Below are 72089 nucleotides of genomic sequence, written 5' to 3'. Positions count from 1 at the left end.
GGTACTGATTTGTATGAGCTGCATGTCTAATTAGGAATTTAATTCTTTGCTAGTTGTTTTGCTATTATTTTCTCCCTTTCTGGGGATTGTATTTTCACCTTGCTTATAGATTCCATCACTGTACAAAGACTGTTAAGTTTAATTAGGTTCCACTTGTTTATTTTTGTTTTTATTTCCATTACTCTAGAAGGTAGGTCATAGAGGGTTTATCTGATTTTTTTTTTCCTTGTTTCTTCAAGTAGGATTGTATTGCTATAAACTTCCCTGTTAGAGCTACTAGTGTAATATCCCACAGGATTTGAGCCATCATGTTTTCATTGTCATTTGTTTCTAGGATTTTTGTTTATTTCTCTTTTGATTTCTTCAGTAATCTGTTTACTCTTTAGAAATATATTGGCTAATCTCCATGTATTTGTGTTTTTTACATATTTTTTAATGTAACTGATATCTAGTCCTATAGCATTGTGATCAGAAGACAAGTTTGATATGATTTCAATTTTCTTAAATTTACTGAGGCTCAATTTATGGCCCAAGATGTGGTCTATCTTGAAGAATGTTTCATGTGCACTTGACCAGGAAGTGTATTCACCCACGATTGAATGGAATATCCTGAAGATATCAATTAGGTCCATTTTGTCTAAAGTATCATTTAAGGTTTGTGCTTCTTTATTGATTTTCTGGCTTGATGAGCTGTGCACTGGATAAGTGGTGTGGTGAGGTCCCCTAATATTATTGTGTTACTGTCAGTTTCTCCTTTTGCTCTCTTAGTATTTGCATTGAGTACTGAGGTGACCCTATGTTAGGTGTATAAAAATTTAAGAGTATTTCATCTTCCTCTTGGATTCATCCCTGATATTTATGTAGTGCTCTTCTTTTTCTCTTTTAATATTCTTTATTTTAAGGTTCATTTTGTCTGATATGAGGATGGCTACTTCAACTTTCTTTTGGTTTTCATTTACATGGAATATAGGCTTCCCTGGTGGCTCAAAAATTTACAATTGTTACATCTTCCTCTTGGATTCATCCCTGATATTTATGTAGTGTTCTTCTTTATCTCTTGTTATATTCTTTAAGGTTCATTTTGTCTTTGTGATATTCTTTTAGGTCATTTTAGCCATGAGGATGGCTACTTCAACTTTCTTTTGATTTTCATTTGCATGGAATATATTTTTCCATCCTTTCACTTTCAGTCAGTATGTGTCTTTAGGTCTGAAGTGAGTTTCTTTTGGACAGCTTATATATGGGTTCTGTTTTTGTATCTGTTCAGTCAGGCTGTGTCTTTTGGTTGGAGCATTTAATCTACTTATATTTAAAGTAATTATTGATATATATGTTCCTACTGTCATTTTCTTGATTGGGATTTGGTTTTGTATCCCCCCCACCACCACCACTTCTCTGTGTTTCCTGTCATATAAGTCCTTATAATATTTGTTGTAAAACTGGTTTAGTGGTACTAAATTCTCTTCACTTTTACTTGTCTGCAAATCTTTTGATTTCTCCACCAATTTTGAATGAGAACCTTGCTGGGTAGAGTAATCTTGATTGTAGATTTTCCCTTACATTAATTTAACTTTTGGCCACCTGATGCGAAGAGCTGACTCATTTGGAAAGACCTGATGTTGAGAAAGATTGAAGGCAGGAGGAGAAGGGAATGACAGAGGAATATATGGTTAGATGGTCTCACTGACTCAATGAACATGAGTTTGGGTAAACTCCAGGAGTTAGTAATAGACAGGGAGGCCTGGCATGCTGTGGTTCATGGGGTCACAAAAAGTTGGACATGATTGAGCGACTAAGCTGAACTGAATTTAAATATAGTTTGCCTTTAACTTCTGACCAGGAGAGTTTCTGCTGAAAGGTTAGCTGTTAAACCTGTGGGTTTTACATTGTATACTGTTTTCCCTTGCTGCTTTTGATGTTCTTTGTGTTTAATATTTGTTACTTTGATTAGCATGTATCTTGGCATGTTTCTCCTTGGGCTTATACTGTATGGGATTCTCTGTGCTTCTTGAATTTGCTTGAATTTATTTGACCGTAATGGGGAAATTTTTGACTATAGTATCTTCAAAAAATTTCTCAGAACGTTTCACTTCCTCTTCTTCTGGGACCTTTATAATTAAAATATTGCTGTATTTAACATTGTCCTAGTTGTTTCTGAGACTACCCTCAGTTGTTTTCATTCTTTTCCCTTTATTCTGCTTTTCAGCAGTTATTGCCACCATTTTATCTTCCAGTTCACTTATGCATTCTTCTGCTGCAGATATCCTGCTACTGATTCCTTTTAGATATTTTTAATTTCAGCATTTGTGTTGTTTGTCTCATCTTGTTAATTGTTTATTTTAGGTATTCATTAAATGTGTCAATTGATTCTGGTAGTTTCTCCATTTTATTTTCAAGGTTTTGAATCATCTTTATTACATCAAAGTACTATCATCAGGTACTTTGCCTATTTACTCTTCATTTATTCGGTCTTGTGTTTCGAGCTTGTTCTGTCATTTCTTCAATATTTATTTGCCTTTTCTTTTATTTTTACCATATTGTGTTGTAGGTCCTCCTTTCCTAGTCTTCAAGGTCAAAGTCCTTCCTTTTGGTTTCTGCCGTAAGAAGGAATGTTTGATCGTTAGTATAAGTTTCATATAGGGTGCGACTTGTGCTTGTGTTCTGGTGAGAAAAGGTGAGTTTCCCAACAACTCTGACGAGCAGGGCTATGTAAGGTTGTGATCCCGTCTGCTGATGATTGGATTTGTATTTTTGTCTTGTTTGTTGTTGGATGAGGTGCCCTGCTTTGGGTACTGTTAACACTTGGGTGATGTCCTGTCTTGAGTACAGGTCAGAGGCCTTTGTTGGAGTCTCACTAATTAATACTCCTAGGATTTAGGAGCTATCTAGGAGAATAGAGTTCTGTACTCAGTGCTCCAACTCCATAGTCTCAGGGCCCAATCTCTTGTAGCAGCACTCAGATTCCACAGATCATTTGTTATGCTATTAAAGTGGACTAAAAACAAAACAAAACAGCAAGAAATAAAAGATGAACTGCAGATTTTGTAAACACAAAATCAGGCAAATAAAAACAAACAAAAAAAAATTGGAACATATACATGTACACATATAAACAAATCCAAGACTCCAAAGAAAAAGAAAGAGAAGAAAAGAAAGAAAGAAAAAAGGAGAGAGAGAGAGAAAGAGAGAATACAAGACAGTGACCCAGTGAGTAAAGGAAACCAAAACTGACACCAATAAATTAGGGAAAAAAAACTAAAGCACAAATTGAAAACAACAAAACCAGCGTGCTAAATGGGGGGAAAATCAAAGTAAGCAAGACAAACAAACAATCTTTGGGTGAAAAAGAAGGAAAAAGAAGAAAATAAATAATAGAAAGGCAAAGTTAAATACGGGTAGATAGAAAAGGTCAGTTTTCATTCCAATCCCAAAGAAAGGCAATGCCAAAGTACGTTCTATGTACCACACAATTTCACTCATCTCATACACTAGCAAAATAATGCTCAAATTCTCCAAATGATGGTTCAATAGTACGTGAACCAAGAACCTTCAGATGTTCAAACTGGATTTAGAAAGGCAGAGGGAAAAAAATCAAATTACCAACATTCACTGGATCATAGGAAAAGCAAGAGAATTCCAGAAAAACATATATTTCTGCTTTATTGACTATATCAAAGCCTTTGACTCTATGGATAAAAACAAACTATGGAAACATTTAAGAGACAGCAATACCAGACCACATTATCTTCCTCCTGAGAAGCCTGTATGAAAGTTAAGAAGCAACAGTAAGAACTGGACATGGAACAATGGACTGTCTCCAAATTGTGAATGGAGTATGTCAAGGCTGTATATTGTCACACTGCTTATTTAAATTATATGCAGAGTACATCATGTGAAATCCTGGGCATGATGAAGTACAGTCTAGAACAAAGATTGTCAGGAGAAACATCTATAACTTCACATATGCAGATGAAACTACTCTTATGGCAGAAAGCGAAGAGGAACTGAGGAGTCTCTTGATGAAAGTGAAAGAAGAGAGTGAAAGCACTGGCTTAAAATTCAACATTCAGAAAACTTAAGAACATGGCATCTGGTCTCATCACTTCATTTCAAATAAATGGGGAGACAATCGAAACAGTGATAGACTTTATTTTTGGGACTTCAAAATAATTGCAGATGGTGACTGTGACCATGAAATTAAAGACACTTGCTCCTTGGAAGAAAACCTATGAAAAACCTAGACAGCATATTAAAAATCAGAGACATTACTTTGACAACAAAATTCCAACTAGTCATAGTTATGGTTTTCCCAGTAGTCATGTGTGGATGTGAGAGGTGGCCTCCAAGGAAATCTAAGCACCAAAGAATTGATTCTTTTGAACTGTGGTGTTGGAGAAGACTCTCGAGAGTTTCTTGGACTGCAAGGAGATCCAATCAGTCAATCCTAAATGAAATAAGTCCTGAATATTCATTGGAAGAACTGATGCTGACTCTGAAGCTCCAATACTTTGGCCACCTGATACAAAGAACTGACTCATTGGAAAAGACCCTAATGCTGAGAAAAGTTGAAGGCAGGAGATGGGGATGACAGAGGATGAGACGGAGGGATGACACCACAGACTTGATGGAAATGACTTTAAGCAAACTCTAGGAGTTTGTGATGGACAGAGACCCTAATGTGCTGTAGTCCATGAAGTTGCAAAGAATCAGACAGGACTTAGCAACTAAACTGAACTGGAAAAGATTTATATATACTAAACAATAACTATAGTAATAAAAGAATAATTAGAAAAGCAAACAAAATAATAAATAAATAATTAATAATAAAATTAACACAAAAAACACCCCCACTGAATCACAAAAATCCAAGGTAAAGGCAGAAATGTACAAAGGAAATGAAATGTGTCCTTAAAAAAAAAAAAAAAAAACTTACCAAACCCAGGAAAATATGCCACAGAAAAGAAAATTACAGGCCAATATTACTGATAAACATAGATGCAGAAAATCCTTAACAAATTTGTAGCAAACAGAACCCAACAACATATTAAAAAGACTGTACATCATGACCAAGTGGTCTTTATCCCAGGGATGCAAGGATTCTTCAATATCCACAAATAAATCAAAGTAATACATCACATTAATAAATTATAACATAAAAACCATATGATTATCTCTGTAAATGTGGAGAAAGCCTTAGACAAAATTCAACATTCATTTATGATAAAAACCCTCCAGAAAGCAGGAATAGAAGAAACATACTTCAACATAATAAAAAATATATATAAAATAAAATTTATATATATATATATATATATATATATGACAAACCCACAGCAAACATCCTCAATAGTGAAAAATTGAGAGTATTTCCCCTAAAGTTAGGAAAAAAACAAGGGTGCCCACTCTCACCATTACTATTCAACATAGTTTTGGAACTTTTGTCCACAAAAATCACAGCAGAAAAAGAAATAAAAAGAATCCAAAATGGAAAAGAAGAAGTAAAACTCTCACTGTTTGCAGATGACATGATCCTTTACATAGAAAACTTGAAAGACTCCACCAGAAAATTACTAGAGCTAATCAATGAATATAGTAAAGTTGCAGGATATGAAATTAACACACAGAAATCCCTTGCATTCCTATACACTAGCCATGAGAAAACAGAAAGAGAAATTAAGGAAACAATCATACTCACAATTGCAATAAAAACAATAAAATACTTAGGAATACATCTACCTAAAGGGAAAAAAAAAAGCCCTATATATAGAAAACTATAAAACACTGATTAAAGAAATCAAAGAGGACACAAACAGATGGAGAAATATACCATGTTCATGGATTAGAAGAAACGATATAGTGAAAATGAGTATGCTACCTAAAGCAATTTATAGATTCAATGCAGTCACTATCAAGCTACCAATGGTATTTTTCATAGAACTAGAATGAATAATTCCACAATTTGTATGGAAACAAGGAAAGCCTCAAATAGACAAAGCAATCTTGAGAAAGAATGGAACTGGAGAAATCAATCTGCCTGACTTCAGGCTCTACTACAAAGACACAGTCATCAAGACAGTATGGTACTGGCACAAAAACAGAAATATAGATCAATGGAACAAAATAGAAAGCCGAGAGATAAATCCACGTGCCTATGGACACCTTATCTTTGACAAAGGTGGCAAGAATATACAATGCAGAAAAGACAATCCTTTAACAAGTGGTGCTAGGAAAGCTGGTCAACCACTTGTAAAAGAATGAAACTATAACACTTTCTACCACCATACACAAAAATAAACTCAAAATGGATGAAAGGTCTAAAGGTAAGACCAGAACCTATAAAACTTCCAGAGGAAAACATAGGAAAAACACTCTCCGACATAAATTACACAGGATCCTCTCTGACCCACCTCCAAGAAGAGTGGAAATAAAAGCAAAAAGAAACAAATGGGACCTAATTAAATTTAAAAGCTTTTGCACAACGAAGGAAACTATAATCAAGGTGAAATGACAGCCTTCAGAATGGGAGAAAATAATAGCAAATGAAACAACTGACAACGAATTAATCTTAAAAATAGACAAGCAACACCTGAAGCTCAATTCCAGAAAAATAAATGACCCAATCAAAAAACGGTCCAAAGAACTAAACAGACATTTCTCCAAAGAAGACATACAGATGACTAACAAACACATGAAAAGATGCTCAACATCACTCATTATTAGAGAAATACAAATCAAAACCACAATGATGTACCACTTCACGCCAGTCAGAATGGCTACTATCCAAAAGTCTACAAACAATAAATGCTGGAGAGGGTGTGGTGATAAGGGGGCCCTTTTACATTCTAGGTTGGAATGGAAACTAGTACAGCCACTGTGGAGAACAGTGGGGAGATTCCTTTAAAAACTGGAAATAGAACTGCTATATGACACAGTAATCCCACCACTGGGTATACACACCAAGGAAATCAGAATTCAAAGAGACACGTGTACCCCAGAGTTCATCTCAGCACTGTTTATAGTAGCCAGGACATAGAAGCAGCCTAGATGTCCATCAGCAGATGAATGGATAAGAAAGCTGTGGTATATATACACAATGGAATATTACTCGACCATTAAAAAGAATACATTTGAATCAGTTATAATGAGGTGGATGAAACTGGAGCCTATTATACAAAGTGAGGTAAACCAGAAAGAAAAACACCAATACAGTATACTAACTCATACATACGGAATTTAGAAAGATGGTAACAATAACCCTGTACGCAAGACAGCAAAAGAGACATAGATGTGTACAACAGTCTTTTGGACTCTGTGCAAGAGGGCGAGGGTGGGATGATATGGGAGAATGGTATTTAAACATTTATATTATCATATTTGAAATGGATCACTAGTACAGATTCAATGCATGAGGTAGGGTGCTCAGAGCTGGTACACTGGATGACCCAGAGGGATGGGATGTGGAGGGAGGTGGCATGCGGGTTCAGGATGTGGAACAGATATACTCCTGTGGTGGATTCATGTCAATGTATGGCAAATCCACTACAATATTGTAAACTAATCAGCCTCCAATTAAAATAAGTAAATTTATAGTATAAAATTAAGATAAAATAAAAAGTTTAAAACTTTAAGATTATTTAATAGTACTAATAAAATTACAGTTCATGAAACTCTCAAGGCAAAAATATTGAAATGACTTGCCATTCCTTTCTCCAGTTTGCATTGGTCATAGCAAACCGCCTTTTCCAACAACATAAGAGGAGATGCTACACATGGATTCACCAGATGGTCAATCTTGAAACCAGACTGATTATATTGTTTGCAGGCAAGGATGGATAAACTTTATGCAGTCAGCAAAAACAAGACAGGGAGCTTACCATGCCTCATATCATGAACCCCTTATTGCCAAATTCAGACTTAAATAAAGTATGGAAACCACTAGACCATACAGGTATGACCTAAATCAAATCCCTTATGACTATACAGTCCACTATATAGAGACAAATAAATTCAAGGGGTAATATCTGATAAAGTGCCTAAAGAACTATGGACAGAGGTTTGTGACATTGTACAGGAGGCAGATATCAAAACAATCACCAAGAAAAATAAGTGCAAAAAGCCCAAATGACTGAGGAAGCCTTACAAATACCTTTAGAGAGAAGAGAGGTGAAAGGCAAAAGAGAGAAGGAAAAATATTCCCATTTGAATGCAGAGTTCCAAAGAGTATCAGGGAGGGATAAGAAAGCCTTTGTCAGTCATCACTGCAAAGAAATAGAGGAAAATATTAGAATGTGAAAAGCTGAAGATCTCTTCAAGAAAATTAGAGATACCAAGGGATTTTTTCATGAAAAAATAGGCACAATAAAGGACAGAAATGGTATGAACCTAATAAAGACAGAAGATATTAAGATATTAGGTATCAAGAATACACAGAAGAACTGTACAAAAATTGTCTTCAGGACACAGATAATCACCATGGAGCCAGACATCCTAGAACGTGAAGACAACTGTACCTTAGGAAGCATCACTATGAGAAAAGCTAATGAAAGTGATGGAATTCCAGTTGAGCTATTTCAAATCCTAAAAGATGATGCTGTGAAAGTGCTGCCTTTAAGATGCTAGCAAATTTGAAAAACTCAGCAGTGGCCCCAGGACTGGAAAAGGTCAACTTTCATTCCAATCCCAAAGAAAGGCAATACCAAAGAATGCATTAGCTCCTGAACAATTGCAGTTATTGCACATGCTAGCAAAGTAATTCTCAACCTTCTCCAAGCCAGGCTTCCACAGTATGTGAACCATGAACTTCCAGATGTTCAAGCTGTATTTAGAAAAGGTAGACGAACCAAAGATCAAAATGCCAACATTCATTGGATCATTTAAAAAGCAAGAGAGTTCCAGGGGGGAAAAAACCTATTTCTGCTTTATTGACTACGCTAAATCCTTTGACTGTGTGGATGATCACCACAAACTGTGGAAAAAATTTTTAGGTAGGAATACCAGACCACCTACCTGACCTACATCCTGAGAAATCTATATGTAGGTCAAGAAGAAATAGTTAGAACTGCACATAGAACAACAGACTGGTTTCAGGTTGAGACAGGATTACATCAAGGCTGTATATTGCTACCCTGCTTATTTAGCTTATGTGCATAGTACATCATGAGAAATGTTGGACAGGATGAAGCACAAGCTGGAATCAAGATCGCTGGGAGAAATATCAATAACCTCAGATATGCAGAAGACACCACCCTTAAGGAAGAAAACTAAAAAGAACTAAAGAGCTTCTTGATGAAAGTGAAAGAGGAGAGTGAAAAAGTTGGCTTAAAACTCAACATTCAGAAAACTAAGATCATGGCATCTGATCCCATCACTTCATGGCAAATTGATGGGGAAACAGTGGAAATAGTGACAGGCTTTCTTTCTGGGGGCTCCAAAATCACTGCAGATGGTGACTGCAGAAATGAAATTAAAAGGCTCTTACTTCATGGAAGAAAATTATGACCAACTTAGACAGCATATTAAAAAGCAGAGACATTACTCTGCCAGCAAATGTCCATCTACTAAAAAAAAGAAAAAACAAACAAACAAAAAAAAAACTATGGTTATTCCAGTACTCATGTATGAATGTGAGTGTTGTAATATAAAGAAAGCTGAGCACTGAAAAACTGATGCTCTTGAATGTGGTTTTGGCGAAGACTCTTGAGAGTCCCTTGGACAGCAACGAATTCCAGACAGTCCATCCTAAAGAAAATCAGTCCTGAATATGAATTGGAAGGACTAATCCTGAAGCTGAAACTCCAACACTTTGGCCACCTGAACCAAATAACTTGATTCACTGGAAAAGACCATGATGCTAGAAAGATGGAAGGCAGGAGGAGAAGGGGATGACAGAGGTTTGGTGTCATCACCAACTCAATGGACATGAGTTTGAGTAGACTCCGGGAGTTAGTGATGAAAAGCAAGGCCTGGTATGCTGCAGTGCATGGGGTCACAAAGAGTTGGACACAATTAAGTGACTGAGCTGAACTGAACTGAATAAAACTGCAGCAATGGGGGGAAGTGGGGAGAAAAAAGAAAGAAATCCTGAAGCAACTACGGAACAAGTCTAAATAAAATAATATTTATAAATTATTATTATATTATATATATATTATAAAAATATATTAAAATAAAATAAAAATATTATATATTATAAAAAATTATAAAATAACAGTATCTGCTGTCTGTGTCCTTTTCCTTACTGGGAGTCATACTCCACCTCACCTCCCTATTATGCCCTACAACACTGGGCTGGTATCTAGACCTGCTGCGGAGGCAGATCAGACTCTAGTCTACTCCTATTCTTGTGCATTCTTTTCTATGATATCCACAGCTTTCAGCACTAATGCCTTTTCTTTTTTTGGAAATTCTCATTGTACATTTCTATATTCTGTAGGCAGAGTCTGTTTAATTGGTTGTGTAGATTTAATATGCATCTTGTACAGGTGGTGGGAAAGTTTTGTGTCCTATTCCTTAGTCACACTGACCCTGGGTTTCAATTGCGATTTTATCTACATCTCTGTATGTCAGTCATCCACAGGGTTTTGCCCCTGAGGTTGCCCTGGAGGACCATGTCTGCCTCCAGTAAAGGCTAGATGTTGGGGTGACGTTGGGTCACAGGGGCCCTGGCAGCACTAGGTACCTAGGGGATCTGGCAGCAAGGACAACAGGAAATATGGTTCTCCAAAAGAGTATGGCACCCATTCCAGCATTCTTTCCTGGAGGATGCCCTCACAGAGAAACCTGGCAGGCCACAGTGTGCTGTATTACAGAGTTGATCACAACCAAAGTGACCCCGCGTGCACAGATGAAGGACTTTTTCTAGATTCTGACAGCTCTGGACTAGTGGGGATTGGCTCTATTTGGGCTTTTTCTAATCTAAGGCAACACTTCCCCAGTGAGAACTGAGCATGAAGATGGCACAGGTCCTTGGTCACAGGGACCCTGGTAGTGCTGATAGGTAGTTAGAATAGGAAACAGGAGCCCAGAATGGTGGTGGCTAAAAGATAAGAAAGGGAAAAGCCTGCAAAAATATAACAAAGAAAAGTCAAAGAAAGGTCTGAGGACAAGAGTGAAGAACTTAGGTAGAACAAACAGCACTCCTGGTTAGCCCAATTTACATAGGGCAGGCCCAGGGGAGGAAAAAGCATATAAAAAGAGGAGCCAAAGGGTTCTCTCTCTTTCCTGCAAGCTGGCATGCTCCCCCACTCTCTTCTCTTTGCGTCTTTGGGTCTTCACACCCTCTTGCCTATAAGATGGATTTTCCTGCTATTTTTTTTTAAATAAAATAGAGCTGCAACTGATTTATCTAAGAGCTATAACACAGTCTGTCCAAGACCAGACACACCAAGGGCTTTAATGTCTGTCACTCCAAATAGTTGTGACAAGACAGAACTGAGGAGACCACATTCTCCTGATGTCAATGGTGCCATAACTCAGATTTAATCTGGCTGAAACAAGCTTGGCACGGCCCCTACAAGGAGGAGACAAAACACAGCAGGAACCCAACTCAGCAAAAGCTCAGTAGAAGCAGATAGCAAAGAAAACTCAGCACAAGGGAAGTGACAGGAGGCCCATCATCCTGGGAACCAGGACAACAAAAACGAACTCAGGAGAAAGCTCACGTGGCTCAGTCTCAGATTCCAGCAGACCTCCGGTTAAGGCAGGAGATCCTCCCCCCTATGGCTGGAGGGACATATGCCTAAAGAAATCTTCATTCCTTTACAGTCTCTTGTTTCTTGTTTCCTCAAACCCCCTTGAAAAGATGAGTGGCAGTGGCGCAATTGAGGGGCGCTGGCGAGGCTACTCTTTGGTATGTCCCAGAGGCATTAACTGCTGAGCCCCAGTAGCTATTACCCAAGCCAGTGGGGGTTCCTTTGTCCTTAATCTTCTCTGTGCCAAGGACCAAGCCAATGAGAATTGTGAGCACAGGTCAAGTATTTAGCAGATTTTCCAGCAGGCTATGAAGGGGATCCCTTGGTACGTTTTTCCCACTGCTTTTTCCTCCTGTCCTTCAGCTTTTTCCTGGGACTAAACCAAAACCCAGGATGCCTGGCTTCAGGACCTAATGAATCTCAGGCTCTGATGTCTCATTGCAAAATTTCAGTGATGACAAAGGGATAAGTAAGAGCTGGATTTGTTAGGACTCAGAAGAACACTCTGCAGGGTGTGGGCCATTGTTAAGGGCAAGGACTGGGGCCATAGAATTTGGCTTGGCTAGGTTTTGCTAGGGGGTGAACTCATATCGTAATGTGTGGGAGGATCATCCCAGCCATTGGGGAACCGCCCACTCCTCCAACTTTTGACAGTGCCTTGAAGCTGTCCTGCCACCTCTGGGTATGTCTTTTGGCTTATAGACTGGGGATTAAGATTTACTTGAATTTGACTTGTCATCTTGGAACCAGTTGATTTTAATAAGTTTACATTATGCCCTTGTGCTATGACATTATTTCAAAGTTTGTGCCCTGTTCCCTTCCCTCCTGTTTCATGCTATTTTTTCATCTGGACCCACAATGTCACCTCTACAATCTTATGGAGGGATGACAAGAAAATAGCTGGCCCTTGGGAGGGAAATAATGTATAATATCCAACCCCTGTAAATATTCAGCCCTCATACTCCATGTTTCCTACAACAAATGCAACACCAACATCTCCCATTGAAGATGGGAGTCCCGCTAAGGTGGGAGACAGGCACACAATGCCTGCTAGAAGACCATCAGTTGGCATCCTTTCAAATGCAATTGGAATTTCAGGGATAATGTTTGCCATTTTGGGAGTTAGCCCTGCAGGCCTTTTGGGCCCAAACCCTTACTACCTTTCTCCTAAAGTTACAAACATAACCTTGGATCAAATCTCCACTCCACTTTTATGGACCATCTAGTCTGTTGCCTCTTACCAATTTGTTCTTGAGCCAGTTACTAACTCCTACAACCAGGACCCTGTCCCCTTGTGAGCAACACTGCTTCACCCACCCTATCATTAAAATACCTTAATGTCCCTAATAGGGACAGATAACCCACTCCTTTGTCTCTACTTCTGTTATTACCTAAAGTGGGTCTATGACAATGAAATGTTTACCATTGGAAATACCTTAATGTGCTCTTATGGAGAACTAGGGAAAGAAATCATTGACTTACAATCCCTTAGAACAGTAAGAGGATAAGCTTATGACTGTTACACTGTCTCCTAGTCTCAGGGCACAGGCTTGGGTTGCTTTACATCATGTCTACTTCCATCCACAGTGGACAAACCAGCAATGAGTTAAGATTACAACCCTGTTTTTTGTTTTTCTTTTTCCATTTATTTTTATTAGTTGGAGGCTAATTACTTTACAATATTGTAGTGGGTTTTGTCATACATTGACATGAATCAGCCATGGATTTACATGTATTCCCCATCCTGATCCCCCCCTCCCCACTTCCGTTTCCACCCGATTCCTCTGGGTCTTCTCAATGCACCAAACCCAAGTGCTTGTCTCATGCATCCAGCCTGGGCTGGTGATCTGTTTCACCATAGATAATATACATGTTTCCATGTTGTTCTCTCGAAACATCCCATCCTCGCCTTCTCCCACAGAGTCCAAAATTCTCTTCTGTACATCTGTGTCTCTTTTTCTGTTTTGCGTATAGGGTTATCGTTACCATCTTTCTAAATTCCATATATATGCGTTAGTATACTCTATTGGTCTTTATCTTTCTGGCTTACTTCACTCTGTATAATGGGCTCCAGTTTCATCCATCTCATTAGAACCGAGTCAAATAAATTCTTTTTAATGGCTGAGTGATATTCCATGATGTATATATACCACCGCTTCCTTACCCATTCGTCTGCTGATGGGCATCTAGGTTGCTTCCATGTACTGGTTATTATAAGCAGTGCTGTGATGAACACTGAGGTGCACGTGTCTCTTTCAGATCTGGTTTCCTCAGTGTGTATGCCCCGAAGTGGGATTGCTGGGTCATATGGCAGTTCTGATTCCAGTTTTTAAAGAAACCTCCACACTGTTCTCCACAGCTGCTGTACTAGTTTGCATTCCCACCAACAGTGTAAGAGGGTTCCCTTTTCTCCTCACCCTCTTCAGCATTTATTGCTTGTAGACTTTTGGATAGCAGCCATCCTGACTGGCGTGTAATGGTACCTCATTGTGGTTTTGATTTGCATTTCTCTGATAATGAGTGATGTTGAGTATCTTTTCATGTGTTTGTTAGCCATCTGTATGTCTTCTTTGGAGAAATGTCTGTTTAGTTCTTTGGCCCATTTTTTGATTGGGTCATTTATTTTCTGGAATTGAGCTGCAGGAGTTGCTTGTATATTTTTGAGATTAACCCTTTGTCTGTTGCTTCGTTTGCTACTGTTTTCTCCCTAGATTACAACCTCTTAATCCTACCCTGCACTAGTCATGCTGGAGGCCTTGGGGACAACCAACTACAGTCCAGGGGTCCCATGAGGTCAACCTGCATTGACCTGCCTAGGGAACTGGTCCTCAAAAGGTTGTCACTCCTCAATCTGCTTGGGGATCTTCCAGTCCTGGGGTCCCAGAAGGTCATCAGGCCTCAACCTGCCCAGGGACCCAATTCTCAGGAGGCCATCACGCCTTGACCTGCCTGGAGATTTGATCTCCAGGAGGCTGTTACACCTCAGGCTGCCTGGGGATCTGCACCCTGACTCGGGGATGCCTGGAGCAAAAACTCAGGAGCCCAATGAAAACCCTGTTTCCTTTCTGGAAAGGCTAAAAGTGGCCCTCCAAAAGTTTACCAATCTGGACTTAAACTCTTACGAGGGACAGGTGATTTTAAAGTACAAATGCTTGTCCCAGTATGCATCAGATATCAGAATTATGTTACAACAGCTACAGCAGCAGGATCCTGTTTCCGTTTTAGATGAAATGGTCCGGATTGCCACCAATACCTTTTATAACAGCGAACAGGAGAAGGAGGCCAAGGCCCAGGAAGGGGAGAGAAGAAAAGAGACAAGCCATGTCCAGATGTTGGCTGCCCTCCAAGGAAGCCCTAGGGCAAACCCCGACTCCTTGAAGGACAAGGCACAAGGCAAATGCCTAATCTGTAAACAGGAGGGGCACTGGGCCAAAGAGTGTCCAAAAGTCTCCGAAAATGGCTTGCTACAAATGCCATCAACTGGGACACTGAGCAGCCCTCTGCCCTGGGGACCCAAGAGCCTCAAGATCAAGTGTCAAGCCTTCCCTCATTATGGTTCAACAGGACTGAAGTGACCCACTCAAGCCAGCCTGCCTGTCACAGATAACCATCACGGGGCTGGAGTCAGGGGTACACCTGGATTTAGCAGGCAGGTCTGAGAATTTCTTGGTTTACACAGGGGCTACCTACTCTGTCTTGATTTCATACTCCAGAGCCTTCTCCTCCCTAAACTGTATCATTTTGTGTGTCACAGGAAAAACAACTACTAAATAATTCACCCAAGCACTTCTTTGTTGCTGGGACAAATATTTTCCTACCAGTTTCAGTGAACCCTGAATGACCTACTCCTTTAATGGGAAGAGACATACTTACTAAACTGGGGACAACCCTTGTGATGGGAAGCTTTTCAGCCCCTAGAGTCCTACAGCTCTTGATTACTACTGAAGAACTCATTATATCTTCCCCAGTAGGGAGGGAACAAAAACTATGGGCAGATAAAATTAACCCCCAGATGTGGGACCAGGGGATTCCTGGACGAGCCCACCAAGCTGAACCAGTCATCATTGTCCTCCAAGATCCCATTTGGTTTCCTAACTGGAAACAATATCCCCTAAAAGGAGAGGCTCAGGAGGGACTACAGCCTTTAATAAATACATTACTTGCTTGTGGGGGCTATTGGCCCCCACCAAGTCACCATGTAACATCCCAATCCCCTCTGTAAAGAAAAAGGAGGAAACCTGGTGAATGGTTCAAGATCTCCAGATCATAAATGAAAGTGTAGTCCCCCTCCATCCCACAGTACCCAATCCCTATATAATCTTGGGAGAAATCCCACCCAGTGCCAAGTGGTTTATAGTCTTGGATCTCAAAAATGCATTTTTTTTTTTTTTTTGCATACCACAGGCTAAAGAATCCCAATATCATTTTTTTTGCCTTTGAGTGGGAGGCCCCAGGAGAAAAGCGCCAACAGATGACTTGGACAGTATTACCTCAGGGGTTAAGAGATAGACCCTACCTGTTTGAACAGGCCCTAAGCCGGGATCTCCTAGATCTGGACCTGGGAACTAATGGGAAAATGTTACAATATGTAGATGACCTACTAATCTGCTCTCCAGATGAGAAAAGTGCCCAACAACATCCAATTCAGGTTCTAAACTTTTTGTCAGAAAAGGGATATAAAGTCTCCCGTGCTAAGACACAGATTGCTGAGACAAAGGTCACTTACCTGGGAGTTCAGGCTATGCACAGGTCCAGAAAGCTCTCCTCTGATAGGGTACAAGGAATCCTCCAGTTACCTTCCCCCATGACTCAAAAGCAATTGCAAACTTTCCTGGGGCTAACTCAATATTGTAGTCTCTGGATAATCAACTATGGTCTAATTGCCCACCCCTTATATGAAAGCTTAAAGGGACAGGATGATTCAATCCCATTGATGTGGGGAACTCCTCAAAAGAAGGCAGAGGCTACACTAAAACAGGCCTTAATTCAGGCACCTGCCTTGAGGTTGCCAGACCCAGAAAAAGTATTCCAATTTTATGTCCATGAAAGAGAGGAAATAGCCATGGGAGTGTTGATTCAAAGGCTGGGATCTGAGTCCCAGCCTGTAGCTTACTTATCCAAGAGGCTCTATCCAACATCCTGAGGCTGCCCACCCTCCCCCACCCCGCCTTTGAAATCTTGCAGCTATTGCAATCATGATAGAAGATGCTTTAAAACTCTCCTTTAGTGGCAAACTATTTTTACCAGCCACCAAGTAAAACAACTCCTAAATGAAAAAGGCCATTTATGGATGTCTGATCAAAGAATCCTCAGATATCAAGTAATGCTGATGGAAATTCCAGGCTGCACTATATCCCCTTATGAGGTTCTTAACACAGCCACCCTCCTGCTTACTGCCAGGGCTCTCTCCCCTTTCACTCTTGTCTAGAAATCTTGGACCTCTGGGCAAAACCCTGAGAGGGATTGTCAGAAAATCCTCTGACCAATCCTGAGGAAATCTGGGACACTAATAGAAGCAGTTTTGTCTCAGATGGAAAAGAAAGAGCCGGATATGCAGTAGTCTCAAATTTTGAGATCATATAGGCTAAGCCCCTTCCACCAGGTACTTCAACCCAATTAGCTGAGCTCTTAACCCCAACTCGAGCTTTAGAGCTGAGAAAAAGAAAAAGAATAGTAATTTACACTGACTCCAATTATGTCTTTCTGGTGCTACATGCACATGCTGCTATTTGGAAAGAAAGGGGCCACTTGACCACCCAAGGGTCCCCAGTCAAATATGGCAATCAAATTCTTAGACTCTTCGAGGCAGTCCATCTGCCCACTGAAGTGTCAATCTCCCACTGTAAAGGACACCGAAAAGGGAGCACAGAAGTGGAACAAGGGATCAGGCAGCTAAGAGAGCACCATTACAGAACTACGACATAATAGGGGTTGCCACCCTAGCCCCACAGGGTTATTTGCCAAAAACTCCTTCATATACTGAAGGTGAGACTCTTAAAGCTAAGAGTGAGGGCTTTCAAGACGATCATATGGGTTTTGCAAAAGGAGAGACTCCTTTTTCTTCCTGGAAACCTCCAATGGAAGTTGGTTAACTCCTTACATGCTACCACTCATTTAGGGGGAAAGGCCCTCCAAAGATTACTAGAAAGGTCCATCAGAGGAACAGGCCTCCATACAACTATAAGGCAAGTGTTCTCCTCTTGTTCCACTCACCAATTAAACAACCCCCAAGGAGCTTGAAGACCCCAGCTGGCCCAGCCTGTCCAACGATGTGGGGCCTACCCAGGAAAGGACTGGCAGATGGACTTCAAATGCCAGTTTATCAAGGGTCTAAATACATATTAGTCATGATAGATACATTCACAGGATGGATTGACGTCTTTCCCACCCAGACTGAGAAGGTTGTTAAAAAAAAAAAAAAAAAAAACTGCTCCATGAAATCATTTCAAGATTTGATCTGTCCAGGTCATTACAAAGTGACAATAGGACATCATTTACTTCTAAGGTCACCTAAGGGGTCTCTAAAACATTGGGTATTACTTATTATCTCCATTGTGCCTGGAGGCCTTGGTCTTTAGGAAAAGTAGAAGGAGTCAACCAATTCTTAACATCAGTGATAAAAAAGATAACCCAGGATACCTCCCTGGGATGGAAGGAGGCTTTACCAAAGGCTCTCCTCCACACCCATATTGCCCCTAAGGAACAGGTTGGTCTTAGTACTTATGAGATGCTGTATGGAAGACCTTTTGTTTACGTCAATGACCTCTGCCTAGATCCAGAGATTCAGACCCTCCAGTCTTACACCATGACCATTGGGCAATTCCAACAAGATATACACTTCTGAGGTATGAGCCAGGACCCAAAAGATTCTAAAGGGTCACCACTATATGCCTCATGGACTCAAGTCCTAATTAAAGTCTGGAAAGATGGGTCCTCAAAGACTTAACTCCAGCCCACATGGAAGGGCCCCTATCCTGTAATACTTTCTACCCCCACAGCAGTCAAGGTACCAGGACACGACTCCTGGATTCACTATCCAGAAGTCAAGCCATGGAAGAAAACAGAAGAGGACACTCAATACAACTGTAAGCCCCTGGGAGATCTCAAATACCTATTTAGAACTACAAATGAGTGACATTCTAATAAATCTGGTTTCTGGGTATAAGATTTCTTAGGATAGCACTAAAGATCCAACACAACTTGGCAGAGATTGCACTCCAAAACAGACAAGATATAGGTACTTTGATCCCTGAACAAGGAGGGACTTGAGCCATCCTGGTGATGTGAATTTGAAATTGGCTAATGCCCCTGTGGGCTTCCCTGGTGGCTCAGAGGTTAAAGTTTCTGCCTGCAATGTGGGAGACTGGGGTTCAATCCCTGGGTTGGGAAGATCCCCTGGAGAAGGAAATGGCAACCGCCTCCAGTATTCTTGCCTGGATAATCCCATGGATGGAGGTGCATGGTAGGCTACAGTCCCTGGGGTAGCAAAGAGTTGGACATGACTTAGTGACTTTGTTTGCTTTCTTTTTAACGCCCCATAGTCCTTATTATGCCATATTGATGCTGCTTATGATTGCTCCATGTGTTATCAACTATCTCTGCCCAGGTCAACAAGCTACAACATGCAGTGCCAGTTCAACAAAGATATAAAACTACAACCGACCACAGAAAATGTCACTCACCCTTAGATGGGCCATGCTATAGGGACTCAGGTCTGAGACTAGCAAGAGGGGGAGGCCCAATACCCATCATCATCCCAGTTCAGCAGGAAGTAGCCAGAAAGACCTCGACGCCCCTATTCCCAAAGAATTGGGCCTCCCGTCTCTGGGGGGCTGGGGTGGGGAATGTTAGGTAGTTAGAATAGGAAACAGAAGTCCAGAATGATGGTGGCTAAAAGACAAGGAAGGGAAAAGCCCACAAAAGTAGAACAAAGGAAGGTCAAAGGAAGGTCCAAAGATTGGACTGAGGACCCCAAGTAGAACAAACAGCACTCATGGCTAGCCCAATTTACATATGGCAGGCCCAGGTGGAGGGAAAAATATATATGAAAAGAGGAGCCAAAGGGCTCTCTCTCTCTCCCGCCCACTGGTGCATTCCCCCACTGTCTTCTCTTCAAGTCTTTGTGTCAGCATGCCCTCACACCTCAAGGATGGATTTTCCTGCTATTTTCTAAATAAAATAGAGCTGTAATACTGGTTTGTCTAAGAGCTATAACACAGTCTGTCCAAGACCCGACAGCTGTGACACACTGAGGGCTTTAATGTCTGTCACTCCAAATCTTTGTTGTGACGAGACAGAACCGAGGAGAATACACTCTCCTAGCAGTGCCAAGTATGTACGCAGATGTGAACACTGCCTACACAGATTCTCTCAGCCACGGGAGTCATGGTCCTATCAGTATCTTTCTAGCTCTGGCAGCTGCTGATCAGAAAGCTTGTTTTCTGGTCCTTCTCCATTGGTCCTCTCTTTGAGGCAATAAGAGGGCTCCTCTGTCTGGGTTCCTTCTCTGTTGCTCAGCCCATTTGGGCACTTAAAGGGCTTCCCTCACTGGGGTTCTTTATTGTTCAGCTGCCAGTGTTGGCATATGCAGAGAGAGAGACTATGGTGATGGCTCACCAACTAAGCATGACTCATCAGCATTGCCATGTCTCCATGGCTGTCTGGTTTACCTCCACATCATTTCCCACCACAGTCTTCTCCCTCACATTCCCTCAGGCTGTTACCCTACAGTCAACAGCAGACCTTACTCTGGGATTACTCTTCAGTTTCCAGCCACTGTTCTTCCTAGGGAATTTGAGTCCCTATCCGGGGTATGTATGGCTGTGGCAAGGAATGTCTTTGTGGTTCTCACTCCATTCAGACTGTCACTGATCAGCTGCTTCACTGTCCCACATTGTGAAAATATTCCCCTCTGTCCCAAACATTGGCCCTGATGTGGGGTATAAGCCCTAATTCAGTTCCCCCCACTCTCTGGGTCCAGTCCTGTTCGCTTTCCTCTTCCCCCCAACACCTTATTTCATCCTATTGAGTTTTGTGTGGGTTTATATACTCTTTCCCAGTGGTCAAGGACTTCTGCGCTCTCTCAACTGGTGTTCTGTGAGCTCTAATGTGTTTCAGGTTGCATTCCTGATATATCTGTGGAGAAAGATATATTCCATGTTCTTCTTCTTCCCTCTGATCTTTTTTTAATAAATTAGTGATTTTTTAAATGCTTTCAGTCTTGTAAACTTGAATTAATAAAAGTAGTGATTTTCATGTAGTAGAGAAAGAAATACAATGGGGAATCTTGAAAGTATTAGAAAAGTCTACTTATTGAGATTCTTACATAGCTAACTCAGCTGAAAGGTATAAGGTTTTTTCCTTTCTTTAGAATAGAGATGGCATATTTCCATCATCTTAAAGATGTAAACAAGGGCTTAAATTGTAGTTGATAGAATGAACTCAGATTTCCAATAAAATCATGAAACTGAATTAGCTGCTTTCTACACAAAATATAAATGTAACTTTTATAATTGATTTTATATTTTCTATTCTGTCCAGCAGAATCTAACCATAACTAATAATAATCCTCCAGTAAACTGAAAATTCAATTAGGATAAAAATGCCTTTCTTGCATTTACATGTTTAGTATATAATGCTATATTTTGTATATTGACATGCAAATTATTTTAAACTATAATAAATCACTATTTCTTTAACTTCTTTCTATCTAAAGTCATATAGGTTGATCTAATTATCTTAATTAGTAAGCAGTATATAGTAGGTTAATAAAACTATGTGGTAATTTCAAATGGGCTTCCCTGGTGACTCAGACAGTAAAAAATCTTCCAGCATTGCAGGAGACCCAGGTTAAATCCATGAGCTGAAAAACATCGCCTGGAGAAATGAATAGTCAGCTACTCCTGTATTCTTGCTTGGAAAGTCCTTATGAACAGAGGAGCTTGGTGGGCTATAGTCCATGGGGTTGCAAAGTGTCAGACATGACTGAGTGACTAACACTAATTTAACTACTAATGCCAAATAGATTATGTTTTACATAATCATAATGTTTTACAAGGTGTGGAACTGGGATATTGACTGTAACAGTCCAAAAATGAAAGTTAATATTGAAGTAGATAAAACTTGTAATTTTTAGATATGTAACTTGGTTAGGTCATTTTATATATAACATTTCTAGTTGGTTAGTCATGATAGAATGGAGGTATCTATGTAACAAGTGTTTATTATGATGTCAGACATTCTATACTATATAATCTTAGTCTCAACCTTGAGAGCTACTCTACTAGAATCCTATTCTTGTGTTCACATCTATGTGAACAAATATGAAAGGTCCACTTTGCCTCTTTCAGTTTTGGGGGTTGGTTTTTCACTGCTATGGTGGTAAGTTATAGATACAGAGAATATCTCACCTCATTTGTCTTCGTACTGTCTAAGATACTTTTGTTTTTCCTTAAATTCCCTTGAAATATCATTTGTTTTCTCCTTGTTACTTTTATCTCATTTCCTGTTTCTTACTCAAGCTTGTCTTTAGCTTCATGGTACATTTTCCCCACTTTTATCCCTTCTCATTGTTTTCTGTATTCTCTCCTTTTCCATCTTCATCAAACAAAATTATAGGATGAGAAGTCTCATTAATCATTTAACAAGATATTGGTTTTCATATTATGTTTACCTCTTCCCTTCCCTATCTGACCCTTTTAGTACCCAATTCTCAAAAGCAGTGGTTAACCTCATTGACCCCAACGATTGCCCCATTGTCAGCATCCAACAACATCCCATTGCTAGTGTCCATGGCTGAGACCTGCCAGGGCATTATTCTGAGTCGGTGGTGGATCCTCTCCACAGCCAGCTGTCTGAATAAACTGTAAGTATATTTAAATGCATGAGAAAATGATCATAGTTATGTTTAGTTTGCATATTGGCTTTATTTATAGTTAGCTGTACTTGCTTTGGATCTTGTGCATTAAAAGAACTTTCATGCTCTTTGAAAAAATATATTAAAAATGAAACCTGAAGCTCTAAAACTCAAATACTATTCAGTGTGTAAGGCAGAAATTCAGTTTACAGTGATATAAAGTAGAAATTTATTGAATTGTAAGTAAAAGATCTTGTACTGTCAGACATCTTGCCTTAAACGGAAGTTTAATAAAATATTTTTCCTTACTCTGATTTTATTATGTTGTTTATTTTCCTCTTCCCTTAGGAAACAGTTAACCTCTGACATTTCAGGAGTCTTTGACCAAGAAGATGTCTTACAAGGCCACAAAATATGCCTACTCCCTAGTTTTGATCCAGAAACTGGAAAAGATCCAGTCAAAGCAGATGTAGGGGTAGTACTCCTTCAATATCCTATCAGGAAAAAAGAAATACCACTTTCTCACACTTATAACATCTTCTGGAAGACCTGTTATAACTGCCAATACAGACACTGCAGGGTGTACCAATATCAGAGTAAGCCATAAATGTTATGTTGTGCTGTACCATAAATGTAGTTCAAAAATTGATATTTAAAAAAAGGAAATAAATGGAATTGTGTGTAATTAAAAATTGAAATATGTATCTAAAAATATTAGGAAGCTATTCTATAAAGTGTTTAAGAGACATAATAGCCTCTACTCACAATCCTCCCCACATCTGTTCCTTCAGATCATGGTAACTTTGAAAGCAATATCAAGAAATTGTCAGTTAAGCTGCTGGACCTCTCATTTTGCCACCATCAACATATTCACCTGACTAAAAGTAACAATTTATGCATCTGGAGTCAGCCAGAAGAAGACTGCTGGGTACTTTCTGTATAAAGGCAGTTACTTTGGGGGTGATATATAATGTATTAAAATTCTATAAAATAGATATAAAATTTCTTTTATGCAAGATAAGTAAATTCTGCAGATCTGCTGTATAATATACTATATATGGATAAACAAATACACAGTATAAATTTTAATGTGGTAGATATAATGTTAAGTAATAAAAAAGAAAAGAGTAAAAGGTTTCTTATTTCCACTGCAATCAGTTAAGTTCAGCCGCTCAGCCGTGTCCAACTCTTTGCAACCCCACCCACTGCAGCACACCAGGCCTCCCTGCCCATCTCCAACTCCCAAAGCTTAAGCAAACTCATAGCTATAGACTTGGTGACACCTTCAAACCATCTCATCCTCTGTTGTCCCCTTCTCCTCCTGCCTTCAATCTTTGCCAGCATTAGGGTCTTTCCCAATGAGTCAATTCTCTGCATCTGGTAGCCAAAGTATGGGAGTTTCAGCTTCAGCATGTGTCCTTCCGATGCACTTTTGGGGATAATTTCCTTTAGGATTGACTGCTGGAATCTCCTTGCAGTCCAAGGGACTCTCAAGAGTCTTCTCCAACACCACAGCTTAAAAGAATCAATTCTTCAGCACTTATCTTTCTTTGTGGTCCAACTCTCACATCCATACATGACTATGGGAATAACCATAGTTTTGACTGGACTACTTTGCCAGCAAAGTAATGTCTCTGCCTTTAATACAGTGTCTAGGTTGGTCCTAGCTTTCCTTCCAAGGAGCAAATGTCTTTTAATCTCATGGATTCAGTCACCATCTGCAGGAATTTGGAGCACCCCCAAATAAAGTCTTCACTGTTTACATGGGGCTTCCCTAACAGCTCACTTGGAAAACATTATGCCTGCAATGCAGGGGACACTGGTTCAGTTCCTGTGTTGGGAAGATCCACTGGAGAAGGGTTAAGCTACTCACTCCAGTATTCTTGAGCTTCACTTGAGGCTCAGCTGGTAAAGAATCCACCTGCAATGTGGGAGACCTGGGTTTGGTCCCTGGGTTGGGAAAATCCCCTGGAGAAGTAAATGGCCACCCAGTAATGTCTAAAGTAATGTCTCTGCTTTTAAATATGCTGTCTAGGTGGTCATAGCTTGTTTTCCAAGAAGCAAGCATCTTTTAATTTCATGGCTGCAGTCACCACATGCAGTGATTTTGGACTCCCCCCGCCCCCCAAATAAAGCCTATCCGTTTTTTCCATTGTTTCCCCATCTATTTGCAAAGAAGTGATGGGACTGGATGTCATGATCTTAGCTTTCTGAATGTTGAGTTTTGTTTTTATTATTGTTATTTTTTTTGTCATACATTGATATGAATCAGCCATAGATTTACACACATTCCCCATCCCGATCCCCCCTCCCACTTCCCCCTCCACCCGATTCCTCTGGGTCTTTCCAGTGCACCAGGTCCGAGCACTTGTCTCATGCATCCCACCTGGGCTGGTGATCTGTTTCACCATAGATAGTATACATGCTATTCTTGTGAAATATCCCACCCTCACCTTCCCGCACAGAGTTCAAAAGTCTGTTCTGTATTTCTGTGCCCCTTTTTCTGTTTTGCATATAGGGTTATCATTACCATCTTTCTAAATTCCATATATATGTGTTAGTATGCTGTAATGTTCTTTATCTTTCTGGCTTACTTCACTCTGTATAAGGGGCTCCAGTTTCATCCATCTCATTAGGACTGGTTCAAATGAGTTCTTTTTAACGGCTGAGTAATATTCCATGGTGTATATGTACCACAGCTTCCTTATCCATTCATCTGCTGATGGGCATCTAGGTTGCTTCCATGTCCTGGCTATTATAAACAGTGCTGCGATGAACATTGGGGGTGCACGTGTCTCTTTCAGATCTGGTTTCCTCAGTGTGTATGCCGAGAAGTGGGATTGCTGGGTCATATGGCAGTTCTATTTCCAGTTTTTTAAGGAATATCCACACTGTTTTCCATAGCGGCTGTACTAGTTTGCATTCCCACCAACAGTGTAAGAGGGTTCCCTTTTCTCCACACCCTCTCCAGCATTTATTGCTTGTAGACTTTTGGATAGCAGCCATCCCGACTGGCGTGTAATGGTACCTCATGGTGGTTTTGATTTGCATTTCTCTAATAATGAGTGATGTTGAGCATCTTTTCATGTGTTTGTTAGCCATCTGTATGTCTTCTTTGGAGAAATGTCTGTTTAGTTCTTTGGCCCATTTTTTGATTGGGTCATTTATTTTTCTGGAATTGAGCTGCAGGAGTTGCTTGTATATTTTTGAGATTAATCCTTTGTCTGTTGCTTCATTTGCTATTATTTTCTCCCAATCTGAGGGCTGTCTTTTCACCTTACTTATAGTTTCCTTTGTAGTGCAAAAGCTTTTAAGTTTCATTAGGTCCCATTTGTTTCATTTTGCTTTTATTTCCAATATTCTGGGAGGTGGGTCATAGAGGATCTTGCTGTGATTTATGTCGGAGAGTGTTTTGCCTATGTTCTCCTCTAGGAGTTTTATAGTTTCTGGTCTTACATTTAGACCTTTAATCCATTTTGAGTTTATTTTTGTGTATGGTGTTAGAAAGTGTTCTAGTTTCATTCTTTTACAAGTGGTTGACCAGTTATCCCAGCACCACTTGTTAAAGAGGTTGTCTTTTTTCCATTGTATATCCTTGCCTCCTTTGTAAAAGATAAGGTGTCCATAGGTCCGTGGATTTATCTCTGGGCTTTCTATTCTGTTCCATTGATCTATATTTCTGTCTTTGTGCCAGTACCATACTGTCTTGATGACTGTGGCTTTGTAGTAGAGTCTGAAGTCAGGCAGGTTGATTCCTCCAGTTCCATTCTTCTTTCTCAAGATTACTTTGGCTATTCGAGGTTTTTTGTATTTCCATACAAAGTGTGAAACTATTTGGTCTAGTTCTGTGAAAAATACCGTTGGTAACTTGATAGGGATTGCATTGAATCTATAGATTGCTTTGGGTAGAATAGCCATTTTGACAATATTGATTCTTCCAATCCATGAACACGGTATGTTTCTCCATCTGTTTGTGTCCTCTTTGATTTCTTTCATCAGTGTTTTATAGTTTTCTATGTATAGGTCTTTTGTTTCTTTAGGTAGATATACTCCTAAGTATGTTATTCTTTTTGTTGCAATGGTGAATGGTATTGTTTCTTTAATTTCTCTTTCTGTTTTTTCATTGTTAGTATATAGGAATGCAAGGGATTTCTGTGTGTTAATTTTATATCCTGCAACTTTACTATATTCATTGATTAGCTCTAGTAATTTTCTGGAAGAGTCTTCAGGGTTTTCTATGTAGAGGATCATGTCATCTGCAAACAGCGAGAGTTTCATTTCTTCATTTCCTATCTGGATTCCTTTTACTTCTTTTTCTGCTCTGATTGCTGTGGCCAGAACTTCCAACACTATGTTGAATACTAGTGGTGAGAGTGGGCACCCTTGTCTTGTTCCTGATTTCAGGGGAAATGCTTTCAATTTTTCACCATTGAGGGTGATGCTTCCTGTGGGTTTGTCATATATAGCTTTTATTATGTTGAGGTATGTTCCTTCTATTCCTGCTTTCTGGAGAGTTTTAATCATAAATGAGTGTTGATTTTTGTCAAAGGCTTTCTCTGCATCTATTGAGAGAATCATATGGTTTTTATCTTTCAATTTGTTAATGTGGTGTATTACATTGATTGATTTGTGGATATTAAAGAATCCTTGCATTCCTGGGATAAAGCCCACTTGGTCATGGTGTATGATTTTTTTAATATGTTGTTGGATTCTGTGTGCTAGAATTTTGTTAAGGATTTTTGCATCTATGTTCATCAGTGATATTGGCCTGTAGTTTTCTTTTTTTGTGACATCTTTGTCTGGTTTTGGAATTAGGGTGATGGTGGCCTCATAGAATGAGTTTGGAAGTTTACCTTCCTCTGCAATTTTCTGGAAGAGTTTGAGTAAGGTAGGTGTTAGCTCTTCTCTAAATTTTTGGTAGAATTCAGCTGTGAAGCCATCTGGTCCTGGGCTTTTGTTTGCTGGAAGATTTTTGATTACAGTTTCGATTTCCTTGCCTGTGATGGGTCTGTTAAGATCTTCTATTTCTTCCTGGTTCAGTTTTGGAAAGTTATACTTTTCTAAGAATTTGTCCATTTCATCCAAATTGTCCATTTTATTGGCATAGAGCTGCTGGTAGTAGTCTCTTATGATCCTTTCTATTTCAGTGTTGTCGGTTGTGATCTCTCCATTTTCATTTCTAATTTTGTTAATTTGGTTCTCCTCTCTTTGTTTCTTAATGAGTCTTGCTAATGGCTTGTCAATTTTGTTTATTTTTTCAAAAAACCAGCTTTTAGCTTTGTTGATTTTTGCTATGGTCTCTTTAGTTTCTTTTGCATTTATTTCTGCCCTGATTTTTAAGATTTCTTTCCTTCTGCCAACCCTGGGGTTCTTCATTTCTTCCTTCTCTAGTTGCTTTAGGTGTAGAGTTAGGTTATTTATTTGTTTTTTTTCTTGTTTCTTGATGTAAGCCTGTAATGCTATGAACCTTCCCCTTAGTACTGCTTTTACAGTGTCCCATAGGTTTTGGGTTGTTGTGTTTTCATTTTCATTCATTTCTATACATATTTTGATTTCTTTTTTGATTTCTTCTATGATTGTTGGTTATTCAGAAGCGTGTTATTTAGCCTCCATTTGTTTGAATTTTTAACATTTTTTTTTCCTGTAATTGAGATCTAATCTTACTGCACTGTGGTCAGAAAAGATGACTGGAATGATTTCAATTTTTTTGAATTTTCCAAGACCAGATTTATGGCCCAGGATGTGATCTATTCTGGAGAATGTTCCGTGTGCACTTGAGAAAAAGGTGAAATTGATTGTTTTGGGGTGAAATGTCCTATAGCTATCAATTAGGTCTAGCTGGTCCATTGTGTCATTTAAAGTTTGTGTTTCCTTGTTAATTTTCTGTTCAGTTGATCTATCCATAGTTGTGAGTGGGGTATTAAAGTCTCCCACTATTATTGCGTTACTATTAGTTTCCTCTTTCAGACTCACTAGTGTATGCCGCACATATTGCGGTGCTCCTATGTTGGGTGCATATATATTTATAATTGTTATATCTTCTTCTTGGATTGATCCTTTGATCATTATGTAGTGTCCTTCTTTGTCTCTTTTCACATCCTTTATTTGAAAGTCTATTTTATCTGATATGAGTATTGCGACTCCTGTTTTCTTTTGGTCTCCGTTTGCATGAAATATTTTTTTCCAGCCCTTCACTTTTAGTCTGTATGTGTCTCTTGCTTTGAGGTGGGTCTCTTGTAGACAGCATATATAGTGGTCTTGTTTTTGTATCCATTCAGCCAATCTTTGTCTTTTGGTTGGGGCATTCAACCCATTTACATTTAAGGTAATTATTGATAGGTGTGGTCCCATTGCCATTTACTTTGTTGTTTTGGGTTCAGGTTTATACAACCTTTCTGCATTTCCTATCTAGAGAAGATCCTTTAGCATTTGTTGAAGAGCTGGTTTGGTGGTGCTGAATTCTCTCAGCTTTTGCTTATCTGTAAAGCTTTTGAATTCTCCTTCATATCTGAATGAGATCCTTGCTGGATACAGTAATCTAGGTTATAGGTTATTCTCTTTCATTACTTTCAGTACGTCCTGCCATTCCCTTCTGGCCTGGAGGGTTTCTATTGATAGATCAGCTGTTATCCTTATGGGGATCCTTTTGTGTGTTATTTGTTGTTTCTCCCTTGCTGCTTTTAATATTTGTTCTTTGTGTTTGATCTTTGTTAATTTGATTAATATGTGTCTTGGGGTGTTTCGCCTTGGGTTTATCCTGTTTGGGACTCTCTGGGCTTCTTGGACTTGGGTGGCTACTTCCTTCCCCATTTTAGGGAAGTTTTCAGCTATAATCTCCTCGAGTATTTTCTCATGGCCTTTCTTTTTGTCTTCTTCTTCTGGAATTCCTATGATTCGAATGTTGGGGCGTTTCACATTGTCCCAGAGGTCCCTGAGGTTGTCCTCATTTCTTTTGACCCTTTTTTCTTTTTTCCTCTCTGCTTCATTTATTTCCACCATTTTATCTTCTATCTCACTTATCCTATCTTCTGCTTCCGTTAGTCTACTCTTGGTTCCCTCCAAAGTGTTTTTGATCTCATTCATTGCATTATTCATTTTTAATTGACTCTTTTTTATTTCTTCTAGGTCTTTATTAAACATTTCTTGTATCTTTTCAATCTTTGTCTCTAGGCTATTTATCTGTAACTCCATTTTGTTTTCAAGATTTTGGATCATTTTTATTATCATTATTCTAAATTCTTTTTCAGGTAGATTCCCTATCTCCTCCTCTTTTGTTTGACTTGATGGGCATTTTTCATGTTCCTTTACCTGTTGGGTATTTCTTTGCCTTTTCATCTTGTTTAGGTTGCTGTGTCTGGAGTGGGCTTTCTGTATTCTGGAGGTCTGTGGTTCCTTTTTATTGTGGAGGATTTACCCCGTGGGTGGGGTTAGACGATTGGCTTGTCAAGGTTTCCTGGTTAGGGAAGCTTGCGTCAGTGTTCTGGTGCGTGGAATTTTATTTCTTCTCTTTGGAGAGCAATGGAGTGCCCAGTAATGAGTTTTGAGATGGGTCTATGTGTTAGGTGTGTCCTTGGGCAGCCTGTATGCTGATGTTCATGGCTATGTTCCTGCATTGCTGGAGAATTTGCGTGGTATGTCTTGCTCTAAAACTTATTGGCTCTTGGGTGGTGGTTGGTTTCAGTGTAGTTATGGAGGCTTTTGGACAGTCACTTATTACTTAAAGTTTCATGTAGCCAGGAGTTTTCTGGTGTTCTCAGGTTTTGGGCTTAAGTCTCCTGCCTCTGGATTTCAGTGTTATTCTTCCTGTAGTCTCAGGATTTCTCCAACGATACAGCACTGATAAGAAAACTTCTAGGTTAATGGTGAAAAGATTCTCCCCCGTTAGGGACACCCAGAGCGGTTCACAGAGTTACAGGACGAAGAGGAGAGGGAGGAGGGAGATAGAGATGAGCAGGAGGAGAAAAAGGGGGACTCAAGAGGAGAGAGACTGATCTACGCAGCTGTCTGTTCCCAGAGTGTTCTCCGTAGCCCAGTCACCTACAAAGATTCACAGAATTGGATTGGGAAGAGAATGGGAAAGGAGGAAATAGAGGTGTTCTGAGGTAGAAAACAGAGAGTCAAGATTGGGAGAGAATAATCTTCAGTTTAAAAATAGGGCTTCTCGAAGATGAACAGGCCCTCGGGATGCAGTTGCAAAGGAAGATCAAGGAGTTACAGGCCCGCATCGAGGAGCTGGAGGAGGAGATCGAGGCCGAGCGCGCTTCCCGCGCCAAAGCAGAGAAGCAGCGCTCAGACCTCTCCCGGGAACTGGAGGAGATCAGCGAGCGGCTGGAAGAAGCCGGCGGGGCCACTTCCGTCTAGATTGAGATGAACAAGAAGCGCGAGGCCGAGTTCCAGAAGATGCGCCGGGACCTGGAGGAGGCCACGCTGCAGCACGAGGCCACGGCCGCCGCTCTTCGCAAAAAGCACGCGGACAGTGTGGCCGAGCTGGGGGAGCAGATCGACAACCTGCAGAGGGTCAAGCAGAAGCTGGAGAAGGAGAAGAGCGAGATGAAGATGGAGATCGATGACCTGGCCAGCAACATGGAGACTGTCTCCAAAGCCAAGGGAAACCTCGAAAAGATGTGCCGCACTCTAGAGGATCAACTGAGTGAACTTAAGACAAAGGAGGATGAGCAGCAGCGGCTGATCAATGACCTGACGACTCAGAGAGCGCGTCTGCAGACAGAATCAGGTGAATTCTCACGCCAGCTAGATGAAAAGGATGCACTAGTTTCTCAGCTCTCGAGGGGGCAAACAAGCATTCACACAACAGACTGAAGAACTGAAAAGGCAGCTGGAAGAGGAGATAAAGGCCAAGAGTGCCCTGGCCCATGCCCTGCAGTCAGCCCGTCACGACTGTGACCTGCTGCGGGAACAGTATGAGGAGGAGCAGGAGGGTAAGGCCGAGCTGCAGAGGGCAATGTCCAAGGCCAACAGCGAGGTGGCCCAGTGGAGGACCAAGTATGAGACAGATGCCATCCAATGCACGGAGGAGCTGGAGGAGGCCAAGAAGAAGCTGGCCCAGCGTCTGCAGGATGCTGAGGAACACGTAGAAGCTGTGAATGCCAAATGCGCCTCCCTTGAGAAGACCAAGCAGTGGCTCCAGAATGAGGTTGAGGACCTCATGGTTGACGTGGAGAGGACAAATGCTGCCTGTGCAGCCCTGGACAAAAAGCAAAGGAACTTCGACAAGATCCTATCAGAATGGAAACAGAAGTATGAAGAAACTCATGCTGAACTTGAAGCCTCCCAGAAGGAGTCTCGCTCCCTTAGCACAGAGCTGTTCAAGATCAAGAATGCCTATGAGGAGTCCTTAGACAAACTGGAAACCTTGAAGTGGGAAAATAAGAACTTGCAACAGGAGATCTCTGACCTCACAGAGCAGATCGCAGAAGGAGGGAAACGTATCCATGAACTGGAGAAAGTAAAGAAGCAAGTGGAACAAGAGAAGTCTGAAATTCAGGCTGCTTTAGAGGAGGCAGAGGCATCTCTTGAGCATGAAGAGGGAAAGATCCTGTGCATCGAGCTGGAGCTGAACCAGGTCAAGTCTGAAATTGACAGGAAAATTGCTGAAAAGGATGAGGAAATTGACCAGCTGAAGAGGAACCACATTAGAGTCGTGGAGTCCATGCAGAGCACATTGGATGCTGAGATCAGGAGTAGGAATGACGCCATCAGGCTCAAGAAGAAGATGGAAGGAGACCTCAATGAAATGGAGATCCAGCTGAACCACGCCAACTGCATGGCTGCTGAGGCCCTGAAGAACTACAGGAACACCCAAGCCATCCTCAAGGATACCCAGCTCCACCTGGATGATGCTCTGCGGGGCCAGGAGGACCTGAAGGAGCAGCTGGCCATGGTGGAGCGCAGAGCCAACCTGCTGCAGGCTGAGATCGAGGAGCTGAGGGCCACCCTGGAGCAGACGGAGAGGAGCAGGAAGATGGCAGAGCAGGAGCTCCTGGATGCCAGTGAGCGCGTCCAGCTCCTGCACACCCAGAACACCAGCCTGATCAACACCAAGAAGAAGCTAGAGACAGACATCACTCAAATCCAGGGAGAGATGGAGGACATTATCCAGGAAGCTCGCAACGCTGAAGAGAAGGCCAAGAAGGCCATCACTGATGCATCCATGATGGCTGAGGAGCTGAAGAAGGAGCAGGACACCAGTGCCCACCTGGAGCGGATGAAGAAGAACCTGGAGCAGACGGTGAAGGACCTGCAGCACCACTTGGACGAGGCTGAGCAGCTGGCCCTGAAGGGTGGGAAGAAGCAGATCCAGAAGCTGGAGGCCAGGGTACATGAACTGGAAGCAGAAGTTGAGAGTGAACAGAAACGCAATGTTGAAACTGTCAAGGGTCTGCACAAACATGAGAGAAGAGTGAAGGAGCTCAGTTACCAGACTGAGGAGGACTGCAAGAACATTCTCAGGCTCCAGGATTTGGTGGATAAACTGCAAGCAAAGGTGAAATCTTACAAGAGACAAGCTGAGGAAGCGGAGGAACAATCCAATGTCAACCTCTCCAAATTCCGCAAGCTCCAGCACGAGCTGGAAGAGACCGAGGAACGGGCTGACATTGCTGAGTCCCAGGTCAACAAGCTGCGGGTGAAGAGCCGGGAGGTTCACACAAAAATCATCAGTGAAGAGTAACTCATCCAAATGCTAAAAAGTGACCAAAGAAATGCACAAAATGTGAAAATCTTTGTCACTCTGTTTTGTACTTATGATTTTTGCAGATAAAAAATTTATCTGCAAATAAAATAAAATAAAATAAAAATAGGGCTTCTCTTCTTCTTCTTCTTTTTTTTTTTGGTAAGGTTATAGTGTAATGAAAATGAAAATTAAGGAGTAGTAGAGGAGTACTAGAGGACTTTAAAAGAAATAAGAGATAAAGAAAATTAGAAAATAGAAGAGAAAAAGGAAAGAAAAAAAAAGAGAAAAAAAAGAAAAAAAAATTTTTTTTTCCCTAATTAAAAAAATCGTAAAAATCTATGGAAATGAAAGTTAAGGAGTAATGGGGGAGTAATAGGGGATTTTAAAGGAAAATAATAGAGAAAAAAATAAAAAGAAAAAATAATAAAAAAGAAAAAAAGAAAAAAGAAAAAAAAGGAAAAAAAAAAAGAGAAAAAAGTAATATTATATCTAGGAGTTTCTCTGGAGCTGTTTGTGGTCAGTGTGGGTTCGCCTCAGTTTCAAATAGCTCCTCGTTCCAGCTTACACTTCTCGATATCTATAGGGCCCTTCTGGTGTAGTCCGTGTTTTCTACGGGGATTTTAATCTGTTGCACCAGTCCCTTCTGAGGCGGTTCCCTTTGTTTATTTGGCTTCTGTTTGCCGGTCTCTTCAGAGCCTCATTTCCGCCCTGACACAGGCGGGCTGAGGTGGACTCTTATTCAGGTAGCTAGTTCTGTCGCTCTGCGGGGCAGGGAGGGGCTTGTGCTGCCGGGCGGGGCTGACGCTGCTTTCTCCGTCTGCGCTGCTCAGGCTCCCGGCTGCTCTATATGGAGCACGCCCCGCGCTGCGCGAGGTTCCAGCCCTCGGGTGTTCCACAAAAGCGCGGAACGAAAAGCTGCGCCTGCTCTCTGTGCCTTCCTCGTCAGAGCGGTCCAGGCAGCCAGGGGCTTGGTGGGCGCACTCTCCCCAGGTGTGGCGTGCCCACTCCCTTCCACGGACCCAGTCTCAGTTTCCGCTGGCGCCAGTAAGGTGCCTGCGCCCTCTGCCCTCTGCGTCCCCAGCCCCAGTCCCCGCCCACGCCGGTCGGGTGCCTGCGCCCTGTGTCTCGCTTCGACCTTCCCCTCCCCCCTGCCTCCTGCCTCCAGCGGGGCTGGGCCGGTCCCCAGCCTGCGAGCTCCTCTCTGGATTTTCTCGGTCTCTTTGTTCTCCGAACGGCCGGCAGTGTGTTCGGCCGGTTAATTTACTCTCTCTCCTTTGGTCTCCCACAGTTCAAGTTGGCAACTCCTAGAAGCTCCCTCCGATTGTCCTCAGGGCACTCAGGCCCGGACCCTACCCCAAGCAATGCCGCCTAAGATTCCCTTCCCGGGACGGATCTCTGTGCTTAGCTCTTTTGTCTCACTTTTAATCTTTATATTTTGTCCTACCTCCTTCCGAAGACAGTGGGCTGCTTTTCTGGGCGCCTGATGACCTCAGCTAGCGATCAGAAGTTGTTTTGTGAAGTTTGTTCTGCATTCAGTTATTCTTTTGATGAATTTGTAGGAGAGAAAGTGGTCTGCCCGTCCTACTCCTCCGCCATCTTGGCTCCTCCTTGAATGTTGAGTTTTAAGCCAACTTTATCACTCTCTTCTTTCATGTTCTTTAAGAAGCTCTTTAGTTCTTTGCTTTCTGCCATAATGGTTATGTCATCTGCATATTTGAGGTTATTGATACTTCTCCTGGCAATCTTGATTCAGCTTGTGCTTCACCCATCCACTGCATTACATAAATGTAATGTTTATGAGAATCACATAATCATACATGTATATGTAAACATGCATCATGATCATGTAACAAATGAATAGAGACTTTTATCCTTAAGATCACAAAGAAAGGTGGAATATTTTCATGGATAAATTTGAATAATACAGAACTTCCTAGAAATAATCTTTGAAACTATGGGAAGAATGGGAGATTATGACTCTCAGATTGTAGAAAAATGAACAAAAGGGGAAAATAGTGTTGAAATCATGGACCAATAACATAAAGCCTTTGGATTTTACATTGAGTTCATTTTGCTTGTTGGGATGAGAAGAAATGCTAGGATAAAGATGGGTGAGAAGAAAACAGAAATGATAGCTTGAACCAAACTAATATAAGTAGAGGTAATCTGCCTAGACATACTCAACTACAGGGATAACAACTAACAGTGCAAGAAGTTGAATGCATAGCTTGTTTTTTTTAAGAATTTGGAAGTTTTCTCTAAATTTTCCCCTACTATGTGACTTTTCTCTTTAAGAATAGTTATATGTACCTATGTCATTTCATAGACCTCTTTGAAGTAGGCACCATATATCATTTGTTTTTTATCATGTTATGTTGGAATTTATAATTGTACAAAAATATATAAATTATATATATGTTAATGCATTTCTTAATTATGTTAAGCATGTATAATATATAATTATATTTTATAATTATTTTCTATATTATGTATTTATATCTATTATTATATATATGTACTGTATATATCTGTCATATATATATATATATATATATATATATATATATATATATATATATATATATATATATATGGGTTATCTTTGTTTCCTTATTCAGGTACAGCAGGGTAGTCCTGTTTTCTGTCTCTTTGGCAACCACTGGGAACTGGTAGGCCTGGTCAGTGAGTCCTCAATGGCCTGTTATGACCCAATTCTTGTCATCAAGACAGCCCCCTACCTTCCTTGGATGAGACGGCTTATCAAGGCATCCCAGACGTCACTGGATCCTATTTTTTCTCTACCCTGCAGTTTTTCTTCTAGGGTAGAACATGATAATCAATATAGGCTTAGCCCAAAAAGTGCTTCTGCATTTCTGTCTTCCCATGGATTCTCTATACAGTCATGGAGGGGAAAATTTGGCACTTTCCCACTGAACAGACAGCACCGGAATCCTCCTCCAGTATTTTTTGGTCCAAATAACAGAGATTCGTTTCCTGGAAGTTCACAGTTATACCTTCAAAGCAGTCAGAACTCCTCAGCTAGCAATTCCCTAATGGTACAATCTTGGGCCTCTCCTCTTGTTAAATCATGGGATCCTTTTCATACAGCTGTGTCCTGGAATACTGCAGTAACTGATATGTCTGATCCTTCAGTTCTTTATCAACCTCAAAACACTCCAACACCAGATATAACTACACCATGGAACCTTCCTCAGAAAGATGTAGTGAAATATAAATATAGAAATATGACAGATTCATTAAGATACTGGGTTGAATCTTTAGGTGGTATAATTGGGCTTTATACTCCACCATTAAATAATGCTGATAGATCACATATTCTGTTTTCAAGTGATGTAGACGGATCCCAAGCTCATTCTGAGATAAATAATGTTCAGTCGCAAGTTCAATATGGTAGGGTTCCTTTCCAAGGTCAATTTCTAGGGAGACCCTGGCTGCGTATTACATCTGGTGTTAGACCTTGGACACATAATATGCCTGATAAAACAGAAATAGTGATACACATTCAACCTGCTGAGGAGAGTTTTAGAACTCAAATACATCATGTTGCTGATAGAGTCAATACTGTTATTCAATCCATAACTTATAACATGAATCCATGGATACCTTTGATTATTAATAAGATTGGATTCTCGGCTCATTCCATACTAAATGAAGAGGGATCTCAATATCCTACAGCAACTCCTACCTCAGAACCCTGGTTTCAGCCTGTCCTAAATATAGTTAAATCCCAAGGACCTATAGAAAAGACATATGAACACATGATTTTCCCTGAACCTAAGCCAACTCAATTTTGGACTTCCTCAACTCTTAATATGCTCCTTAATTGGGGTTCATCTGCAAGCAATACTAATAGGCCTGTGGCCCAGTATAAGGCCAGTGCAATCACCTCCTTAAGTCAAACGGATAGAATGAATCCAGTGAGTAAGCACGGTGATTTTGCAGTGAAAACCCAGACGCAGACTGAAGATACAACATGGCTTTTGATTCATACAGTTGCTAGTATAATTGATCCTTTAACCCACACTGAAGTTGACACAACTGCACCATGGACTCAACCTGAAGTTGACGTAGTCCAAACTTGGACCCAGTCAGAAACACAATCAGGAAGACCTTTGACTCTGCTGAAAGCTGATACCACCAAACTGTGGTTACAGACTAAGGGAAGACACTGGATTCAGCCTAAATTCCAAATTCTCAGACCTAGAACTCAGACTAAAGAAGGTAAATATAAACCTTTGATCCAGTCAGAAGCAGATGCTGTCAGATCCTGGACCCACTCAGAAATTGAAACACTCAGACCCTGGGACCAATCTGAAACTGGTACTGCCAGATCTTTGTTCTTGACAAAATCTGACCAAATAATACTGAACACTCAGGCAGCCTTTAAAACACCCTACATATGGACTCAGCCTGAAGTTGACACAGTCAGACCATGGATTCAGTCTGAAGTTGGCAGCATCCAACAATGGATAAAGCCAGAAAAATCTCCTTTAAAACTCACAACAGAGTCTAAAGTTATTACAATTACACCAAGGCCTGAAGTTGATGCTATGGGGTTTTGGTTGCAAACACAAACTGATATAATCAGGACCTGGACCCAAACTGAAACTCAAACAATAATTTCTTGGTTTGAACCAGAAGCTATTACAGTCAGACCTCTGTTGAATACTCAAACTGATGCATTTAAACCTTGGATTGAGACAGAAATAGAAACACCCCATTACTGGGCCCAATCTGAAGGTAATATAGACAGATCACGGACTCAGACTGAAGCTGAAAATGTCAAACCCTGGTTCTGGACTCAAATGGAAACAGTCACATTGTGGACAGAGCCAGTAATCAAAACATCCCACCACTGGATGCAGTCCAAAAAGGAAATACTCAAGCCCTGGGACCAATTTTATGAGGTAGAAACCTGGACACAGCATGATACTAAAACACTCAAGCCCTGGAATGAGACTGAGAGTAATAAAGATAGATTTTGGACTCAATCGGAAGTTGACACAATGAGACCCTGGATTCAGTCAGATATTGCTATCAACAACCCTGGAGCAGAAAATGAAGCTGGTACATTAATACTTTGGCCTCAGGCTGAATATCCAGAAGTAAATCTCTGGACACAGTCTGAAACTGGCACAGTCTCATTATCAATCCAGAGTAAAATTCCAGCAGTAAATCACTGGACAGAAATAGCTGATACCATCATACCACAAGCAAAGGCTAAATTTCCAGAAGTAAAGCCCTTGACACATCTGGTATCTAATACCGTAACACCATGGACTCAGGCTGAATCTATAGTAGTAAATCTCTGGACTCAGCCTATAACTGATGCAGTCACACAGTGGACTCCAGGTGAGTTTTCAGAGACAAATCCCTGGACAAAAACTACAATTGATAGAGTCAAGTCATGGACACAGGATGAATCTCTACTGGCAAATCCCTGGATGCAATTTGACACTAACACAGTTACACCATGGACACAGACTGACTCCTTCATAGTAAATTCTTGGTTACAGTCTATACCACATGCCATTATACAATGGACCCACAGTGAACCTTTAAATATAGCTCCCTGGACAAAAGCTGTCACTGATGCAACACCTTGGTCTCAGGCAGAATCATCAGCAGTAAATCCATGGAGAGAAAGTGCAGCTGGGACAGCTACACAATGGACCCAAGGTGAATCTCCAGTAATAAATTTATGGGCTCAGCCTGTGGTTAATGTAGTCACACTGTACACTCAGGCTGATTCCCCATTATTACATTTCTGGACAAAGTCTGAAATGAATATAGTCACAACATGGACCCCAACAGAATCTTTAGCCATAAATTCCTGGAGACTGCCTGAAACTGACAGTATCTCAACATGGACCAATAAAATAAATCCAGAAATAAACAGTTGGTTACATTATGAAACTGATACAGTGACAGTTTGGACCCAGCCAGAAAGTCCAGGAATAAATATTTGGACACAAGCTATTGCTTATGCAGCTCCACCATGGGCTCAGGCTGATTTTTTAGCTGTAAATCCCTGGATAGAGGTTGAAAGTGATACAATCACACCATGGACTCAGGTTGAACCTTTAGTGAATCGTCGGACAGAGAGTGTAGCTTCCACAGTCATACCGTGGACCCAGGCTGAATCTCTAGCAATAAATCCATGGATACAATTTGCAGCTGATGTAGATACACTATGGACCCAAACTGATTCTCCAGCAGTAAATCCCTGGACAGATTCTGCATCTGATCATGTTATACAGTGGATTCAAACTGAACTTCCAACAGAATATCAATGGATTCAGAATATGTCTGATATAGTAACATCAATTACCCAGGCTGAATTTCCTTCAGTAGAGACTTGGACAGATTCTCTGGCAGATATAGTAACAAGGTGGAATCAGACTGAATCTCCAATGATAAATCCATGGTCAGAAGCTGTAGTTTCTACAATGACACCATGGACTCAAGTTGAATATCCAGCACTAAATACCTGGATAAATTCTATAGCTTCCACAGTCACACAGATGACTCAGGCTGGATACCCAGTAATGAAGCCTCAGAGACAGCCCATATCTGGCACAGCTACACCACTGAACCAAACAGAATCACCTATAGTAAATCCAAGGACACAACATGAAACTGATGTAATCACACAGAACACTCAGACTGAATCTCAAAAATTAAATCCTTGGATACAAGTTGTAACTGACACAATCATACGCTGGACTCAGGCTGAATCTCCAGCAGTCAATTCCTGGACAGAGGCTATTGCAGATACAGTAATACCATTGAATCAGACTGAATACCCTTCAGTAAATCCCTGGGCAATGCTTGCAACCGATACTTTTACACTCTGGACCCAGGCAAATTTTTCCATCATCAATCTTTTGACACAGTTCATAGTTCATACACTCACACCCTCCACCCAGACTATGCCTGTAGCAGTAAATCCCTTGTCACAGTTTGAAATGGCTACAGTCACACAATGGATCCAAGCTCAATTTGCTTCAGTAAATCCATGGACTCCATCTGAAACCAACCCAATTATAGCATGGACCCATGCTAGATATTCAACCTTAAACCCCTGGACACAATTTGAAGCTGACACATTCACATCATGGACCCAGGCTGAGTCTCCAGCAATAGATATAGCTTTATCAAGGTCAGTGAAACCATGGATCCAGGCTGAATCTCCTGCAACAGGTCCCTTAACAACAGCTGTAGCTGGTGAAATCACACCATGGATCAAGGCTATATCTCCTGCAGTTAATCCCTGGACAAAATCTAAATATGACATAGTCCCACTGTTGATCCAGAATATAACTCCAGCAGTAATTCCCTCAACAGTCTCTGTAATCGATACAATCACCCTGTGGAACATGGCTAAAATTGCATTACCAAAGCCTTGGCCACAGCCTGTGACAGAAACAGTCACACACTGGATCCAAAGTGAGTTTTCCTTGGTATATAACTTCACACGACCTATAACTGATGTAACCACATTGTTTACTCAGGTTTTTACTCCAGAAGAAAACCCCTGGTCAAGGCCTAAAGCTGATAGAGTCAAACCATGGATCCAGGTTAAATCTCCAAAGGAAAAGGCCTGGAAAGTGGCAAGTTCTGAAACACTCACACCATTGACCACAGGATTCTCTACAGCAGTTAAAGTCTGGATAGACACCGTGTCTGATATATTCACACCAGGAACCAAGTACAGTTTTTCAAAAGTAAAACTTGGAATAATGCCCGAGGACGATATCATTGAACCATGGACTCAGTCTGAATCTTTATCAGGAATTCCCTGGACACGACCAGCAGCTGATTCAGATACAAAGCAGATACAGACTAAATATCCATTAGTAAATCTATGGACTCAGGCTCAGTTCCCAGCAGTAAATCCCTGGACACAGTCCAAGTCACTACCAATACATATTTTGACAAAATCCAAAACTCTAGGCATAAATCTATCAATACAACCTGAGACTACTACAGTTACATTATGGAGTCAGGTTGACTCTCCACCCGTAAATCACTGGATAAAACCTGTATCTTCCACAGTCATACCAAGGACACAGGCTAAATATTCAGCAGTACATCCATTGACGTGGACAGCAGCGAACGCAGTCACACAGTGGAACCAAAATGAATCTCCAGCATTGTATTCCTGGACAAAGTCTACAGTAGATACAGTCACAAAGTGGGCTATGGGTGCATCTCCAGTACCAAATTACCAGATACAACGATTAGCTTACACAATCCCATTTGGGGTCAAATATGGAAGATCAAGGATAAATCCTCAGATGCATTCTAATTTTGAGCCATTTCCATCAACACAAGTAGAATCTTCAGCAAATAAACATGGGATACATATAGAAAATTATAGAGTCATAACAATGCCCCAAATTGAACCAAGTGAAGTGAATCTCAGTCCAGAGTCTATACATATAGGAAGAAAATGGACCAATTCTCAGTTTTCCTTAATTCGTTTGACATGGACTGTGTCTTTCACAACCCCATCATGGACAAAGGCTGAAAGTTCAACTGCAAATACATGGAGAGAGACCGAGTCTTTAACATCACCAGCATTGACTCAGGCTGTAAATCCAGCTATAAATTCCTTTAAAGAGACTGTCCTTTTTATAGGCCCAACATGGACACAGGCTGAAAATACAGATGTAAATACCTCAAGAGAAGCTATTTCTTTTAAAGCCCCACCGTGGACACAGGCTGAAGGTCCAGATGTAAATATCTGGAGAGAGACTGTGTCTTTCACAGATCCCCCATGGACTCAAGTTAAAGGTCCAGCTATAAACAACTGGAGAGAGATGTTGACTTTCACAGCCCCACTGTGGACACAGGCTGAGGATCCAGCTGTAAATATCTGGAAGGTGACTGTGCTTTTAACAGGCCCACCTTGGACTCAGGCTGAAAGTACAGCTGTAAATGCTTTAAGAGAGACTGTGTCTTTCATAGTCCCACCATGGATACAGGCTGAAGGTCCAACTTTAAATAACTGGAGGGAGACTGTGCCTTTCACAGGTCCACCTCGGACTCAGGCTCGAAGCACCTCAGTAAGTACCTGGAGAGAGACTGTGTCTTTCACAGCCCCACCGTGGACTCAGGCTGAAAGTACAGATGTAAATACTTCAAGAGAAGCTGTGCTTTTCACAGGCCCAACTTGGAATCAGGCTGAAAGTACAGCTGTGCATATTTGGAGGGAGAATGTGCCTTTCACAGCCCCACCATGGACTTCAGATAAAGGTTCAGCTATAAACACCTGGAGAGAGATGTTGCCTTTCACAGTCCCACTGTGGACACAGGCTGAGGGTCCAGCTGTAAATACCTGGAGTGAGACTGTCTCTTTCACAGTCCCAACATGGACTCTGGCTGAAAGGCCAGCTGTAAATTCCTGGAGAGAGATTGTGCCTTTTACAGTCCCACCATGGACTCAGGATGAAAGTCCAGGTGTAATTACCTGGGGAGAGACTGTCCCATTCAATGCCCCACCAAGGACACAGATTGAAAGCCCAGATGTAAACACCTGGAGAGAGACTGTGCTTTTCACAGCCCCTTCATGGACTTGGACAGAACGTCCAGCTGTAAATTCCAGGAGAGAGACTGTGCCTTCTGCAGTCCTACCATGGACTCAGGATGAAAGTCCAGATGTAATTACCTGGGGAGAGGCTGTCCCATTCGGAGCCCTACCAAGAACAGAGATTGAAAGTCCATATGTAAACACCTGGAGAGAGACTGCCCCTTTCACAGCCCCAACATGGACTCTGGCTGAAAGACCAGTTGTAAAATCCTGGAGAGAGAATGTACCTTTCACAACCCCACCATGGATACAGAGTAAAGGTCTAAATGTAAATACCTGGAGAGAAACTCTGCCTTTCACAGACCCACTCTGGACTCATGCTGAAACTGTAGCTATAAATAGCTGGAGAGAGACTGTGCCTTTCACAGTCCCACTATGGACTCTAGATAAAGGTCCAGCTGTAAATAACTGGAAAGATATGTTGACTGCCACAGCCCCACCATGGACACAGTCTGAAGGTCCAGTTGTAAATTCATGGAGAGAGACTGTGCCTTTTACAGTCCCACCATGGACTCAGGATGAAAGTCCAGGTGTAATTACCTGGGGAGAGACTGTAACATTCAGAGCCCCACCAAGAACAGAGATTGAAAGTCCAGATGTAAACACCTGGAGAGAGACTGTGCCTTTCCCAGCCCTACCATGGACACAGGCTGAAGGTCTAGCTGTAAGTTCCTGGAGGGAGATTATGCTTTTTATAGTCCCACCATGGACACAGGATGAAAGTCCAGGTTTAATTACCTGGGGAGAGACTGTCCCTTTGAGAGCCCCACCAAGGACACAGGCAGAAGGTCCAGATGTAAATACCCAGAGAGATATTGTGCCTTTCACAGCCCCACCATGGACTCAAGATAAAGGCCCAGATGTAAATAGCTTCAGTCAGATGTTGAGTTTCACAGCACCATCATGGGCACAGGCTAAAGGTCCAGCTCTAAATAGTTGGAGGGAGATTTTACCTTTAATAAGCTTACCTTGGACTCAGGATGATAATCCAGCTGTAAATACATGGAGAGAGACTGTGCCTTTCATAGAGCCACCATGGACTCAGGCTGAACGTTCTGCTGTAAATAGCTGGGGAGAGACTGTGCCTTTCTCAGCTCAACCATGGATTCAGTCTGAAAGTCTAGCTGTAAACACCTGGAGAGAGATGTTTCCTTTCACAGCCCCACCATGGACTCAGGATGAAAGTCCAGCCATAAATACCTGGAAAGAAACTGTGCCTTTCTCAGATTTACCATGGACTCAGGATGAAAGTCCAGCTGTAAACACCTGGAGAGAGATGTCTCCTTTCACAGCGGCACAGTTGACTCAGGATGAAAGTCCAGCTGTAAACACTTGGAGAGAGATGTCTCCTTTCACAGCTGCACCATGGACTCAGGATGAAAGTCCAGCCATAAATACCTGGAAAGAAACTGTGCCTTTATCAGGTTTACCATGGACTCAGGCTGAAAGGCCAGCTGTAAACACCTGGAGAGATACTATGCCTTTCACAGCCCCACCATGGACTCAGGCAGAAAGTCCAGCTGTAAACACCTGGAGAGAGATGTCTCCTTTCACAGCCCCACCGTGGACTCAGGCTGAAATTCCAGCTGTAAACACCTGGAGAGAGATATCTCCTTTCACAGCTGCACAATGGACTCAGGCTGAAAGGCCAGCTGTAAACACCTGGAGAGAAACCGTGCCTTTCTCAACTCTACCATGGACTCAGGATGAAAGTTCACCTGTAAACACCTGGAAACAAACTGTGCTTTTCTCAGCTCTACCACGGACTCAGGCTGAAAGTCCAGCTGTAAACACCTGGAGAGAGATATCTCCTTTCACAGCCCCACCATGGACTCAGGCTGAAAGTCCAGCTGTAAACACCTGGAGAGAGATGTCTTCTTTCACAGCCCCACCGTGGACTCAGGATGAAATTCCAGCCATAAATACCTGGAGAGAAACTGTGCCTTTCTCAGATTTACCATGGACTCAGGCTGAAAGGCCAGCTGTAAACAACTGGAGAGATACTCTGCCTTTCACAGCCCCACCATGGACTCGGGCTGAAAGTCCAGCTGTAAACACCTGGAGAGAGATGTCTCCTTTCACAGCCCTGCCGTGGACTCAGGCTGAAAGTCCAGCTGTAAACACCTGGAGAGAGATATCGCCTTTCACAGCCCCACCATGGACTCAAAATAAAGGTCCAGTTGTAAATAGCTGGAGAGAGATTTTTACTTTCCCAGCCCGACCATGGTCACAGGCTGAAAGTCCAGCTGTAAATGCATGGACATGGAATGTCCCTTTTACAGATCCACCGTGGTCACACACTGAAAGTCCAGCTGTAAATACCTGGACAGAGGCTAGGCTTTTCATAGCCCCTCCATGGATTCAGATTGAAAATCCAGCTACAAATACCTGGAAAGTGAATGTGCATTACAGAGGCCCACCGTGGACTCAGTCTGACTCTGCACCAGCAAACCCTTGGACATCAACTGAAAGTTTCACAATAACATCATGGACTCATGGAGTAAAGCAAATTTTAAATATTTGGACAGAGCCAATAGTTTCCACAGTCACACTGCGGACTCAGGCTGAATATTCAACCCCAAAATATTGGACAGAGACTAAGGTCATTTACATAGTCACACCGTTGACCCAGTGTCAGTTTCCAATAAATACTTTGACAGAATCTATAGGAGGCATAATCACACCTTGGGCATCTGCTGAATCTCTAGCATTCAGTTCTTTCACACAAAATATTATTGATACAATCAAATTTTGGCCAGTGCTTAAAATTGAGTCTAAGAAAAGGTGGAATCTGCCTCAAAGTGGTACACTCATTTTTTCACTAAATCCTCAAATTGATACTTTTGGATCCTTGAACCAAATTGAAAATCAAGGCTCTCCTCTGTGGACACATCCTGAAATTGATAATGTCAATACAATGACCTTTCTTGAATCTGGAACCCTCATATCACAGGTAGTACCTTTGTCCCAAGGAGCTAGACTCTGGCCCCAAACTGAAGCTGATATTAGCAAAACATGGTTTATATCCTCTGAAAAAATAAATTCCTGGGCCCAATCTGAGTCTCAAAGAATGAGTACCTCAACCCATTTTGGAGTAGTTAGAGTGAAGCCCTTGGCCCAACATGAAACTCCTAGAGTCATGTCATGGCTTCAGATTGAAACTGGTACAGTCCACCCTTGGAACCAGTCTGAGGGAGACACAGTGAGGTTCTGGCCCCTTTCTGAACCTGAGGATGTAAGAAAATGGATCCAAACTGGAGCCAGTACAGTCAACTCTTGGACTCAACCAAGAAGTAGTATAGTCAGAGCTTGGACCCAAGTTGAAACTGAACTAGTCAGACCTTGGACACAATCTAAAACTAATGCAATCACACTATTGACCCAGGCTGATACTTTCAAACCTTGGTTCCAAACTCAAATTAATGCAATAAGAGTAGGGCCCCAAACTCAATCTCAAATAGTTACTACTTGGATCCAAACACAGTTGAAAATAGTTCACCCCTGGATTCAGCCTAGAAGTGATTCAATCAGAATTTGGACAGAGCCTTGGATCCAAGCTGAAACCTACACAGTCAGACTCTATTATGAAACTGATATAAGAAAATCATTAACCTCATCTGAATCTCAGTCAGTAACATTTTGGTCACTGAGTCAAAATTCAGTTATGACCTCATTTAACTTGGAATCTCAGATGACATGTTCCTGGGTCCGAAATGAATTTGACACAATCAGTCCTTGGAATCAATATGAAACTAGTTCTGTTGAATCCTGTATCAAGTCTGAAACTGGTACATGTCAACCCTGGCTCCATACTGAATCTTCTACAATCTTACCATGGACCCAATATGAAACTTTAGAGATCTACCCTTCAAACCAACCTGAGACTCATACATCAATAATAATAATGCACTGGTTCCAGTCTGAAATAGATCCAATTAATACTTGGAATCAGCCTGAAGTAGATACAATCAGATTCTGGACCCAAGTTGAAACAGAAATAATTCCAGTTTGGACCCAGATTGGAAGTCAGGTGGTTGAGCCTCCCAACTTATCTGAAGCTGGTATAGACACACCTTGGTTACAGACTGAAACTGATGTAAATAGACCCTGGATTCAACCTGACTTTCAGTCAGTCCATCCTTGGACCCAGGCTGGATTTAGTATAATTAACCTCTGGTCTCACCCAAAAGCTGCTGTAAATCAACCCTGGACACATGTTCAAACACAGGCAATCAGACCCAGGATCAAGGTGGAAGCCAATACAATCAAATCTTTGTTTCATGTCCAAGTGAAAAAAGTCAGACTGAGGATTCCTTCTGAGTCTCAAATATTGAGTTTCTGGATGCAGCCTGACGTTAGTAGAGTTAATGCTTGGATCCAACCAGCAACTCAGGCAGTCAATCCTGGGCCTCACCTTAAAACTGGTAATGTTGCATCCCTGGCTATTCATAAACCTGAAACAGTCAGAATATGGATCCAGCCTGAAACAGAAATAAGGCCTGGCATCATTTATAAAGCTGATATAATCACATCATTTGCTTCTCCTGAAGTTGAACAAGAGGCAACAATTAGTCACTTTGATTCCTGGTCTAACCATGTAATATTTTTACCAATAGAAACTGTTCCTTCCCTACATGAGTATTTTGCAGCTTTGTCGACTGAAATAGCTGCAGTAGAAAGTCAAGGTCAAATAACTTCTGTCCAACCCAGTGAAATCACAAATATTCTCTATCTTACACTTTCAAGCACACGACTTCCTGGAGGAGCTGGTTACCTGAACTTTGGCAATGAATTACAAATTACCAAAACAAAAGGAAGCCCTGATGTCCCGTCTACTTCTCTCAACCCACTTTATCCATCTTTTTCCTTTCCTTTTCCTTGTTTTTTCCCACCTTCATGTTCTTTGTCCCTTACCTGTTCAATCTTTTCTTGCACGTTTTCTTCACCCTGTACTTTTCTTTCTTGCTCAGTTCTTCCTCTTATGGCCTTCTCTCCTGTTCTTCCCTTAGCTGCTTCTGACAGTTCTTTCCAGGAACCATCTTCCTCAAAATTTACTGAAGACACCATTCTTTCCCATACTTTTTCATCCTTGCATGCTGTTCCAGCCACTCTTTTAACAAAGCAACCATCTCTGATGTCTGGATCTCAGCCTGGAACGAAGTCTAATCAGCATGAACAAGATCTTCTTAAGTATTCTGAACTTAATATTTCCCTTGCTGAGTGTCGCCTGGGTGTGGTCTGGAAAGAGAGTCTCCAGGCTTTCTCACTCTTCAAGACAGCCGTTATTTCTCATGAAGTCACAGGCAAGTTCAGTTTATTTGAGTTACTCTATTTGGGAATATGTCTTTGCTGGAACATAAAACCAGTTTTTGGATAGACCAGAGATCACGTCAAATTGTGGTAGGGCCAAATTAAAATTATAACCTGCATCAAGAAAGGTAATAAATAATATCATCTTAAGATATATCCACATAATTAAGAAAATATCTTATTTTGCCAGTAATAGTTTAAGATTTAAATTTTATACAGAGAAGAGTAGTATAAGAGCTTTAGTGCTTAGAAATAGTTTACTATTCCACTTGGGAAATGAATAGAGGTATTTGGGGTTTTTCATAGAGAGTGTAGACAAACTGTTAAAATATCTAACTTTATAGGGTTAAAATGTACATATATTTCCAAGCATTCCTGAAAAATGGAAAAGTTACAGGCATTTTCCTAAAATCTAAACTTAGGAAGTCAACATGTTCAGGGAAAGAAGGGTGGTACCATTAACTTCACCCTGTCCCAACTATGGATTCCTTCTACAGAGTGTGGATTACGCCCTGGCCTTGTTCCACACTGTCCCAACTGCTGGGAGGCTGAAGTGGGTGAATTCCCTTGGATGGTTTCTGTGCAACTCTCTTTCTCCCATTTCTGTGCTGGTTCTATACTGAATGAACAGTGGATTCTCACTACAGCTAGATGTGCAAATTTCATGTGAGTATGAATCAGTCATTTCAAAGGGTTAAAGTATAATTACAAAATATGAAGATTTTGAGTTCATTAATGGTATATTCCTTCAAAGAAGCTGTTCTTCCTTAGAGAGTGGATCTGTTATATATTATATGGGATATTTTAACTCCTAACTTTGCATGGTTTCCCTAATAGCTCAGTTGGTAAAGAATCTGCCTGCAAGGCAGGAGATCCTGGTTCAAGTCCTAGGTCAGGAAGATCTGCTGGAGAAGGAATAGGCTATCCATACCAACATTCTTGGGCTTCCCTTGTGGCTCAGCTGGTACTTTCCACGTCTGTATCACTCAATGTTAAACATTATAAATAGTAGAATATAAAATATTGTAAGTATCCAAACATATTATGCCTAATAAGATATTATATGTTGGCAGCAAGTAAAGAAGAGAATAAAACTAGTAATTTAGTGTTCACCTAGATTTCATTTGATTCATATGATCTCTAAACACTTTTTTTTTTTTTTTCACATTGAAATATGTCACATTAAAATGACTGCTAAATTTTCCTCCCAGAAAAAACTCAGAAGCACTGGCCCATGTTCAGGTGGGGCTTATTGATTTTCAAGATCCTGCTCAAGCTCAAATTGTAGGCGTTCATCGTGCCATGCCCTACCTGGGCCCTAGAGGACCGTTGGGACCTGGTCTAATCTTCTTGAAGCAACCATTGCGTTTTCAACCCCTGGTTCTTCCTATCTGCCTGGAGGAGAACATAGAGCAAGAGAAAAATATACAACTATATGACTGCTGGCTACCCAGTTGGTCCCTCATGAGAGGTGAGTAATGCAGAAAACTAAGATTGAAGGACAATGACATATTTGGAAAGATCAATATTTTATAATGTGTAATAGATTTTTTGGTTATCTTCTTCTTTAGCCACATTTCCCCTTCTAATCTAGGCTAATGTTTAAACTCTCTATGCTCTGTTTTCCACTAGGAAGTCCTGGAATTTTGCAAAAAAGGCACCTGAGCATCCTGCAAGTCATCACATGTGCCCAGTTTTGGCCCCGACTGAATGAATTTACTTTCTGTGTGGAAGCCAAGAAAGCTATGGGGGAGGCTGGCTGTAAGGTGATGAGTTGAGGGCACAAAAGGCAGGGAGAAAGAGAGGAATATCCTTCAACATAAGAAGTTATTTCCTAACTTCCTTTAAAATATTATTTTTCTTTATTTCTTTCAGGGTGATCTGGGGGCACCCCTTGTGTGTCATCTACAACAAAAGGACACTTGGGTGCAGGTGGGAATCTTGACTCACTTTGATGAACGCTGCACAAAGCCTTACGTCTTCAGCCAAGTGAGCCCTTTCCTTTACTGGCTCCAGGGAGTTACACGACCCAGCCATGCACCCTGGTCTAAGCAAGGGCCCATGACCACCTCTGCTTCCATCTCCCTTTCAGTCTCTACCTCTATGAATGCCTCAGCTTTTACCTCCATACCTGCTTCCATCCGGCCACATTTCATCTCTCTGCCACAGCCTCAGAGTAAGATCCAAGAAAATTGTAGTGAGTGATGTGTTAGAAGGAAAGGAAGAGAAGAGGATAATGAAATTAGAAAAGGGGATGTAGAAAATGTTGTGTTCTTTTTTTCCTGGTAATGCATGAATTTTTATGACAATGAAGACAGGAATTATTTGTCTATGGCTTACAAATACAGTTAATCCTTGACACATTATTTAACTTTCTTGTGTACCCATGTGCTATACATGACATTATCATTATATTAATCTTAATATATTATTCTGAAACCTAGGGAAGTACACTGGATTCATCATTTGTTAAAGATCAACCTGGGAATAGGGTTAGCACAGAAACTCAAATTTCTTATTTGCCTAATACAAAGTTCTTTACTATTACTTATTGCTTTATAAAAGTAATTTTAGAAGTTTAAGTTAAATATGTTGGTTTTGTTGACAATATGTAATTATTTCTGGAGGGTACTATGTGTCCAGCTTCCCTGGTGGCTCAGATGGTAAATTGTCTGCCTGCAATGTGGGAGACCAAGGTTCGATTCCTGGGTCAGGAAAATCCCCTGGAGAAGGAAATGGCAACCCACTCCAGTCCCCTTGCCTAGAAAATCCCACAGACAAAGAAGTCTGGTAGGCTACTGTCCATGGGGTCACAAAGAGTCAGAAATGAATAAGCAATTTGCTTTTGTTATTTTGTTTTGTTTTACTATGTACCCAACAATGATATATTTTGATGATTATCATTTCTACTTTCCTTGACTCTTATGAAACAAGTTACACTCATCAAAGTAAGTTAGATCTATTTTGATTCAGTAATATTCCTACATTTTACATTTTTACCTAAAGTCATTTGCCTTGGCTCACATTGCCATATCCACACTGAAGTATGCTTTTAAAACGAGAGAGATTATCTCATTTTATGGCCAAATTCTTCAAAGTTTATTCACACAGCTATCTCAGAGTATGCATGAATGCAGAATCAAATTTTTACAAATTTTAATCTTCAATTTTACTACTTTTTAAAATAGTTTATTTTAAACTATTTATACCATTTCACACACACTCACACACACACACATGCATACTTAGCTTCAACTCCCACTTTTCGAGTTCCTATTTCTTTTTAAATATGAGCATTTTGCTGAAATTTCCTATTCCGTATGTCTATTTGTCATGTCACTAAGTTTTACATTTAGTCAGCTCACCCCTCCAGTTCACTTAAACTACAGTTTTTATTTCTGTAACATTTTCAAATCAAATTATTGTCTTTTACGGTTTTCTAGTTTATTTTCTTATATTGTTGTAAGTCAGTGGGAGAGCTGGAGGAACCTGAACCTGGACCATTAAAAGTTACACATTTGAAAAGGCAATAATAAGGGGAGAATTATTTCCAGGGAGGTAACATGTTCACAAAAATGCTAAGTTTGTGTTTGCAAGTCAATTTAATAATAGGCATGCTTAGCAGAGCTGTGAGAGGTGAACAATTTTTAGATGGGGTATATATGAGAACCCTGCTGAATTCATTTTTAATGTTTTTCCTCAGCTTTGGCAGATCAAATTTCTCTGAGATATGCCATGCCTTGGCAGGCCATGATCATCAGTTGCAGTAGTCAAATTTGCAGTGGTTCCATTGTTAGCAGCTCTTGGGTACTCACTGCGGCCCACTGTGTCAGGAATATGTAAGTTAGCCTCGTGAATCTTCCACTATACTATAGCCTAGTATCTCCAAATTACTTTGTTGAAGCATTCTTTGAACAAAGTCACTTCATGTTATGTCTGAATCATCTCTCTTATCCTTCACAGCATCTTTGCTACAGGCTAAGAAAACATGCCTCTGTGTTTGGCTGATTGTTATCTCTGCCAGTTAATGTTTCTGTAATCATATTGTCTGTGAACCCAGCTTTATGTCCCTTGATGTAAAGTATGAACTTGGTGTATCAGGGCTAAGGAATACATAAGAAAATCTAATATAGTAGATTTAAATGATTCAAATTTCCAAGGGAGTCTATTCTAATTATTATTCTATACTAATTATTCTCTAACTACTCACATAGGAATCCAGAGGACACAGCTGTAATATTAGGCCTGAGGCACCCTGGGGCACCTCTGAGAATTGTTAAGGTCTCTACCATTCTTCTGCATGAAAGATTCCGATTAGTGAGTGGGGCAGCAAGAAACGATCTAGCATTGCTGCTCCTTCAAGAGGTCCAGACTCCCATTCAGCTTTTAGCACCGTTGGGTCATCTGAAGAATCTGAACAGCTCAGAATGTTGGCTCTCTGGGCCACGAATTCTTAAGCCAGGTTAGTAGTTATTTTATTTGTTAGGGCACTGATTTTAAATAAGACAGTGGTGGTGGTGGTTTAGTCATTAAGTTGCATCTAAATCTTTGTGACCCCATGGACTGTAGCCCACCAGGCTCTTCTGCCCATGGAATTCTCCAGGGAAGAATATTGGACCACTATACAACATTATAATTTCTACTTTGTGTATACAATCACTGCTCAACACCATAAACTTAGTTTTCATCCAACACCAAATATTTAAACCTCCATTTACCCCTTTCCTTCTCCCCCTGCCTATCCTCCTCTGGTAGCCACTCTGTGTTCTCTGTATCTACATAGTTGTGTCTCTTTGCTTTTGTTTGTTCATCAAAAATCATCAGAGACATGCAAAGCAAAACCAAAGTTAAATAATACATGTTATAATGACTGTCATCAAGAAAACAACAGATAAATGCTGAAGATGTTGTGAAGAAAAGAGAACCCTCTACACTGTTCTGGTATTGTAAATTGCCACAGTCACTGTGAAGGTCAGTATGGAGGTTCCTCAGAAAACTAAAAATGGAGCTATTATATGAGCCAGCAATTCTACTTCTGGTTCATATTTTTTATGGTAAAAATTTAAGGAAGAAGTATTTCTTTTTAGAGTTAATAACTTTATTAAGATATAACAAACAAATAAAAAAAACTGTGCATATTTAGTCTGCATAATTTCAAGAATTCGGAACTATCCATCCAACTATGAGGCAGCTTTCCAGGTGTACACTGGTATGGAATCCAGCTACAGTGCATAGTTTGATCCCTGGGTCAGAAAGATCTCCTGGATGAGGAAATGCAACCCAGTCCAGTATTCTTGCCAGAAGAAGCCCAGGGACAGATAAGCTGGCAGTCTACAGTCTATGAGATTACAAAGAGTCATACACAACTGAGTGACTAAACAACAGCAATACAAATGTGAAACCACTTAGTTAAGCTAATAGACTTACCCATCATTTCCAAAAGGGGACTTGTGTTCCCCACTGTGTGCATATGTGATAAGAACACATGATGTGAGAACTACTTTCTTAATAAAAAATTTAGGTGCATGATACAATATTCTTAAATTTAGGGGCACTTTTGTACTGAAAGAGATTTTGCAGTTTTCTAGCACTTAATCACCATGCTTAGAAGACTTTATGACTTTCAAACAGCACCCCATTTCTCTGTGCACCCAGGCCCTGAAAACCATCATTTTATTTCCCACATCTACGAATTTGAATACATGAGATATTTTGTTGTTGTTCAGTCACTTATATGATATATCTGATACAAGTGGAATCACTAAGTATCAATCTTCCTGTAACTGGATTATTACAGTTAGCATAATTTCCTCCAGGTTCATCCATTATAATTAAGAAAATTTTCCTTTTTTTAAAGACTGAATGCCTTGCCATTGCATAGGCATACCTCAGCTTTTTATTTATTTGTATATAGACATTTGAGCTGTTTCATTATCTTGGTTATTGTGAGTAATGCTGCAGTAAACATGGGAGCACAGAAACCACTCCTCAAGGAAGAACTGTATCACTACTGTCTCCATTACTCCTCCTTTTAATGTTTTTATCATTTTATATGAAATTAATTTTTATTTAATAAAATGATAGCTTTATTATGAATCTATAAAATTTTAAAGATGAAAGACAAAACAAGGGAGATCTTTCTGTGTGTAACCAATTTTTATAAATAAATAGATAAAATAAATAGATAAAATCAAACAGTTTTGTATCTTTAGAACATAAGAAGATGTTTTTGTGTCCTTTAATTTGTTCTTTTTAAGAAAATCAAACTGGATTTAAGTTGAAATTTCTGAACTTACAAGTAAAATGGTACTTGCTAATTAACAACAGTGGCATTTGAAAAATGAGTGAAAAGATTGGAACATATACATTTGTAGAATAAATTGCTAATGATGACAGTGATAAAACATCTTAGCATAAAAACTTAGAAATAAAGGGATGCTAGAGACTGTGGTCTTCTCTCCAAAGCTGGTGTTTCAAGATAAACTATTCCATTGAGTTTTTTTTTTCCAACTGTTCTAGGAGAGACAGATGAAAATCCTGAAATATTACAGATGCAGATGATAGGAGCTTCAAGTTGTGCCCACCTTTACCCTGATATAGGGAGTTCTATTGTGTGCTTCATTACACAAGACAAAGACTCTGACACAAGTGTGGTGAGCCAGGTTTTTTCCTTTAAAATTCTACAGAAGATACACCTTTCCCATATATAATCAAGTAAACCAAATCATCCATAAATGATAAAAATAAGAAACTAAGAAAATTGCTCAAAGACTATGTGACTAATCTCTGACTTATCTTACATTTGTCATTCTTCTGTACCCAAACTTAACAACTGATTTGATGCTCTCCAAGCAAATTTGTATCTCATTTATTTTATGCACTTTTAATTATAAAATCATTGTTTCTAAGAGTCCATCACATAATAAACCTTTTTTTTTTTAAATTTTCCATTTACAAATGAAATCTTTATGGTCAATGATTTTTATTTGTAGTGTCACTTGTAATATTAATGTGTTTGATGATAAAGTTGATTTGCCTATGTACCTATTTAAAGTCTTGCTATTTCTCTGAATACCAGCTTGAAAATGTAGAATGAAGAATCTGAGATGGTGATTTGAATCTAAATTCTACCTTTAACTTCACAGGAACCAGTGAGTCCAGGCAGTGCTGTCATGTGCAGACCAACATCTAGGAATGGAAGCTGGAGACAAATAGGCCTCACTAGCCTGAAGGCACTGGCTACCATTGTAAGCCCCCACTTCTCATGGATATTATCCACTTCAGCAAAGGCAGGGCATCCATTAAACCATGCACTCATGCCTTGGATGGAAAAGCCTAAGTCCTCTAGTCTCATAAAACAGCCAACCACCCTGCCATTTTCTTCAATAATAATTGTTATACTACAAAGACTTTTGTAACTCACTGCAAATATAAGGCAGGGCTAATCTATTCAAACTATAAGTAATAAAAATGTTAAACAACATTAAAGAAAATTAAGACTCTGTACAACCTAGGAATATATGTTATGAATAAACTAAGTTTTAAGATAATTCCTTGCCTTCAGATTATTTTGAAAAATTAATTTTATTTTGCTAAATATTGAAATTGTAAGAGGACTCAAACATATACCATCAACAAAAAGGTAAGCACAAAATTTGGAAAATAAAAACTATGAAACAAGAAAAAAATAGCATGCTCTCTAAACCACTAAGTGCAGTTCAATTGAAAAATAGAAAATAATTCTTGATACCTACATTAAGAAATTAAATGCTTATAAAATAAGGAATTTCATTAAAAAGCCACACATTATTCCTCAAGGATGGCTGCATTCCTGACACTGCTGTAGCCTATGGCACAAGTTTAGGGAAGGAGTCTGCAGCAGCTGAGCCACAGTGAGGTCAATGTGTGACCCCACATCCTCTCCATGGCTTACAGGTTGGATCTGAGCATCTTTATCCCTGATGTTACCAGTAACCCTGTCTCTCCTGTGTGGACTCCTGAGAACAGGTGGTTTCCTGATGCTGCTGATAAGTCTCTTCAGTCGTGTTTGACTCTGTGTGACCACGTAGACGGCAGCCCACGAGGCTCCTCTGTCCCTGGGATCCTCCAGGCAAGAATACTGGAGTGGGTTAGCATTTCCTTCTCCAATGCATGCATGCATGCTAAGTCGCTTCAGTCACGTCATACTCTGTGTGACCCTATAGACTGCAGCCCACCAAGCTCCTCCATCCACAGGACTTTGTAGGCAAGAATACTGGAGTGGGGTTGACATTTCCTTCTCCAGGTTGACTGCTGCCCCAGAGGCAATTTCAAGCTTGAGGAGGGTTACAGCATCAGGTTCTTTGCCTACACCTTGCAAATGGCTTTACTTCCCCAGTTGCGGGTCAGGTACTTTTGAACTGTTGGTCATGCAAACAGCTTCGGTGTCACATGCTTTGTGTTGAGCTAAGACTGGCAGCTTAGGGGTGTATCCCATCGTGAAATGGTTTTGGAGCCCATTTGATTGGTTCAGTGACGGGATCTAGAGGCCAGGTTGTAGAAGTCAGTCCCTTCCTGCCAATCTGTTAGGTATCCATGATGTTATAAGGCTCTGCGCCTGCATGTCTTACCTTCCCTGCTATAGACAAGTAACCAGTAGTTGGTGCAGAGTAACTGCAGCCTGTGAGCCACCTGCTGTACTTCTGTGTCCAACCCCTTCATAGCTGGGGCCCATGGCCAGGGCAATGTGGAGAGTGAGATGAGGCCAGAGGAAGGTAGGAACAACCTGGGACCCTGGATCTTCTTAGTTGTGAGCCCAGTTTTCAGGGGGCAGAGGCCCTGGGGCCTGCCAGTACAGTGAGGGCAGTGGGAACAATGCAGGCCCCAAGAGGCATGCCAAGTGAAAAGGCCTCCTCTTCAGGATGGAGGCAGTGGAGGAAGGTGGGTCCTGGAGGATAGAGAAGTTGCACGGGATTGGGCAGGAGTTCCAGCTGCTGGTGGAAGACATCATGGAGGAAGTAGAGGTGGTGGCAGTCAAGGAGCAGGAGCAGATGTCCTAAGAGGAGGAAGAAGAAAAGCTGGATAAGCAGGGCCAGGAATATCCAAGCCCTGGATTCCTGAGTGACCAGCCCCTGCTGGAGGTGCTGTTAGCACTGGAGGTGTATCTGAATCCTGTGAATAAGAAAGTCTAATGGGCCTACCCTCCACTGAAACACAAGATCTATCAGAGGTGGGCCCTCCATCTAGAACACAGAAGTTGCTGGGACCAGCAGGCAAAGAGAACAAGTCCAGATCGCAACCACACGGAAGCCTGAGAAAAAGGAACTGAAAGTAAAGGATGGGGTCGAGAGGGCTGAATGCTCTTTAGGCAAGTCAGCGATTTTATTGAGTAAAACAGCTACCTTCATACTAGTACAAGCAGAAAACATAGTTCGTATAAAATGCCATCTGGTATTTGTCACATCAATACAATTCTTTGTCTTAAATGATTACAGAAGCTTACATCTTGTTTTTGGTATTCCAAGATAAACTACTAAGTGAAGGTCACTACTATGTATTTCTCAAGGAAGAACAAAGGAGACCCAGCAAATGTTTTACTACTTTATCATGGGATGGCGGGACAGGGCATGGCCTCTTTCAAGGCTTTCCCAGGGCCTTTTTGGACCTTGAGCAGGCCGGCTCCCTGCAAGAAGTGGCATCATCTGGCAGGCCATGTCTTCTGGGTTAAAATTGTATCCCTCCTGTTGTGCTTGTGAAATTTGTTTTTTCTGGGCTGCTACAAAAGCATTTTAACAGATCTGGAAGTTTTGGTACAGAGTCTATTTGTTGGATTATGGGTATTGGATACAGTCCTGCAAATATGTTCTTGATATTATGGGTGATGTCCTTGCTATTCTCATTAGTACAAATTGATACTTTGGCTTTACTTCAGGAGTCTGAATCAGAATTATCATTAGCACCAGGAACTCTTCAGAGAAAATGGTTGTCAGCTACATAAGTCTTCAGAACACTGGATGAATTTGGGGATGAGTTTGGGATTTTTAGTGCTCATGCTAGTTGTAGCTAGGAGTGTTTGTTTTCCAGAAATAAGCTATTTTTAGGAGGAAAAGATAGATATTAGGGCCTACCTGTTAGGAATAGAATGCCCTTGTGTTAGTGCATTAATATGCACAGGCTTGGAGCTTATTGGGCCTTCATACAGTCTGCATTGATGTGATGTGACTAGTTACTAATAACAAGTTGAAGTCAGACAATACCAGGCTGCTATTTACAACAGCTTTGCTCTTCCAGCCCTTTCACCTCAAGCATCTAGAGCCTCATTGACTTAAAGCAGTATGTGAACCACCACCAAATGTCAGCCATGATGACTGACCTAGATGCAGACATGCTTAGCTATATGACCAACTTGAAGGCAAAGCTGCGGACACTGATATTGTGAAGGGAGGTGACTGGGGAGGGGAGGGGGATATGATTTACACTTGAAAACAGGAAAGGACAGCTCTTCTGTAAAGAGGTTTCATTTCCCCCTGTTCCACTTTGTCCTGGCAGGTGGAAGAATTCAGATAACCCACTGATTGCTGGAAGATCACTTTCTTTTGGAATAACAGATATTTCCAGAAGGAAGTGATTGTTAAAAAGTATATCATTTGGGGAGCAGGGGCAGAAAGGGGTAAGTTTAATGTGGAATGTGTTTAGGCTCTTCTCCAAAACTCCTTTTACTGCAGATTACCGAGCATCTTTTTCCACTTCAGTTCAACGGTACCAGATACTTGAACATGAGGCATACAGCCACAGGCACCACAACAGCAGGATTAACATCTTCCACTGCTTCTCTGACCACAACTTGCAGGATCTAGCAGGATTGCTGAGGTGGTGTACAACTGGGGCTCTGCAACATTGATGGTTGATGTTTGAGTTCTTGGTGGCACATGGAAAAGTTTGGGGTCTGGCCAGAACTATATTGATCTTGCTCCTTTTCCTGACAGATCATCATTAAGGACCAATCCTTTACAGTACTATGTGAGGAGGAAGGCTCAAGAGGTAACTGGGAGGAGGACAGGCGAGGAGACCAGGACCTGGGCACTGACATGAATGTTTCCAGGAACTTTAGTCATTTATTTCACTTGTGAAGAAATTAAGACTCCATGAAATACAGAGTGACATGAGAGCATTGCCATGGAAAACTGTAGTGAAAAAGAGGTTTGAACTAGGAAATCTTGAGGTAGATGAAGCAGCCTGTTTCCAAAGTCACTCAGATTTAAAGCTGTCCCAGTTGCACATTTCTGAACTGTCATTCCAAGCCAACAACCCCACCTTCAGTCTCTTTTTAAATTCCTCTTCCTTCTCCCACTCTCTCCTCCCCTCCCCCTCCACCCCCTCCCATTAGTTCTCCCATTTCTCTCCTTTCTCCCCCTTCCCTCCCTTCTTTCCCTCCCTTCTCCCCCTCCCCCTTCTCTCCCTCACTTCTCCCCCTCCCCCTTCTCTCCTTCCCCCTTCTCTCCCTCTCTTCCTTCTTCCCACCCTCTTCCCCACGTGGAGAGCTCTTCCTGGGACAGAAACTCTGTTTGTTCAGGGGGATATCTGTCTTACTGTAGATACTTCCCTCCCTCTCCCCTCCCCTTTCTCCCCTCCCCATACTCCCCTCCCCATACTCCCCTCCACTCCTCTTCTCTCTCTCTTCCTCCCATCTCATCTCTTCTCCCCTTCCCTCCCTTCCCCCTCCCCTTAACTCTCCCTCCCCTCCTGGAGAGCTCTTCCTAGGGCAGAAACTCTGTGTGTTTGTGGTGTCTGTCTTACCCAGGGTGCTTCTGCAGAGTGGTCTGAGGGCCATTCACATTTCAGGGGAAAAGTTTCTGTTTTGAGTATCTGGGGACTTATGGTCATTGGCCATTATACTTGTTTTCTTATTAGAGTAGACGTCATTGGGCAGTTGTTGACTTGCTTGGGCTGTTTTCCATCATTTTTCTTAAGTAAAGTCAGGAAGGTTTAAAAAAAGGGGGGGGGGAGGAGCCAAGATGGCGGAGGAATAGGACGGGGAGACCACTTTCTCCCCTACAAATTCATCAAAAGAACAATTTAACACAGAACAAACTTCACAAAACTACTTCTGATCACTAGCTGAGGACTTCAGGCACCCAGAAAAGCAGCCCATTGTCTTCAAAAGGAGGTAGGACAAACTATAAAAGATAAAAACAGAGATAAAAGAGCTAGGGATAGAGATCCATCCTGGGAAGGGAGTCTTAATAGAGGAAGTTTCAAAACACCAGGAAACTCTCACACTGGTGGGTTTGGGGAAAGGTTTTGAATCTCGGAGGGCAACCTAACAGGGAGGGAAAAATAAATAAAACCCACAGATTACGTGCCCAAAAGCAACTCCCAGCAGAAAAGTACCCCAGGCGCCGGCATCTACCACCAGCAAGTAGGGGAGGAACAGAGAGGAGCGGACAGCATTGCTTAGGGTGAAAACTGAGCCTGAGTGCCCCAAGGGCAATCGGAGGGAGCTTTTGTGAGTTACCAACTTAAACTGTGGGACAGCAAAAGAGAGAAAATTAACCGGCCCGAACACACTGCCAGCCATCCGTAGAACAAAGGGACTGAGCAAGTCCAGAGGAGCTGGCCTGCTGCGGACCGGCCCAGCCCCGCCAGAGGCAGGAGGCAGGGGGGAGGGGAAAGGGGCAGGCTCAGCCCCAAGCATCCCCTACCACACTGCAAGCAGGCCTCCAGTTTCTAACCAAAGACTTCCTGAGATTCTGGATGGTCAACATCCGCCGGGAGGGTCGCGGCTAGACACAGGGTGCAGGAACCCAACCGGCGAGAGTGGGGACTGGGGCTGGGGACGCAGAGGGGAGAAGGAGCACACACCTGACTGGTGCCCGCGGAAAGTGAGGTTGGGACCGCGGAGGGGAGAAGGCGCGCTGCACTCGGGGAGAGTGCACCTGTCAAGCTCCTGGCTGCCTGAGCTGCTTGGGCCGGGGAAGGCAGAAAACGCAGGCACAGCTGAGTACGCACTTTTGTGGAAAACCTGAGGGCTGGAACCACGCGCAGTGCAGGACATGCTCCATATAGAGCAGCCGGGAGCCTGAGCAGCATAGACGGGGAAAGCAGCACCCGTCCCTCCCCACAGCGCAACGGAACTAGCGAACCTGAACAAGAGACCACCTCCGCCCGCCTGTGTCAGGGCGGAAATTAGGCACTGAAGAGACTGGCAAACATAAGCAAAATAAACAAAGGGAACCATTTTAGAAGAGACCGGTGCAACAGATTAAAATCCCTGTAAGAACACCGACTACACCAGAAGGGGCCTATAGATATCGAGAAGTGTAAGCTGGAACGAGGAGTTATCTGAAACTGAACCAAACCCACACTGATCGCAACAGCTCCAGAGAAATTCCTAGATATATTTTTACTTTTTTTTTTTCATGAAAAAAAATATATTTTTCTTTTCTTTTAATTTTTTCTCTTTTATTTTCTTTTAAAATTCCCTATTACTCCCCTATTAATCCTTTACTTTCATTTTCATAGATTTTTATGATTTTTTTTAATTAGGAAAATTTTTTTCTTCTTTTTTTCTTTTCTTTTCCTCTTACTTCCTTTTAAAGTCCACTATTACTCCTCTACTACTCCTTAATTTTCATTTTCATTTCAATATAACCTTGCAAAAAAAAAGAGAGAGAGAGAGAAGCACTATTTTTAAACCAAACTTCATATATATTTCTAAATATTTTTGTGTTTTTGTTTTGTTTTTAATATTGTATTTTTAACAGTCTAACCTCTCCTCTAGATTTTTAATCTTTGTCTTTCAGTATGTGATATAAATTTTGGACTTTTAAGAATCCAATATTCAGTTCCCATTTTTATTCAGGAGTGTGTTGATTACTCTCTGCCAATTTTGACTCTCCATTCTCTACCTCAGAACACCTCTATTTCCAACTTTTCCCTTCTCCTCCCAATCCAATTCTAGTAATCTTTGTGGGTGTCTGGGCTATGGAGGACACTCTGGGAACAGAAAACTACTTAGATCTGTCTCTCTCCTCTTGGGCCCCCCTTTTACTCCTCCTGCTTATCTCTATCTCCCTCCTCCCTCTCCTCTTTTTCATGTAACTCTGTGAACCTCTCTGGGTGCCCCTCACAGGGGAGAACCTTTTAACCATTAACCTAGAAGTTGTGTTATCAGTGCTGTATAGTTGGAGAAGTCTTCAGACTACTGGAAGAATAAAACTGAAATCCAGAGGCAGGAGACATAAGCCCAAAACCTGACAACACCAGAAAACTCCTGACTAAATGGAACATTAAGTAATAAGAGACTGTTCAAAAGCCTCCATACCTACACTGAAACCAACCACCACCCAAGAACCAGTAAGTTTCAGAGCAAGATATACCACGCAAATTCTCCAGCAACCCAGGAACATAGCCCTGAGCGAGAACATACAGGCTGCCCAAAGTCACACCTATCACATAGACCCATCTAAAAATTCATTACTGGGCACTCCATTGCACTCCAGAGAGAAGAAATCTAGTTCCACACACCAGAACACCAACGCAAGCTTTGCTACCTAGGAAACCTTGACAAACCAATCATCCAACACCACCAACTGGGTAAAACCTCCACAATAAAAAGGAACCACAGACCTCCAGAATACAGAAAGCCCACACGAGACACAGCAATCTAAACAAGATGAAAAGGCAGAGAAATATCCAACAGGTAAAGGAACATGAAAAATGCCCACCAAGCCAAACAAAAGAGGAGGAGATACAGAATCTACCTGAAAAAGTATTGAGAATAATGATAATAAAAATGATCGTACTAGTTCGCATTCCCACCAACAGTGTAAGAGGGTTCCCTTTTCTCCACACCCTCTCCAGCATTAATTGCTTGTAGACTTTTAGATAGCAGCCATCCTGACTGGCGTGTAATGGTACCTCGTTGTGGTTTTGATTTGCATTTCTCTGACAATGAGTGATGTTGAGCATCTTCTCATGTGTTTGTTAGCCATCTGTATGTCTTCTTTGGAGAAATGTCTGTTTAGTTCTTTGGCCCATTTTTTGATTGGGTCATTTATTTTCTGGAATTGAGCTGCAGGAGTTGCTTGTATATTTTTGAGATTAATCCTTTGTCTGTTTCTTCATTTACAGCCACTATGTAAAATAGTGTGGAGATTCCTTAAAAAACTGGAAATAGAACTGCCATATGACCCAGCAATCCCACTTCTGGGCATACATACTGAGGAAACCAGATCTGAAAGAGACACGTGCACCCCAATGTTCATCGCAGCACTGTTTATAATAGCCAGGACATGGAAACAACCTAGATGCCCATCAGCAGATGAATGGATAAGGAAGCTGTGGTATATATACACCATGGAATATCACTCAGCCATTAAAAAGAATTCATTTGAATCAGTCCTAATGAGATGGATGAAGCTGGAGCCCATTATACAGAGTGAAGTAAGCCAGAAAGATAAAGAACATTACAGCATACTAACACATATATATGGAATTTAGAAAGATGGTAACGATAACCCTATATGCAAAACAGAAAAAGAGACACAGAAATACAGAACAGACTTTTGAACTCTGTGGGAGAAGGTGAGGGTGGGATGTTTCAAAAGAACAGCATGTATACTATCTATGGTGAAACAGATCACCAGCCCAGGTGGGATGCATGAGACAAATGCTCGGGCCTGGTGCACTGGGAAGACCCAGAGGAATCGGGTGGAGAGGGAGGTGGAAGGGGGGATCGGGATGGGGAATACGTGTAAATCTATGGCTGATTCATATCAATGTATGACAAAACCCACTGAAATGTTGTGATGTAATTAGCCTCCAACTAATAAAAAAATTAAAAAAAAAAAAAAAAATGATCTAAAATCTTGAAAACAAAATGGAGTTACAGATAAATAGCCCGGAGACAAGAATTGAGAAGATGCAATAAATGTTTAAGAAAGACCTAGAAGAAATAAAAAAGAGTCAATTAAAAATGAATAATGCAATAAATGAGATAAAAAACCTTCTGGAGGGAAACAAGAGTAGAATAATGGAGACAAAAGATAGGATAAGTGAGGTAGAAGAGAAAATGGTGGAAATAAATGAAGCAGAAAGGGAAAAAGAAAAAAGAATCAAAAGACATGAGGACAACCTCAGGGACCTCTGGGACAATGTGAAATGCCCCAACATTTGAATCATAGGAGTCCCAGAAGAAGAAGACAAAAAGGCCATGAGAAAATACTCAAGGAGATAATACCTGAAAACTTCCTTAAAATAGGGAAGGAAATAGCCACCCAAGTCCAAGAAACCCAGAGAGTCCCAAACAGGATAAACCCAAGGCTAAACACCACAAGACATATATTAAAAAAATTAGCCAAGATCAAACACAAAGGGCAAATATTAAAAGCAGCAAGGGAGAAACAACAAATAACACACAAAGGGATTCCCATAAGGAAAACAGCTGATCTATCAACAGAAACCCTCCAGGCCAGAGGGGAATGACAGGACATACTTAAAGTAATGAAAGAGAATAACCTACAACCTACATTACTGTACCCAAAAAGGATCTCATTCAGATATGTAGGAGAATTCAAAAGCTTTACAGATAAGCAAAAGCTGAGAGAATTCAGCACCACCAAACCAGCTCTTCAACAAATGCTAAAGGATTTTCTCTAGAGAGGAAACACAGAAAAGTTGTATAAACGTGAACCCAAACAACAAAGTAAATGGCAATGGGACCATACCTATCAATAATTACTTTAAATGTAAATGGGTTGAATGCTTCAACCAAGAGACAAAGACTGGCTGCATGGATACAAAAACAAAACCCCTATATACACTCTCTATAAGAGACCCACCTCAAAACAAGAGACACATAAAGACTAAAAGTGAAGGGCTGGAAAAAAATATTTCATGCAGACGGAGAACAAAAGAAAGCAGGAGTGGCAATACTCATATCAGATAAAATAGACTTTCAAATAAAGGATGTGAAAAGAGACAAAGAAGGACACTACATAGTGATCAAAGGATCAATCCAAGAAGAAGATATAACAATTATAAATATATATGCACCCAACATACGAGCACTACAATAAGGCAAAAGCTAATGAGTATGAAGTAAGGCAAAAGCTAAGGCAAAAGCTAATGAGTATGAAAGAGGAAATTAATAGTGACACAATAAGATTGGGAGACGTTAATACCACACTCACAACTATAGATAGATCAACTAAACAGAAAATTAACAAGGAAACACAAACTTTAAATGACACAATGGACCAGCTAGACCTAATTGATAGCTATAGGACATTTCACCCCAAAACAATCAACTTCACCTTTTTCTCAAGTGCACATGGAACCTTCTCCAGAACAGACCACATCCTGGGCCATAAATCTAGTCTTGGAAAATTCAAAAAAACTAAAATCATTCCAGTCATCTTTTCTGACCACAGTGCAGTAAGATTAGATCTCAATTACAGGAAAAAAAATTGTTAAAAATTCAAACATATGGAGGCTAAATAACACGCTTCTGAATAACCAACAATCATAGAAGAAATCAAAAAAGAAATCAAAATATGCATAGAAATGAATGAAAATGAAAACACAACAACCCAAAACCTATGGGACACTGTAAAAGCAGTGTTAAGGGGAAGGTTCATAGCATTACAGGCTTCCCTCAAGAGACAAGAAAAAAGTCAAATAAATAACCTAATTCTAAACCTAAAGCAACTAGAGAAGGAAGAAATGAAGAACCTCAGGATTAGTAGAAGGAAAGAAATCTTAAAAATCAGGGCAGAAATAAATGCAAAAGAAACAAAAGAGACCATAGCAAAAATCACCAAAGCTAAAAGTTGGTTTTTTGAAAAAATAAACAAAATTGACAAACCATTAGCAAGACTCATTAAGAAACAGAGAAGAACCAAATTAACAAAATTAGAAATGAAAATGGAGAGATCACAACAGACAACACTGAAATACAAAGGATCATAACAGACTACTACCAGCAACTCTATGCCAATAAAATGGACAACTTGGAAGTAGTGGACAAATCCTTAGAAAAGTATAACTTTCCAAAACTGAACCAGAAAGAAATAGAAGATCTTAACAGACCCATCACAAGCACAGAAACAGAAACTGTAACTCGAAATCTTCTAGCAAACAAACGCCCAGGACCAGATGGCTTCACAGCTGAATTCTACCAAAAATTTAGAGAAGAGCTAACACCTGTCTTACTCAAACTCTTCCAGAAAATTGCAGAAGAAGGTAAACTTCCAAACTCATTCTATGAGGCCACCATCACCCTAATTCCAAAACCAGACAAAGATGCCACAAAAAAAGAAAACTACAGGCCAATATCACTGATGAACATAGATGCAAAAATCCTTAACAAAATTCTAGCAAACAGAATCCAACAACGTATAAAAAAATCATACACCATGACCAAGTGGTCTTTATCCCAGGAATGCAAGGATTCTTTAATATCCACAAATCAATCAGTGTAATACACCACATCAACAAATTGAAAGATAAAAATCATACGATTATCTCAATGGATGCAGAGAAAGCCTTTGACAAAATTCAACACCCATTCATGATTAAAACTCTCCAGAAAGCAAGAATAGAAGGAACATACCTCAACATAATAAAAGCTATATATGACATACCCGCAGCAAGCATTACCCTCAATGGTGAAAAATTGAAAGCATTTCCCTTGAAATCAGGAACAAGACAAGGGTGCCCAATCACACCACTTCTATTCAACATAGTTTTGGAAGTTTTGACCACAGCAATCAGAGCAGAAAAAGATGGAAAAGGAATCCAGATAGGAAAAGAAGAAGCGAAACTCTCACTGTTTGCAGATGACATGATCCTCTACATAGAAAACCCTAAAGACTCTACCAGAAAATTACTAGAGCTAATCAATGAATATAGTAAAGTTGCAGGATACAAAATTAACACACAGAAATCCCTTGCATTCCTATACACTAACAATGAGAAAACAGAAAGAGAAATTAAGGAAACAATACCATTCATCATTGCAAGAAAAAGAATAAAATACTTAGGAGTATATCTACCTAAAGAAACAAAAGACCTATACATAGAAAACTATAAAACACTGATGAAAGAAATCAAAGAGGACACAAACAGATGAAGAAACATACTGTGTTCATGAATTGGAAGAATCAATAGTGTCAAAATGGCTATCGTACCCAAAGCAATCTGTAGATTCAATCCAATCCCTATAAAGCTACCAACGGTATTTTTCACAGAACTAGAACAAATAATTTCACAATTTGTATGGAAATACAAAAAAAAACTCGAATAGCCAAAGTAATCTTGAGAAAGAAGAATGGAACTGGAGGAATCAACCTGCCTGACTTCAGACTCTACTACAAAGCCACAGTCATCAAGACAGTATGGTACTGGCACAAAGACAGGTATTTAGATCAATGGAATAGAATGGAAAGCCCAAAGGTAAATCCACGAACCTGTAGACACCTTATCTTTGACAAAGTAGGCAAGGATATAGAATGGAAAAAAGACAACCTCTTTAACAAATTGTGCTAGGAAAACTGGTCAACCGCTTGTAAAAGAACAAAACTAGAACACTTTCTAACACCATACACAAAAATAAACTCACAACGGATTAAAGATCTAAATTTAAGAACAGAAACTATAAAACTCCTAGAGAACATAGGCAAAACACTCTCCGACCTGAATCACAGCAGGATCCTCTATGACCCACCTCCCAGAATATTGGAAATTAAAGCAAAAAGAAACAAATGGGACCTAATGAAACTTAAAAGCCTTTGCACAATAAAGGAAACTATAATCAAGGTAAAAAGACAGCCCTCAGATTGGGAGAAAATAATATCAAATCAAGCAAAATACAAAGGATTAATCTAAAAAATATACAAGCAACTCCTGCAGCTCAATTCCAGAAAAATAAATGACCCAATCAAAAAATGGGACAAAGAACTAAACAGACATTTCTCCAAAGAAGACATATAGATGGCTAACAAACACATGAAAAGATGTTCAACGTCACTCATTATCAGGGAAATGCAAATCAAAACCACAATGAGGTACCATTACATGCCAGTCAGGATGGCTGCTATCCAAAAGTCTACAAGCAATAAATGCTGGAGAGGGTGTGGAGAAAAGGGAACCCTCTTACACTGTTGGTGGGAATGCAAACTAGTACAACCACTATGGAGAACAGTGTGGAGATTTCTTTAAAAAAAACTGGAATCAGAACTGCCATATGACCCAGCAATCCCACTTCTGGGCATACACACTGAGGAAACCAGATCTGAAAGAGACACGTGCACCCCAATGTTCATCACAGCACTGTTTATAATAGACAGGATATGGAAGCAACCTAGATGCCCATCAGCAGATGAATGGATAAGGAAGCTGTGGTATATATACACCATGGAATATCACTCAGCCATTAAAAAGAATTCATTTGAATCAGTTCTAATGAGATGGATGAAACTGGAGCCCATTATACAGAGTGAAGTAAGCCAGAAAGATAAAGAACATTACAGCATACTAACACATATATATGGAATTTAGAAAGATGGTAATGATAACCCTATATGCAAAACAGAAAAAGAGACACAGATGTACAGAACAGACTTTTCGACTCTGTGGGAGAAGGCGAGGGTGGGATGTTTTGAGAGAATAGCATCAAAACATGTATATTATCTATGGTGAAACAGATCACCAGCCCAGGCTGGATACATGAAACAAGTGCTCGGGCCTGGTGCACTGGGAAGACCCAGAGGAATCGGGTGGAGAGGGAGGTGGGAGGGGGGATCGGGATGGGGAATGCATGTAACTCCATGGCTGATTCATGTCAATGTATGACAAAACCCACTACAATATTATAAAGTAATTAGCCTCCAACTAATAAAAATAAATGAAAATAAAAAAAAAAAAACATAACAAAAAAGATCTGACTTGTTTTTATTAATTGAAATCAGGAGTGGGGGACTCACACAGAATATAACTTCTTTATTTGGGGAAAAGTTGCTTCTTTTCAGATGTAGATCTAGTGTATAGCTTAAGCAAGTGAATCAGGTGAATTATGTGAGATGTTTCCTATTCTGAGCCAAGAAGAGAGTGGTAAACAGTTAAGATTTGTTTTTCATTGAAAGGCATGCAAGTGATGTTGATGAAATGTGGTGTGGAAAAGGTGATGGTTTCTAATACATTAAGGCATGCAAAGAATTTTGCCTGTATTTTTGTTTGTACACTCTTAAGACTCACCAACTCTGTTGCTTATATTTAGTTATGTTACATTTAATTATGTTAATTTATATTTATATTTAGTTATATCATACCAAATAGTATGCTATTGCTCATGACAAAAGCCTGTAAGTCTCCTTTGTGCAAAACTGTAACCCACTGCCCATCATCTGCTTCATTTTTTATTAACACACTTAGCTTTTTTATTTTGCATCTCTTTCACCTACCACAGTCATTTTGAGAATATGGGCCATTGTGAGGTATTATGAAGAAGAGCCTTTTTATTAATTTATTTATTTTAATTGGAGGATAATTACTTTACAATATCATGATGTTTTTACCATACATTGGCCAATATGAATCAGCCATAAGTTTACACATGTCCCCCACCCCTTGCCATCCTGAACCCCACTTCCACCTCCCTCTAGACCTAGGTTATTACAAATACTAACTTTTTTTTTTTTCAAATACTAACTTTTGATGCCTCAACTCAAGCATCCAACTTACAATGGTCATCTAATTTACATATGGTAAGATCTATTTTACATATGGTATTTTGCATCTATTTTACATATTGTAAGATAGTATTTTTATGAATTAATTTATTTTAGTAGGAAGATAAGTAATTTACAATAGTGGATGGTTTCTGTCATATATTGGCTAACATGAATGAGCCATAGATATACAAGTGTCCCACTGCATCCTGAATCCCGCTCGCACCTCCCTCCCCACCTAGGTTGTCTCAGAGCACTGACTTTCGGTGCCTTGCCTCATGCATTGAATTCACACTGGTTATCTGTTTTACATATGGTAATATGTATGCTTCAGTGCTATTCTCTCAAATCATCCCACCCTTGCCTTCCCCCATTGACTCCAAAAGTCTATTCTTCACGTCTATATTCAATTTACTGCCCTGCATATAGGATCACCAGTGCCATCTTTCTAAATTCCATACATATACATTAGCATATAGTATTTCTATTTCTCTTTCTGACTTACTTCACTCTGTATAATAGCCTCTATGTTCATCCATCTCATTAGAACTGACGCAAATGCATTTCTTTTTATAGCTGAGTAAGATACCATTGTGTGTATATACCACAACTTCTGTATCCATTTGTCTGCTGATGGACATTTAGGTTGCTTCCATGTCCCATCTATTGTAAATTATGCTACAGTGAATGTTTCTTCTTAAGTATGTGCTTAGAGGAAATTTAAGAGATCACAGACTCTCTCTCCCTGTAATTGACTTGAAAAATTAAAGCAGTCTTTAGTGTTGTTCAGAGAGGATAGGTTTTATGTATGTTTCTGTGTTCAAATGAATCCCCTGATTTTGAGAAACTTATGATTTTGAGAAACACCCCTCTTTACTTAAAATAGAAAACCTAATGGCTGAGTAATATTCCATGGTGTATATCTACCACAGCTTTCTTAAAGAATTCATTTGAATCAGTTCTAATGAGATGGATGAAACTGGAGCCCACTGTACAGAGTGAAGTAAGCCAGAATGTTAAAGACCAATACAGTATACTAACGCATATATATATGGAATTTAGAAAGATGGTAATGATAACCCTATATGCAAAACAGAAAAAGAGAAACAGATGCATAGAACAGACTTTTGGATGCTATGGGAGAAGGCGAGGGTGGGATGTTTTGAGAGAACAGCATTGAAACATGTATATTATCAAGGGTGAAACAGATCACCAGCCCAGGTTGGATACATGAGACAGGTGCTCGGGGCTGGTGCACTGGGAAGACCCAGAGGGATGGAGTGGGGAGGGAGGCAGGAGGGGGGATCAGGATGAGGAATACATGTAAATCCATGGCTGATTCATGTCGATGTATGGCAAAACCCACTACAATGTTGTAAAATAATTAGTCTGCAACTAATAAAAATCAATGGGAAAAAAAACAAAAAAGAAAACCTAAGAAGTTGTTCCACATGAAGATCAATGTTCAGCATAGTTCTCATGCACAGAAAAGTAACAATGAATGGTCTGGAGGTGAGACATATAGAGAGGGAGACTCCAGTAAACCTAGAATAATAACAAAAGATAAATAAACAGCATCAACTGTGTGTCTGTATTGTTTGGGCAGGGACTCAGGTCCCTGTTCAGCTCCATGTTGGCTTCTCAGGTTACTGTGTGGCAATTACCAGTCCACGGAGAGTTGTACAGGGGGTTAAATCATACTTTGGTATTGTGACAGAGGACACAGTTCTTTCTGTGGGGTGGGGGTTGGAGAGGAAGAAGAAATAAGAAATAAGAAAAGGGACCATTGCAGTGGGTCTATTATTTTTACAAGGGCATGTGTAAGTTCATTTCCATGTGGAGGTTCATGAAAAGTACCTGGTGAACAAGGAACAGAAATGGAAATGGAGCTCAGCTTTGTTGGATGGTGGTACTCCAAATATCCTCTCTTTGGATGTCATCAGACAGTTTAATACTATAGAAGAAAGAAAAAGCCTTAACATTCAGCTCCCTACAAACCATATAGCCTCCTTGTGTATATGATTACATGGTCTTTTGCTGAGACAGTCAGCTTCCCAGAGCTAGGATTCCAGGCAACATCTTAGCTTAGGAAATGGAGGTATAATGTATGTGGAGGCGCTGCGGCTATGGAGAGAGAGATGGGTGGGAAGAAAGGGAGGACGTTAGTTCCTGGCAAAAGTGACTAGGGGGAAAAGTAAATTGTCAGGAAACAAATAAG

General features: G+C 40.7%; 1 protein-coding gene and 1 pseudogene across 1 annotated transcript; both read left to right on the top strand.

Moving 5' to 3' along the window:
- Nucleotides 1–22012: 22012 nt before the first annotated feature.
- Nucleotides 22013–55582, top strand: LOC133053661 (uncharacterized). Its single transcript, XM_061138178.1, has 18 exons — nt 22013–22070; nt 22392–22554; nt 22894–23141; nt 23337–23473; nt 35857–42298; nt 42431–42924; nt 42976–44067; nt 44197–44427; nt 44494–44625; nt 45088–48157; nt 48662–48830; nt 49376–49635; nt 49797–49930; nt 50040–50340; nt 51868–52003; nt 52379–52626; nt 54684–54817; nt 55310–55582. Exons 1-18 carry the CDS (start codon nt 22013–22015, stop codon nt 55580–55582), a joined length of 13722 nt encoding a protein of 4573 aa, XP_060994161.1.
- Nucleotides 28525–33320, top strand: LOC133053652 (myosin-1-like; annotated as a pseudogene).
- Nucleotides 55583–72089: the final 16507 nt, after the last annotated feature.

The sequence above is a fragment of the Dama dama genome, chromosome Y (assembly GCF_033118175.1).
Source record: "Dama dama isolate Ldn47 chromosome Y, ASM3311817v1, whole genome shotgun sequence".
Classification (NCBI taxonomy): Eukaryota; Metazoa; Chordata; class Mammalia; order Artiodactyla; family Cervidae; genus Dama; species Dama dama.
The sequence above is the reverse complement of the archived record's forward strand: the minus strand, read 5'-3'. Positions and strand labels throughout refer to the sequence as shown.

Coding starts and splice junctions, on each gene's coding strand:
- LOC133053661 (XM_061138178.1), top strand. CDS start 22,013: ATGAAAGGTCCACTTTGCCTCTTTCAGTTTTGGGGGTTGGTTTTTCAC. Junction 22,555..22,893: donor GCCAGCTGTCTGAATAAACT/GTAAGTATATTT, acceptor CTCTTCCCTTAG/GAAACAGTTAACCTCTGACA. Junction 50,341..51,867: donor CTCTCTGCCACAGCCTCAGA/GTAAGATCCAAG, acceptor GTTTTTCCTCAG/CTTTGGCAGATCAAATTTCT.